This window comes from Homo sapiens, chromosome 8, assembly GCF_000001405.40.
Source record: "Homo sapiens chromosome 8, GRCh38.p14 Primary Assembly".
NCBI classification, from domain to species: domain Eukaryota; kingdom Metazoa; phylum Chordata; class Mammalia; order Primates; family Hominidae; genus Homo; species Homo sapiens.
This window is the reverse complement of record NC_000008.11, coordinates 133735153-133807241: the sequence shown is the minus strand read 5'-3', so window position 1 is coordinate 133807241 and position 72089 is coordinate 133735153. Positions and strand designations below refer to the sequence as shown.

General features: G+C 44.0%; 1 long non-coding RNA gene and 2 pseudogenes across 1 annotated transcript, besides 3 other annotated features; 1 reads left to right on the top strand and 2 right to left on the bottom strand.

The window, feature by feature from the left end:
- Window positions 1-29889: 29889 nt before the first annotated feature.
- On the top strand, window positions 29890-31691 carry LOC101927798 (uncharacterized). The gene is made up of 3 exons (NR_125422.1): window positions 29890-29943; window positions 30127-30272; window positions 30851-31691. It is a non-coding gene; the product is annotated as an uncharacterized LOC101927798 (long non-coding RNA).
- Window positions 35544-36044: an enhancer, noted in NCBI's record as "H3K27ac hESC enhancer chr8:134783441-134783941 (GRCh37/hg19 assembly coordinates)". NCBI's record gives its function as "activates a minimal SCP1, AML or CMV promoter by ChIP-STARR-seq in naive H9 embryonic stem cells {active_cell/tissue: H9 hESC(naive)}" and the evidence as "EXISTENCE:reporter gene assay evidence [ECO:0000049][PMID:30033119]".
- Window positions 37503-38123: an enhancer, noted in NCBI's record as "NANOG-H3K27ac hESC enhancer chr8:134781362-134781982 (GRCh37/hg19 assembly coordinates)". NCBI's record gives its function as "activates a minimal SCP1, AML or CMV promoter by ChIP-STARR-seq in naive H9 embryonic stem cells {active_cell/tissue: H9 hESC(naive)}" and the evidence as "EXISTENCE:reporter gene assay evidence [ECO:0000049][PMID:30033119]".
- Window positions 48096-48741: an enhancer, noted in NCBI's record as "NANOG-H3K27ac hESC enhancer chr8:134770744-134771389 (GRCh37/hg19 assembly coordinates)". NCBI's record gives its function as "activates a minimal SCP1, AML or CMV promoter by ChIP-STARR-seq in naive H9 embryonic stem cells {active_cell/tissue: H9 hESC(naive)}" and the evidence as "EXISTENCE:reporter gene assay evidence [ECO:0000049][PMID:30033119]".
- MTCO1P49 (MT-CO1 pseudogene 49) lies at window positions 50596-51397 on the bottom strand (annotated as a pseudogene).
- Window positions 51793-52503, bottom strand: MTND2P7 (MT-ND2 pseudogene 7; annotated as a pseudogene).

Here is a 72089-nt window from a genome sequence, read left to right as displayed (position 1 = left end):
TCAATTTGCATACCTGCTGAGGCTATTACCGGTTAGGGTGTTAAGAAGCAAAGCTGCTATTCTACCTATAGGTCATTTTCAAAACAGTTTCAGCATAAGCCAGATGGGAAGTAGGATATAAAGCCAGGCACCCAGGAGGAAATCATCAGGCTGTCTGTGTCCACGATGGGACAGCTAATATGTTAGCCCTGCCTTAGTGAAGGCCTCCTTGTAGCCTGGAACCTGCCTTCTTAAGAAGGGTACAAACTTGGTGGGGGCAGACATCCCTAGGGACATTCTGACCCAACTCCCCAGCTGATTTACAGTTTCCCTGGCCATTGTACTCATGACCAATGCTGAGATGTCAGTGTTTCTGTGCATCGGGTCACACTGCCTATTTTGCCATCTGAGCCAGGCATGACTGTGAAGCAATGCAAGCAATTGTAAAGCAAACACACTGGGACTTGTTTACCCAAATAGGTTTCATGATCACAAAAACAATTTCCAGGCAGGAGTCACATGAGAGAAGTAACCCCTTCTCAGTGTAGTCAGTCTTCATTCTGAACTTAAGCACTTTATCATTCTTCACAATCTTCCCCCAAATGACAAGACTCCCAGTGAGTTCAGGGTATTTTTCAGAAAATATGGAACCAACTTCAAAAACGATGAGTGTTGCTGAGGACCTTTAAAGGAACGTCCCCAGGCCCAAGAGATGTGCTGTCCAGTAAGTAGTCACTAGCTACATGTGGCTGAGTGCTTGTAAAATAGCTAGTATGAGTGAGAAAGTGAATGTTTAATTTTCTTTAATTTTAAATACTTTAAATTTAAATCTAAAAACTGAAGCACAGTAAAAGAGTCTGCCATGAATACAACTTTACTGAAAAATTTTAAGCCTGTTTGGAGCAATGTGAATGTATGAATCTATTTTTGCAACTGCAAATTCTGAGATTACAATATAAATCCAGTACTTACAGTGAAAATTTAGCATCTGAATTGAGATGTGCTGTCAGTAAAACACTCACTGGATGTTACAGGCTTAATATGAAAGAAAGAATGTAAAATATCCATTAATAGTTTTTATATTGATTACATATTGAAATGATAATATTTTTAACATTGGGGGTTGAATAAAATATATGATTAAAATTAACTTCACCTGCTTTTTAATTTTTTTCAGTGAGGCTACTAGGAAGTATTAAAGTGCACATGTGACTCACATTGTATTTCTAGACAACACTGCTCCAAAGGGCATTTCCAGACAAGACTGATTATGTTTTGAGCAACAGCAGCTTTGTTGGAATAAATATTTAGCCTCCTGGAAGAACTTCTTAAAAAAATGTTCCTTTGGATACATAAGCCAAAAGGTGGTGTCAGAAGTGTTTCCAGAACACAGAAGTTGCTGAACCTTAGAGAACGTCACCTTGGATAGTAGCTTTGAAATAGGGTTGTGATCCTTCCCCTACAGATTCCACTAACATTCAACTCTAACTACTACATGTAAGACACTTTAATGCTTCATTCAAATCATCAAAACAATTTTCGAGAGAGGCATGATGAATCTTATTTTATGGATGAGAAAACTGAGGTTTAATGAGAATGAGCTCTGCTGTGGAACTCATAAGAGACGGAGCTAAGGGTATGAGTCCAAGAACAATCTGCTTTCCACAACATGGCTATTCCTTCAACTATATCAGAGTTCTTCCAAGATTTAGGGAGATCATGTAAGATACAAAAATGCTAAATCTGTGCCCATAATTGCTGTTATTCGGACCAAACTCCCACCCTCCCCATGCTTAACAGGCCCACGGATGTGTAAAGATTTGTTGTTTATGCTCCACTGTAAATGGAGCGCTCTCCCAGCCACGGCTCCTGGCTGTCCCAGCCAGGGCTCCTGACTCTCCCAGGGCACTCTCCATCACACCAGAAGGCTTCCTCCTAATGTAAGAAGAAACAGGCAGGCAAATGAAACAAACCACAAAACCCAACCCCATTTCTTTTTCCTAGCCCCGTGGTACAAATGCACGGAAATGAGATCCCACCTGCAGACAGCAGTAGGCAAGAAGTGAGAATCCTTCTGATTGAGCATTTGCATCGTGTAAATCCAAGTTAAGTTGTGTGGGTGAACTCATCGCATTCTCTTGCAATGGGCTGCCTGGGTAGAGACTCAGAGAAGAGCACTAAACTGGGAGTCATAGCATCATCATCATCATCATCATCATCATCGTCATCAACAACATGGATGCTCTCTTAAGCCCATAAAATATGGCCAGCATTGTGACCTGTAGTTGACTGTAATCCCTTTGCTCTCCTCAATAGAATAGGATCAATTCTATTCATCCTTCACCTTCTTTGACTCCCATTCTCAGGCTGCAAAGTGCAGCTCCCCTTTGCCTTCCAACAGTACTCACTGCATTATAATTGTGATTATGTGGTGAGGCTACAGGTTACTGTAGGTCAGAGTGGGTCTTAATCACCCGTGTATCCTGGCACTGAAGGCAGGGTCTGAAACACAAAGCACCAAGCCCTGTAAGGATATTTATTAGTTGACGTGACCTCAAGGTCAGGTGATGCCATGGGCAGGGTTGACTGGATTCAGTAGCTGGACTTCTTCCTGGGTCTCCTGACATCCAGGCTTGGCTTCTCACCAACTGATGAGGCCTGACCCTCTGCTTCTGGGTGTAGAAGTGTGATTATTTGGGCCCTTGGCAGTGCCAGGCTAGGCCCTTTGCTTCCTTCAGGATGTGAACCTTAGTAGGTTAGCTAGTCACACCTGCACTTCATGTGATGTCAAGCAAATAGCTATGAAAGAACAAGAACAGTTTTCTAGATCATCAGGGATTTATGAAAAGGTGCCTGCCTAATCTTGGTACACTTCCTGATTGTGGTTTCAGCAATGTGGAGAGTTCAATTATTTCTAAGTGACCAAAAAAGCAGAACCACAGACTCTATTGGCCATCCTAACTCACACCTTATCTCTACTATTCTCTACCTTTCTCCCTCCTAGAATCATTATTTACTCTGTGTTTTTGCACCCAAGAGCATAGACGGTGCTTGGGACAGTGAAATTGGGTAAGGCTGTGTACATTCAATTTGCTCCTGATCCTCTTCCACTCCTTTTTCTCCATCTTTCAAAACCCAGTTTAGCACCTCACACCCATTAGGATGGCAAATACATAAATAAAATAAGTGTTGGTGAAGATGTGGAGAAATTGGAATCGTTGTGCATTACTTGTGGGATTGTAAAATGGTACCGTTGCCATAGGAAACAGCATGGCCGTCCCTTAAAAAATTAAACATAGAATTGTATGCTTTGTATGATCCAATAGTTCTGCTTCTTCTGAGCATATACAGTAAAGAATTGAAAGTAGGATCTTAAAGAGACATTTGTATACCCGTATCCATAGCAGCATTACTCGCAGTACCCTAAAGGTGAAAGCAATCTGAATGTTCATCACTAAGTGAATGGATAAGCAAAATGTGGTATATACGAACAATGGCATATTCTTCAGCTTCAGAAGGAATGGAAATTCTGACACTGCCACAACATGGATTAACCTTGAGGGCATTAAACTGAGTGAAATAAGCGCCAGTCACAAAAAATACAAATAGTCTCTGATTCCGCTTACTTGTGATACTTAGCATAGTCAAAATCAGAGAGACAGAAAGTAGAAGAGTGGTTGCCAGGGAAGGAGAAATAGGGAGATGTTACTTACGGTGTATAGAGCTTCATCTTTGCAAGATGGAAAGACTTTCTGGAGAGGGTTGGTGGTGACGTGTACACACCTGCCCCCTTGCCTCAATTGATGACAACCCTGAAGGCTGCCCAGCTCCAGAGCTGCTGGTGGGACAGAGGCCTCTGATGCAAGTGTGTCTCAGTGTAACTTCTCCGTCAGGCCCAAACCTGCCTCCCTCACCACCCTAGTGGTGTTGTTCAGGACAGCACTCTCCAATGAAGCTGCTGCAGGCAATTCTCAGTCTCAGAGTCTCAGCCCCACACATTTTTTTTTTCTTTTTATACTTTGAGCTCTAGGGTACATGTGCACAACATGCAGGCTTGTTACGTATGTATACATGTGCCATGTTGGTGTACTGCACCCATTAACTCACCATTTACATTAGATGCATCTCTTAATGCTATCCCTCCCCACTCCCCCTACCCCACAATGGGCCCCGGTGTGTGATGTTCCCCTTCCTGGGTACAAGTGTTCTCATTGTTCAATTCCCACCTATGAGTGAGAACACGCTGTGTTTGGTTTTTTGTCCTTGCGATAGTTTGCTGAGAATGATGGTTTCCAGCTTCATCCATGTCCCTACAAAGGACATTAACTCATTTTTTATGGCTGCATAGTATTCCATGGTGTATATGTGCCACATTTTCTTAATCCAGTCTATCATTGTTGGACATTTGGCTTGGTTCCAAGTTTTCGCTATTGTGAATAGTGCCGCAATAAACATATGTGTGCATGTGTCTTTATAGCAGCATGACTTATAATCTTTTGGGTATATACCCAGTAATGGGATGGCTGGGCCAAATGATATTTCTAGTTCTAGATCCCTGAGGAATCGCCACACTGTCTTCCACAATGGTTGAACTGGTTTACAGTCCCACCAACAGTGTAAAAGTGTTCCGATTTCTCCACATCCTCTCCAGCACCTGTTGTTTCCTGAATTTTTAATGATCGCCATTCTAACTGGTGTGAGATGGTATCTCATTGTGGTTTTGATTTGCATTTCTCTGATGGCCAGTGATGATGAGCATTTTTTCATGTGTCTGTTGGCTGCATAAATGTCTTCTTTTGAGAAGTGTCTGTTCATATCCTTCGCCCACTTGTTGATGGGGTTGTTTTTTCTTGTAAATTTGTTTGAGTTCATTGTAGATTCTGGATATTAGCCCTTTGTCAGATGAGTAGATTACAAAATTTTTCTCCCATTCTGTAGGTTGCCTGTTCACTCTGATGGTAGTTTCTTTTGCTGTGCAGAAGCTCTTTAGTTTAATTAGATCCCATTTGTCAATTTTGGCTTTTGTTGCCATTGCTTTTGGTGTTTTAGACATGAAGTCCTTGCCCATGCCTATGTCCTGAATGGTATTGCCTAGGTTTTCTTCTAGGGTTTTTATGGTTTTAGGTCTAACATTTAAATCTTTAATCCATCTTAAATAAATTTTTGTATAAGGTGTAAGGAAGGGATCCAGTTTCAGCTTCCTACATATGGCTAGCCAGTTTTCCCAGCACCATTTGTTAAATAGGGAATCCTTTCCCCATTGCTTGTTTTTGTCAGGTTTGTCAAAGATCAGATGGTTGTAGATGTGTGGTATTATTTCTGAGGGCTCTGTTCTGTTCCATTGGTCTATATCTCTGTTTTGGTACCAGTACCATGCTGTTTTGGTTACTGTAGCCTTGCAGTATAGTTTGAAGTCAGGTAGCGTGATGCCTCCAGCTTTGTTCTTTTGGCTTAGGATTGACTTGGCAATGTGGGCTCTTTTTTGGTTCTGTATGAACTTTAAAGTAGTTTTTTCCAATTCTGTGAAGAAAGTCATTGGTAGCTTGATGGGGATGGCATCGAATCTATAAATTACCTTGCAGCCCTACACCTTTTTAAACCTGTTTTTGGTTTTAAGGATTTTTTCCATTTTTGTTTCATGATGATATCAACTTGCCTTGAAATGAATTGCATTGAATCAAATGACATTAGACAGGGCAGGCCTAGAGGGGCTGGGAGTTGGAAACCAGACATATTGAACCCAGCTGGGTAGGGGCAAGTGCAGGGACAGAGCTGGTGAGAATGGCAGGAGCTCTGCAGACTTGCATTTCCCAGCTGACCTGTTGACTTTTGTCACCTTGATGCTCTCTTCAATGAGTACAGGCAGGATTTAGTAACACTGTCTTGTGGAATATTTGCATTAGGTCTGGGCTTTTATTCTTTCTCATTTCCCAGAGGAGAAAGTTAACAGTGTAGTTCACTGTCCCAGGCAAGGGCCCAGGGCTTAGAGGTGGGTCACGCTGGCTCCTCCTCAGAAAGAACCTCAGTCTATCTTGCAGGCAGAGGTCCAGAGATTCCTAAATATGGAGAACACAGGTCCTTCCAGGGGCAGGCAGAATGGGAGGGGAAGCTGCAGAGCAAGCTGCACACACACATTAACCAGCAGACAGGGCCTTTGTACACCATACACAGACACACACCAGAGTGCACTCTCATTGTGTACTCAGATCCACATGAATAAGACACACTCACACCCACATCTAGGCTCATGCAAAGATGTGCATACACAGCTGAGAATGCATGTGTACTTTTAAGTATAATCAAGCCCACATATTCACACTGATACATGGAACACACTCATTTGAATGCAAACTTACATTTGCTTATAAGCATGTGCATACACACACACTCACACACACACGCACATACAAACACACATATGCATGCATGCACACATGCACACACGCATGCACGCACACACATATGCACACGCACACACACATGCACACACGCACACATCCACACCCGCACACACGCATGCATACACACACATGCACACATATGCGCATGCACACAAGCACGCACAAACACACACACACACAAGCACATGCACATCCTTCATAGTAAATGTTCCATCCTGACTTCTCGGTGCAGACCTCATCAACCTTCTTGGCTTCATCCTGTCATTTGCAAAAAGGGAAAGTGTAAAAAGGAATGTAACATGTTCTCTTACCACTAAAATCCTGGAAAAATACATTCCCTGGAATGAAGAAAATGTCCATATTGATGATTTGCATTTGTGATATTGGAGTCTGTGCTGGATTCAGTTTAAGTGCCTCCCTGGATACACTCAGCTGTGTTTTTTTTTGTTGTTGTTGTTTTTTTTTTTTTTTTTGAGGTTACTGATGAACATCCAGGCAGATTTCTGCAATCAATGTAATTTATGTAGGCTGTAGAGAGGAGGTTTTCATTTTTATTGAATAGAGAATCTAGAGTTATGTTGCCATCTTTTGGGAAGGGGCCATTCCCTGAATGGTGTCCCTCCCTCTCAGCTGGCCACGCCAACCTGGACCTACATATGGCCAGTGGGCAAGCTCAGAAGCATCTTGCTTCACAATTCTTGTGCCTCTCCCATCCAGGCCTGCATATTCTTCTCTCTCTGGTGTTCCCTGCTGCTGCTGAGGTGCAGGATTTCACAGACCCACTGCTAGCAGGCCAGGCCACCCTCCAAGCTCTAAGAAGGCAGGTGGTTTGCCCTAAAATGACTCCACAGATTTTTGGGATATAGCTTCTCCAGAGGCTGCCAGAGGGATCGGGTGCGGCAACTGGGAAACGCAAGCGTGCTGATGTCCTGTGCAATTTGACTGATTGGAGACCTGAGCTGAGGAGTGAATTCCCCCTTTCTCCCTTATGATACACTGTCTAGAGATTTGCATGGATTCTCTGAAGATATCTCACTTGTTATGAAGCTAAGGCGAAGTCAATGCCCATTTATATTTTATCTTCCTCCTTCAATGCCTCACAAAAGATTCTGCATCGATAAATCCCCATATAGCTTACCTTCTGTATATATCTCAATCTTTACTTACATACTTCTAGAGACAAGGAGCTCACCACCTCTCAAGGCAGCTCTTGCACTGCTTGAAGAGTTTTGTCAGTTAAAATATCATTCTTTAGAATTGTCGTCTGTCTTCCAGAATGTCTTTCCTTCAGCAGACCTATATCAGTGCTCTGGGGTTCCACAGAACCAATCCAGTTACTCTTTGCATGCAGTCCCTTCTGGTAATCAGGCACAGTTCTAATTGTCTGCCCTGAGGATTCTCTGCCCCAATCTAATACAGTCCAGACAGAGCCCCTGGGCTGCATGCTCTAGTAGGTCAAGCTTGTCCAACCCATGGCCCACAGGCCACATGCAGCCCTGGACGGCTTTGAGTGCAGCCCAACACAAATTCGTAAACTTTCTTAAAACATTATGAGATATTTTTTTTTAGCTCATCAGCTATTGTTAGTATTCAGTGTACTTTAGTGTGGCCCAAGACAATTCTTCTTCCAATGTTGCCCAAAGAAGACAAAAATTGGACACCCCTATAGTAGGTTCTGTAGATACAGATGTGAATACAACTTGACTCCTCTTCTTAGAGAACTTATGATATACAAGTGGAGACAGACACTGTATTAGTTTTCACACTGCTATAAAGAACCACCTGAGACTGGGTAATTTAGAAAGAAAAGAGGTTTAATTGATTCACAGTTCCACGTGACTGGGGAGGCCTCAAGAAACTTAAAATCATGGTGGAAGGGGAAGCAAGCACCTCTTACCATGGCAAAGTGGGGCCAGGGGACAACCACACACCTTTAAAAAAATTACTTCAAGTTCCGGGATACATGTGCAGAATGTACAGCTTTGTTACATAGGTATATGTGTGCCATGGTGGTTTGCTGCACCTATTGACCCATCCTCTAAGTTTCTTACCCTCACCTCCCAACCCCAAAAAGCCCGGGTGTGCGCTGTACCCCTCCCTGTGTCCATGTGTTCTCATTATTCAACTTCCACTTATGAGTGAGAACATACAGTGTTTGGTTTTCTGTTCCTGTGTTACTTCACTAAGGATGATGGCTTCCAGCTTCATCTATGTTTCTGCAAAGGACATGATCTCATTCCTTTTTATGGCAGCATAGTATTTCATGGTGTATACGTACCACATTATCTTTATCCAGTCTATCATTGATGGGCATTTGGGTTGGTTCCATGACTTCGCTATTGTAAATAGTGCTGCAAAACATATGTGTGTATGTGTATTTATGGTAGAATGATTTACATTCCTTTGGGTATATACCCAATAATGGGATTGCTGGGTCAAATGTTATTTCTGGTTCTAGTTCCTTGAGGAATAGCCATACTGTCTTTCACAACGGTTGAACTAATTTACATTCCAGCTGACAGTGTAAAAGTGTTCCTATTTCTCCACAGCCTTGCCAGCATCTATTGTTTCCTGACTTTTTAATAATTGCCATTCTGACTGGCATGAGGTAGTATCTCATTGTAGTTTTGATTTGCATTTCTCTAATAACCAGTGATGATGAGCTTTTTTTCATATGTTTGTTGACCACATAAATGTCTTCCCTGGAGAAGTCTCTGTTCATATTCTTTGCCCACTTTTTGATGGGGTTGTTTTTTTCTTGTAAATTTGTTTAAGTTCCTTGTAAATTTTGGATATTCGACCTCTGTCAGATAGGTAGATTGCAAAATTTTTTTCCAATTCTGTAGGTTGCCTGTTCACTCTGATGATAGTTTCCTTTGCTGTGCAGAAGTGCTTTAGTTTAATTAGATCATATTTGTCAATTTCGGCTTTTGTCGCAATTGCTTTTGGCCTATTTATCATGAAGTCTTTGCCCATGCCCATGTCCTGAATGGTAGTGCTTAGGTTTTCTTCTAGGGTTTTTATGGTTTGGGGTTTTATATTTAAGTCTTTAATCCATTTTGAGTTAATTTTTGTGTAAGGTGTAAGGAAGGTGTCCAGTTTCAATGTTCTGCATATGACTAGACAGTTTTCCCAGCACCATTTATTAAATAGGAAATCTTTTCCCCATTGCTTGTTTTTGTCAGGTTTGTCAAAGATCAGGTGGTTGTAGATGTGTGGTGTTATTTCTGAGGTCTCTGTTCTGTTCCATTGGTCTATATGTCTGTTTTGATAAAAAGTACCACACTGTTTTGGTTACTGTAGCCTTGTAGTATAGTTTGAAATCAGGTAGCATTGTTTCTTCCAGCTTTGTTCTTCTTGCTTAGGATTGTCTTGGCTATATGGGGTCTTCTTTGATTCCATATGAAATTTAAAGTAGTTTTTTCTAATTCTGTGAAGAATGTCAGTGGTAGTTTGATGGGAATAACATTGAATCTGTATTTACTTTGGTCAGTATGGCCATTTTCACAACAATGATTCTTTCTATCCATGAGGATGGAATATTTTTCATTTGTTTATGTCCTCTCTTATTTCCTTTAGCAGTTGTTTGTAGATCTTCTTGAAGAGGTCCTTCACATCCCTTGTTACCTGTATTCCTAGGTATTTTATTCTCTTTGTAGTGATTATGAATGAGAGTTCATTCATGATTTGGCTCTCTGCTTGTCTACTGCTGGTGTAAAGCAATGCTTGTGATTTTTGCAAATTGATTTTGTATCCTGAGACTTTGCTGAAGTTTCTTACCAGTTTAAGGAGTTTTGGGGCTGAGATGATGGGGTTTTCTAAGCAAAAAAAATCGTCATCGCAAACAGAGACAATTTGACTTCCTCTCTTCCTATTTGAGCACGATTTATTTCTTATTCTTGCCTGATTGCCCTGGCCAGGACTTCCAAAACTATGTTGAATAGGAGTGGTGAGAGAGGGCATCCTTGACTTGCACCGGTTTTCAAAGGGAATGCATCCATTTTTTACCCATTCAATATGATATTGGCTGTGGATTTGTCATAAATAACTCTCATTATTATGAGATATCTTCCATCAGTACTTAGTTTTTTCAGAGTTTTTAACATGAAAACACGTTGAATTTTAACAAAGACCTTTTCTCCATCTATTGAGATAATCATGTGGTTTTTGTCTTTGGTTCTGTTATGTGATGGATTACATTTATTGATTTGTGTATGTTGAACCAGCCTTGCATCCCAGTGATGAAGCCAACTTGATCATGGTGGATAAGTTTTTTAATGTGCTGCTGGATTCGGTTTACCAGTATTTTATTGAGGATTTTCACATAGAAGTTCATCAGGGATATTGGCCTAAAGTTTTCATTTTTTGTTGTGTCTCTTCCTGATTTTGGCATCAGGATGATGCTGGCTCCACAAAATAATGTGTTACGGGGGAGTCCCTCCTTTTCAATTGTTTGGAATAGTTTCAGAAGAAATGGTACCAGCTCTTCTTTGTATCTCTGGCAGAATTTGTCTGTGAATCTGTCTGGTCACAGGCTTTTTTTGGTTGGTAGGCTATTAATTACCACCTCAATTTCAGAACTTGTTATTGGTCTATTCAGGGATTTGACTTCTTCCTGGCAGGGTGTATGTGTCCACCCATTTCTTCTAGATTTTCTGGTTTATTTGCATAGATGTGTTTATAGCATTCTCTGATGGTAGTTTGTATTTCTGTGGGGTCAGTGGTGATAGCCCCTTTATCACTTTTTATTGTGTCTATTTGATTCTTCTCTCTTTTCTTATTTATTAGTCTACCTAACAGTCTGTCTATGTTGTTAATTTTTCAAAAAAACAGCTCCTGGATTCATTGATTTTTTTGGAGGGTTTTTTGTGTCTCTTTCTCCTTCATTTATGCTCTGGTGTTAGTTATTTCTTGTCTTCTGCTAGCTTTTGGATTAGTTTGCCCTTGCTTATCCAGGTCTTTTAATTGTGATGTTAGGGTGTTGATTTGACATCTTTCTAGCTTTCTGATGTGGGCAGTTAGTGCTACTAATTTCCCTCTTAACACTGCTTTAGCTGGACCACCATATACTTTTAAACCATCAGATCTCATGAAAACTCACTCACTATCATAAGAAAGCATGGGGAAACCACCCCCATGATCCAATCATCTCCCGCCAGGCCCCTCCCTCCATATGTGGGGATTATAATTTGAGATGAGATTTGAGTGGGGACACATAACCAAACCATATCAAACACTAAAAGAGACTCTTGCAATATTTTAGAGAAGATGTCTTTCCTATCTTAGGGAAATTGGGAACAGAGAAAAATTCAGGGTTCTATAGGAGTACAGAGGAGCAGTAACAACCCAGCCTGGAAGAATGGGAAAGACTTCTTGGAGAAAGAAAAGTCTGAGATTTGAGCTGTCACAGGTGATTTTATTTGTTGTGCCCTGCACGGCTCCAGCCTTCTCTGATGGCCTTCCTGGAGTGGTGCAGTGCACAGCCTGCTCTACCTGATGCAGTATCCTTAGGTCATTCTGGGGAAGTGAGGATAATCAGGCAAAAAGGAGGGAAAGCTGAGTAGGCAGAGTTGAGCAATGACACTTGCTCAGGGAACTGCACATCTTGCTGTGTGCCCAGGGAGTAAATTTGAGGGTGTAAGTAGCCGGAAATGATGCTGAAGGAGTGAGGCAAAGCTGGAAATCACCAAGGAGCATCCAGGCAGTGGTGGGCTGGCACCTGCTTATACAGGCTTGTGAGAAGCAACTATGTACCTCTCTTTCCCAACTCCTTGTTAATGACTAACACTGCTTGTTTGAAGTCAGCCATGGTGGCGGTATTTACAGCATGGAATACTGTAAATCATGCCATTTTTCCTTCCCTAGAGAGCCAATTGTTAAACATTTACCATCACACCACTGGTTGTCCCTCCTCAAAAAGCTTGGTTCCCAAATCCTTGCAGGGCTGAAGATGGATCTCTGGACTCTGGAATCAATCCATTTCAACCTAGCCTGGACTCTATGCTTCCAGCTGGACCTTGTTTGTCTCTGACCACAATTCACTAACCAGAAGGTTGTGCATTTCCCCAGATCCCATACCTTAGCTTGAAGAATTCCAGATGGCCCTCTGCACTGTTTGGTTAGGGATCTAGGATTGTTTATACATGCACTGAGGGAGATGGGAGGATTTCTTTGTAATTGGAGTCTATACTTTCTGCATGGTTAACTGCCTAAGAAGCAGAGATCAGAGCCCTTTGCTGTATAATTGACCACGGACATGCTCTGGGTAATAACCACAAATGCTTAGCTCTTTCTGCATGCCAGACACTGTTCTAAACACATTAATTGTATTAACTCAGTTAGTTCTCATAAGGCATGAGGTAGGTAGTTTGCATCACAGAGAGGGAATGTTACTTGTCCAAGAGCACACAACTGACAAGAGGAAATGATGAGATTGGCGTTCAAGCAGGCAGCTTTTGGGATTTATGCTCTTTCCTAGTGTAATAAACCGAATGAAGCAGGAAGTCATGCTTATTACTGTTAGCATCAGCAACTGCATTCTAAAATACACTAATATTGCGTATTTATTGGGCACATACCACGTGTCAAAGCCCTTATATGTGCCATCTTAATCCATCTTCACACCATCACCAATTAGTAATGTATATTAGACACTTGTTGGCTGTGGGTCAGCAGCCATTTCTTTCTCTGGTAATAGCACCCTGAATTGCTTTTTGGAAAATTACTGATCCGTCCTTGATTGATGTCATTTGGTGTAGCTGACTTCTTCCTCTTCTCAGTGGGCAGGTGAGCAGGGCATAAGCCAATCATGCAGCCCAACCCACTGGCCCCAGGGACTAGGCACAGAAATAGGCACAGGATCAAATTCAGAGCAAGGAAAATTAGACCCAAGATCTGTGCTTGAAATAAGGGAAAGAAAACAGATTTCTATTCTACCAGACTTGAGTCTAGGAAGAAAGATGGAGGCCTTGAGCTATCAGCAGTCATTTGTGCTATGGAAAATTTAACTTAGCCTCAACATTTAAGAACAAGAATGGCTTTGCCATTCCAAGAACTGTATTATAGGAAGGAAGTAGAAAAACCCTCATAGACACACCCAGAAATAATGTTTTATCAGCTACCTGGGCATCTCTCAGCCTAGTGAAGCTGACACATAAAATTAGCCATCACAAAAGTTATCACAAAATTTGTCTGGAGGAGTGCAGTATTGAACACCTGGGAAGAGGTCCCAGTGTTCGCTCCAGGGAATGCAATATTAATAATCTCTGTGTAGCTGGCATTTGAACTTTCAGAATGTGTGATATGAGGTTCCATTTATGACAGATGTTGATTTCCTCACTCACCAGCACGCCACGTCTGAGAGCAAAGCCAACCTGCAGGAAAGGAGGGCTAAGGGACAGAGACAAAGTGAGTCACAGCAACTCATGTGTGCTCCCAGACTAAGCCACACCCAGGCATTTCAGTTTCAAGAGACAATATATCCCTCTTTTGCCTAAGTCATCTCAAGTTGGGTTTTCTGTCCCTTACAAGCAAAGTGGTGCTGACTAACCAGACTGTCATTATTACCCTTGTATTACAGCAGAAGGAACTGAGGCTCTGAGAGGTTTCTTTTTTTTTTTCTTTCTTTTTTTTTTTTTTTTTTTTGAGATCGAATCTCGCTCTGTCTCCCAGGCTGGAGTGCAGTGGCACGATCTCGGCTCACTGCAAGCTCCGCCTCCTGGGTTCACACCATTCTCCTGCCTCAGCCTCCTGAGTAGCTGGGACTATTGGCGCCCACCATCATGCCCGGCTAATTTTTTTTTTTGTGTGTGTATTTTTAGTAGAGACAGGGTTTCACCGTGTTGGCCAGGTTGGTCTCGATCTCCTGACCTGGTGATCCGCCTGCCTCGCCCTCCCAAAGTGCTGGGATTACAGGTGTGAGCCACCACACCCAGCCGAGAGGTTTCTTGAGTTGGCCAGGACCACAGATAGAATGCTTGGCCTGGCCGGGATCCTCTCTAGTTCCTCTGACTCCACAGCATTCTTCATTCAGCAATCCTTGCTGCCTCAGCACTTGCCTTGTCCTCGCTGCTGTTGGAGACTCCCCATGCAGCATTCCCCTCTGTCTCTGATCAGCCCCTTCCCTTCTACGAGACCCTGTACTCAAGCATTGGCACATCATTCATTCATTCATTTATTCATCAAAGATTTAATGTCTTAATATGGATTACATATCATGATGGGGTTTTTAAGAGATAGAGAAGCAATTAGGAAGGGTCAGTTCTCTGAATTCTTAAACAATCTTGTCCAGTCTCCCCTCCCACTTCCCTAGGACTAGCCCTGCCCATATGTGCACCATGACCTTCTCACTCCTCTCAAGCACCACAACCTTTGAAGGCATTCATACACTCCTCCTACTTTCTCAATCCCATTCCTCCACATCTCCACCTGGTCTACTCCTCTTCATCCTCAAGCCCCAGCTCTCTGGCTGCCCCTCCAGCATCCGCCAGAGTGAGCCTGTGTCTCTAAGGTCGCTCTCTGCTGACTTCTCTGTTTCCATCTGTTGTTCCCACTGGATTGGACAACTGGAAAGCAAGAACTACATCTTGTCCTCCTGTGCCTAGCAGAAAGCAGGGTTCCTAGGAGGTTCAACCAAAGTTGGTTGAATACTCCTTCAGAAACTTTAAAGTTACCTTTTCTCCTTATCATTAAATCAGGCCAGTCTAAGTTTCAATGCTTCATTTAGAAGTGGCAAAGCCACATGTCCCTAATGAAATGTTCTTAAATTCTCATGTTGTGCTAATTCAGCCTGGCCCTTCCAGGGCTGGCTGTCACCAGAACAATAAGCTTCTAGTAGAAGTTCCTAGAAGGCAGAACTTGTCCTCTCTTTACCTTTAACTCTCACCATCTATTACTCTTCAGCACTCAGCTCCTGCCTGCCTGACAGTCCTCTCTAGGTGTGTCTGAGGCTCCTCAAGTATTTGCATCCCCTGTCCCTGTCTGTGATGTTCCCCATGCCCCACACCATCATACCTGGATGTGATGGGACACTGAGCCCACCACAGAAAACAAACCAATCCCTCTGGGTAGCAGGTTGCTTGCTAAATGCCATAACCACTCTGATAGTTTACTTGCTCACTTTTACATTACTTTTTTAAGCTCTGAATATCAATTCTATTTCACAACTAGAAGAATAGCTGTTTGATTTGGAAATTGGCAGAAATTCTTTCTCTCTGATGAGAATCTGCTTTGTAATTTTATACCCTGGAAGATATTAGCTCAAATTACCACTTACTAACACCAGAAATTGGAGGGCCCAGCCCTACTCATCTGTGCAACCTCAGGAAGCTGAAGACCTTCTCAGAGTCTCAGTTTTCTCACACATCCAGGGAAGGTGTGGATAAATTAAATATCTCTCTTGCTGTTTACAGGCATTGTGCTCAAGGCTGAGTACCCTCTCATTTCATTCTACAACATCCACATAAAGGAGATATTATGATTTTCCCTATTTTGCAGACAAAGAGGCTGAGGTTTGTGTTGTTGAAGTACTTTGTGGACAGTCACACCTGTTATAAATGGCAGAACTAGGATTTGAAATCAGGCATACCCAACCTTGCATCCTAGTTCTTAACCACCACCAACAGGGAGATCTAAGATCTTTGCACCTCAGCCTTTTCATGATTCCACTGCAGATGAGAATAAATGTCCCTCCAGTGCTCCCTTATTCTCTGGACTTGTTATTACAGCATTCTTTACAATTATTCTTTTAGAAATAATCATCATAATTAAAAGATAACCTCTGTGATGTCTCATTTATCTCTGTTTCTCAGCAGCCATCACAGGATACATGAATGGAGCTCAGTTCCGTTATGGTAGGTTCAAAAGGGTTACAGTCATTAGGAAGGAGAGGAACTAACATGTATCGAGCCCCTTCCATATGCCCAGCACCACAGGAACACCTTCTGGCATTCAGGTTCATGTGATCCTTTCTGAAATCCTGTGAGCCCAATGCTAATAATCCCTAATGCTACAGGTGAGGAAGCCCCAGAGCTACAGCTGTCCAAGGCAGCACCGCCAGGGAAAGGAGAGCTGAGCTCTGCACCTGTATCCTCTAAATCCAACTGCAAAGGTTCATTCAGTAAAACATTAAAATTTAAGGAATAAAAGAGAAAACCTATAAAATCCATACATAAGAACTATGTAAAAACCAAAGGAAAAGGACAGCATTGGCATTAAAACATTCACCAAGATTCCAGGAAACAAGAAAAATCAACAGATGACATAGTTGATCAGGAAAAGTGTCCTTCAACATGCTTTTATTGCAGAGACTGCTGCCTAACACGTGTAGATCGAAACCCTGGGAACTGAAGCTACTGAAAGAGAGCTGTTTAGTATGCAGGAAACTCAGTTTTGTGGAAAGGAAAGGGCTTTTATCTCATCAAATACATTCAAAGAGCAAGCAGAAAGTGGCATTTAACAAGAATTGAAAATATAGGAGTCCTGTGCTACAAAGGGACAGTATCAAATTGTTATTGCTGTGTAACAAACCACCCAAAGGTTGAGTGTCTTAAAATTACATGCATTTACTTAGCTCATGTGGTTGTGGGTCAGTTGAGCAATTCTGTGGGTCTGGGCTGGGTTGGGCTGATCTCAGTTGAGCTCACTCCAAATCTGCACTTGCTGGCAGGTCTGTTAAGACCTAGCTAGTCTAGGATGGACCTTGGCTGAGAATTCCATCTCCACACAGTCTCACGCTGCAGCAGGCTAGCTCAAGCTTGTTCACATGGCAGCTGGGCAAGTTCCCAAGGCAGGGAGCAGAAACACAAGGCCTCAGTAACCTAGGTATGAAACTGTCCCACTAGTTCTGTCATATTTCATTAGCCAAAGCAAGTCACCAGGCCAGCCCCAATTCAAAGTGTAAGATAAAGACTGCACCTTCTGTTGGGAGGAGCTGCAAGTTCTGTGGCAAGGAATATGGGTACAGGAAGGGGGAAAATTGTGGCCATTTTTTTGCTGAGATTTACCATGAAGACATCAGATATATAAATTCACTGATCCTGAAGAAGGTTAGAGATTTATCCAGCATCACAGAACAAGTTATGATCAGAGCCCAGAATACAGCAGGAGAGTTATAGGAAATGAAAATGTATTTAACACCTACTTGGTACCATGTACTGTAGAAGGGCTTTATATACTGTATCTCAGTTAATCTTCCTGATAACCCAGTTAGCAGCTTCTGTTCCCATGTGTGCATGAACATCTGGTGTTTTTGCTGCCCAACAGGCCTCCTCTGCTTTCTTTGATAGTAACAACTCAATTTTCCTTTGAGAAACCACGGTTCTTTCACATTCTCTTTATGAGGTTTAATAGGGTTGACCACTTTCCTGGCCCCAAAGAGATCTGAGAGCTTACAAGCTGGGCCATCAGAGAACTCCATCTCTCTAGACAAGGGTCTACACTTGGGCATATGACCCAAGCCAAATTAGTCAAAATCAGCCAGAAAAATTCTGTGTAACCACTGGAAGATAGTTTTCTCTCTCATTGGGTTGCCATTTTAAGGATGCTAGAACCTAGAGCTGCTGGGACCTTCTTTGCACTTCTCAGGGAGAGACTATCTGAAATAGAAGCCAACTCAGACACACCCAAGGGAGAAGAACAAACTCCCAGTGCAAGTCATCTGTGAACCCCAGGATAGAGACATGCCTCGAGCCAGCTTCACTCTGTGACATTCCCGGTCTTCTAAGGCAGTTCATTAAGCCAGATTGAACTAGGTTTCTGTCATTAGCAACCAAGATCATGAGTAATAAGCCAATTTAAAATGGGCCTTTATGTCTGATCTTGTGGTGCTTGACTCTGTAAGGAGAAAATAATAATAATAAGCAACCATACATTCTATGCTCTTTAAGCACTTTCTATTTTATTGGAGAGAAAACAATAATATGCATGAGTCATTGCAGAGAGAGAGAGAGAGAGAGAGAGAGAGATCTCCATTTTCCAAAACTTCATTTCTTTAGAAGTCTATGCCATCAGATCCCTGTCCTCCAGTGCTCTTTGTGTTGGCATATACTAATACTTCACATGTCACATACTTCCCTCTTCATCTACCTCGGGGACTATGGCTTCTCATTGGAATCACTTCCTCTAAAGCACCTTGAACTCTTTGTCCCCTCCTCTGTCATTCTTACCTGGTCAAGCCCAAAGTTCACTAAGTCATTCTTCACCCAGGCAGTGGCCTACACTTGATCAGTTGAATATTACTGAAGGCAAACACACCAGCTTGCTGACTCTCCATTCGTGTATTCATTCATGGTTAACATTGGGTCTTGGCTCATTGTCTTCCTTTTCTTCAATATTATCATGATTCATGAAGACTTATATATCCATATGTGATCCATCAAATCACCTTTGCCTCACCTCCAATAATCTACCCCTCTATCTTCTCAGCTACACAATTGTATGGTCATATCCTTGACCTTGTTACCATAACTGCACCCATCTGACATTCTATTCCAAGCCACTAACTCTTTATTACCTCCTATTACCTAACTAGTGTACCCATTGCAACAATTTTTGAAGAATTCATTAACCTTACCAATCTATTATTTTAAGTACCTCATGTGCACCCTCACTTTTCTCCGTATCTATCTCAGGGACCATGGTCCATGAATGGAATCACTTCCTTGAAAGTACCCTTAGCTTCTCTGTCTTCCTCTCTCTCTCCATCATTCTTACCTGATCAGAGCCCACAGCTCATTAATTCACTTCTTCATTCATGTAGTGGCCTACACTTCAGAAATGTAAAGAGGGAGAGAGAAAGAGAGAGAGAGAGAGAGCAAGAGAGATTGCAATAAAGGGCTGGAAAATCATTCACTTAAATACAAATACTGAAAGCCAACACTGAGCCAAGCTCAGGGACAACCCCAATTCCAAACTGTAATAGCAATCCCAGATTCTATTTTTGTAATGGTCAACAGATGTAGAATCAGTACTTTGCACAGTCTTGAGAAGTGAGGCAGGTATCCTCTTTGATATCCAATATTGCTGGAGGAAAACACACTACCTTGCTGACTGACCTAACTCTAAATTCAGGGTAACAGATTTCAGGCAGCATGCAAAATGTTCCTGAGTTCCTGCCACTCTTTCTACTTTCCAAAGTGATGATTTTTTAAATCTTCTTCTCTCTTACTGAGCCCCTACATCCTTATGTCCCCTCCTCCACGTCATTCCCAAATTGTGACTTTGCTTGCTACTTTATGTGTGTGTGTGTGTGTGTGTGTGTGTACCTTAAATTCACTGAGAATACAAAAAGAATTATACAAAACCCCATTCATCTTCCCTTCACTCATCCCAACCACCTACTCACATCCTTTCACTATTCCCTCTTCTTATGAAAGAAAAAAAAAGTGTCTCTGATCCTTACAGGTAAAGCCTCCACTTGTTTTTGTAGACATCATTCAACCTCATCTACTCAAGGACTTTGCTCCTGCTCTTATATCCTCTTTCTCCTGTCTGCATGCTAAGCCATGCCCTCTCTACAGAATCATCCCAATTAGCATACCAAATGTTCTAGCATCTCTATAATTTAGAACAAATAAAACAAACAAAAATCTTCTTTGCCTCTATAGTATTTCTAGCTCCATCCCATTTATTCACTTCCCTTCACTGAAGGGTATTTGAAAACTGTGTGTCCATCTTCATTTGCTCACCTTCAGTCCTCTCCTTGGTTCATTTTGATTGGGTTTCTGTCCTCATGACCAAACAAAGATTTTTTTCCTGCATGTTCTCCAATAATCACTTAGCAGAAGTTCACCTGGCTGATCACTTCCTCTTTCAAGAATCATGTCCTTCTGCCCTTCTCTTGACTTCCATCATGCACACTTCTCAAATATCCCCCCTAACTCACTGGCTGATTCTATCCTCCTCCCACCCCTTCAGTCTCATTTCCTTGATCTTTTGTCTCTGCTTGACTTGGCAAAGTTGGAGACTCCTAAGGCCTTTCTCATTCACTAAAATCTCTTATTTGTTCCCAGGGTCATAAATATTATCTAAGTACTCAAGTTCTTGTTTCCAGTCCTTACCTCTCCCTAACTCTATGACTACTTATACACAAAGATGTACTGTCTATGTATGTCCACATAGACATTGTGTCTCAGGAGGAATGATGATCTCAGTAGGAATGTTAGAGTTAATGTGATCCAAATGGAACTATTGATTCTTCTCCAGATCTGTTCTTTCCAAGTCTTCTTCACCATGGTACATGGTATCCAGTTGCTCAAGCTAAAACAGTAGAAATTATCTGAGATTCTCTTTTGCACAGACCCCACTCTCAGTCTTTCAATAAGCAAGTGTAGTTGCCCTAACTCCAAAACCTACTCCAAATCTGTGCATTTTCCTTATTGTCATACCTCCTCCACTGGTGAAGCCACCATCACATCTCCTGTGGATGAATGCAGTAGCTTACAGCTGTTTTTCTTACTACTTCTCTAGTTCCTTTCAACTCTTTATTCACCCCAGCAGAATAATCACTTTCAAATATAAATTAGAACTTGCTTTTGCCTGTTTAGAGTCCATCAATATCTTCTCATCATCCTTGGAACAGAATGCAAACTCCTGGCTTGGGAACACCAATCCAGTGCAGTCTAAGCTGAGCACCATATGCGGGGATGTCTGTATTTAAGTTGGCAGGAATATCATGGCAGTGAGTCAGTAAAAAGTGCTGAAAAAGAAATCAGGCTATGTTTGAAGGCTGAAGAATTGGCTGACTACAAGTCTGGTGCTTAGGACTGGATCCCTGCACAAGAGGTGGACAAAGCAGCTATCCCTGCAGCACTGCTTGACATATCCCTGGGCATGGCTCTCCATACCCCTGATGTGGAAATCATAGGATGAATCATTCTTTTCTAAAGTGTATATACCAATAAAGCCTATGGAAACTGGGGAGAAAAAAGTCCAAACTTCTGGCCAGGTGCAGTGGTTCATGCCTGCAATCCTAGCACATTGGAAGGCTGAGGTAGAAGAATCACTTGAGCCCAAAACTTCAAGACCAGCCTGGGCAACATAGTAAGACACTGTCTTTACAAAAAAATAAAAATAAAAAAAATAGCTAAGTGTGGTGGCACACACCTGTAGTTCCAACTACTTGGGAGACTAAGGCAAGAGGATCACTTGGGACTAGGAGTTCAACACCAGCCTGGGCAACCTAGTGATACCTTGTCTCTACAAAATAATAATAATAAAAATTAGCCAGTTGTGGTGGCATGCACCTGCACTCTCAGCTACTTGGGAGGCTGAGGCAGGAGAATCCCTTGAGCTCAAGAGGCCAAGGCTTCTCTGAACTGTGATTGTACCACTGTACTCTAGCTTAGGTAACAGAGCAAGATCCTGTCTCAAAAACAACAACAAGAAAAACAGTCCAAATTTCTTAAGCTGGTTGACAAAAACATCTATATATAGTCTGTGCCCAGCCAATATCATTAGGCTAATCCCATGTGGCTATCTTCCTCACTTCCTCAGCTCCCCAACACTGGTCGTCTTCCAGTTCCTCATGACCAGCTCATTCACACTCCCGACTTTTATATGAGCTGTTCCTTCTGCCAGGAAGTTTTAGCCCCTAACTGGCATATGGCATTTTCTCATTCAAAGCTTACTGTTACCTCACATCTACAGAGAAATCTTCATTGATCAACAACTAGTCACTCACACTGACCTCTTTATAAATTTAATGTATGGGAGAGAGGGAGAAAATGGTGGGCAGGAGACAGGACTAACCTGCAGCTCCTGCTCAGATGGACAGAACAGTATGTGGAGACTCATACTGTGAACTTTTGCTCCAAGAACCACCACAGGAACATACCAGGAAAACTCAAAGAATTCACAGACCCTTTGAAAGAAACAGCTTACCTCTGCAAACTCCACAGGACAGCCAAAAATCTGTGAGTTTTCAAAGTGTGGGAGAAAAAAAAAATCTGCCTCTGAACACACATTCCTATTGGGGAACCTGAAAATCCAGATCACGGGAGAAGGATTTAACCTTACTTATAGCTGACATGGATTTAGAGAGCCAAATGAAATATAAAAGTAGAAGAAGCAGTGAGAAAAGCCCTATAGGCATTTCTTGTCCCCAGCTTGAGCCCAGGGAAGCCATTTTTGGCCTTATCTCACACTGGTCCTTGGAGAAGGGAAGGCAGCCAGTGGAATTGGAGAGGGGCCACAGGGTGAAGGAAGCTCCTAGCTGAACCTTGTAACAATTTCAACTGAGCACAAATTGTCCTGAGTGGAATCATGGGGGGACAATTGGGAACTGCAGATATGAGTACAGAAGCCACAGCCAAAGGGGCAGGTAGGTGGGGAGGAGTGAGGCCTGACAGCCTTGCTTGCTTTCTCAGCAGGAAGGCTTGTAACCTGGGGCAAGATCTCAGCCTTGTTCAATGGCTGCCTGGAGATAAACTCAGTGCTGTCATTGGGGCACGTCAAGAGTGAGGCTGGCCTTGCTGGCTGCCTGGGAGCTGGGTGAGGCCTGTCAATGCCGGCTTTCCCCCACTATCCTGGTGACCTGTATAATGCAATAGAGGCAGCTATAACCCGCCATGGGAACACTGGCCTGAGAACTACCCCAAATCCCCCACAGTGGTCACAGCAAGCCCTGCCAAAGGAGAGTCTGAGCTCAGATCCAACCCTGCCCCCACCTGATGGCTTTCCTCTATCTGCCCTAGTAGCTCAAGACAAAATACATAAACTGTTAGAAGAAATATGGCCCTGCCCATCACCTGAGAAACCCCAGTACTTATCCTGGCCAATGTAGGGCAGAATTATATGCCCTTTCTACTACTGCAGCTGGTGCTTTTTTGAAGTGCCACCTCCTGGCTGGAGGTCAACCAACTCAAGCCATTCCAGCAACTCATAACAGAATAACCCTGCTCCAAAGAAGGAGAAAACAACAGCTAATTCCACCACCTACAATACTGTGGCTAATTAGAGGTCCTTAGTGTGTCCATGTAACAACTTCACTGCTAGCATAATCAGCATCTGAAAAAACCAATACACTAGACAAAATTACAACCAAGGACTCCTACAGAGTCTACTTCACTCCCCTGCCACCTCCACTGGAGCAGGTGCTATTAAGCACAGCTGGGACATCTGAACACAAATCACATCACAGAACTCTTTGCAGACATTTCCCAGAACCAGCCCAGAGCCTGGAAGCCCTGCTGGGTGGCTAGATCCAGAAGAGCAATGACAATCAATGCAGTCCAGCTCTCAGGAAGCCCCATCACTAGGAGAAGGGGGAGAGCACCATATCAAGGGATCAACTCATAGGACAAAAAAATCTGAACTGCAGCACTTGAGTTTCAGATCTTTCCACTGAAACAGTCTACCCAATTAAGAAGGAACCAGAAAAGTAATTCTGGTAATATGACAAAACAAGGTTCTATAACACCCTCAAAAGATTGCACTATCTTTTGAGCAATGGATCTAAACAAATGAAATCTCTATATTGCTAGATAAAGAATTCAGAAGGTTGATTATTAAGCTACTCAGAGTAGCTTAATACTCCTTCCCTGTTTCACCTTTCTCTGATTCAGAGAAAGGTGAAAACCAACTTAAAAAAAATTTAAAAATAATACAGAATATGAATGAAAAGGTCTCCAGAGTAATAGATATCTTAAAGAAAAGACAATCACCACTTCTGGAAATGAAAGACAGACTTAGAGAAATGCAAAATACACTGGAACTTTCAAAAATAGAATTAAACAACTAGAAGAAAGTACTTCAGAACTCAAAGACAAGGCTTTCAAATTAACCCAATTCAATAAAGACAAATAAAAATGAACACACCTGTAATCCCAGCACTTTGGGAGGCTGAGGCAGGAGGATCACTTGAGTTCAAGAGTTTGAGACCACACTGGCCAACATGGTGAAACCTCATCTCTACCAAAAAATACAAAAATTAGCCAGACAGGGTGGTACACACCTGTAGCCCCAGCTACTTGGGAGGGTGAAGTGGGAGAATCACTTGAACTTGGGAGGAAGAGGTTCAAGTGAGCTGAGATTGTGCCACTGCACACCAACCTGGGTGACAGAGTAAAACATGTCAAAATAAAAAAAAAAAGAACAAAGCCTCCAAGAAACTTGTGATTATGTTAAATGACCAAACAAAAGAATAATTGATATTCCTGAGGAAGAAGAAAAATCTAAAAGTTTAAAAAACTTATTTGAGGGGATATCAAGAAAACTTCCCTGATCTTGCTACAGATCTAGACATCCAAATATAAGAAGCTCAAAGAACACCCTAGAAATTCATTGCAAAACTATAATCACCTAGGCACATAGTCATCAGGTTATCTAAAGTCAAGATGAAGGAAAGAATCTTAGGAGCTATAAGGCAAAAGCATCAGGTAATCTATAAGGGAACACCTATTAAATTAACAGCTGATTTCTCAGCAGAAACCCTGCAAGCCAGAAGGGATTAGGGTCCTATCTTTAGCATCCTTAAACAAAATAATTATCAGTCAAGAATTTTGAATCCAGCAAAACTAAGCTTCATAAATGAAGGAAATAACGTCTTTTTCAGACAAACAAATGCTGAGAGAATTTGTGACTACCAAATGAGCACTACAAGAAATGCTAATAGGAGTTCTAAATCTTGAAACAAAACCTCAAAATACACCAAAATAGAACATCCTTAAAGTATAAATCTTACGGGGCCTATAAAGCAATAACGCAATGAAAAAAACAAAAAGTATTCAGGCAATAACTAGAATGATGAATAGGACAGTATCTCACATCTCCATACTAACATTGAATGTAAATGGCCTAAATGCTCCACTTAAAAGACACAGAATGGCAGAATGGATAAAAATCCACTAACCAAGTATATGCTGTCTTCAAGAGACTCACCTGACACATAAGAACTCACATAAACTTAAGGTAAAGGTTTGGAAAAAGATATTCCATGCAAATGGAAAAGTGAGCAGGAGTAGCTATTCTTGTATCAGACAAAACGAACTTTTTTTTTTTACTATATGCATGTATCATACTTTGTTTATCCATTATCCAGTAGAAGGACATTTGGACAGTTTGGACTGTTTGGTGATTATGAATAAAACCACTATGAACATTCACATATAGGTGTTTGTATGAATATAGGTTGTCATTTCTCCTGAATGAACCTGGGGGTAGGGTTGCTGGATTGTATGGGAAATGTGTATTTAATTGTAAAACAGATTTAAAGCAACAACGTTTTAAAAGAAACAATGGACTTAAACTATACTCCACAAAAAAAAATGGACTTAACAGCTATTTACAGAACATTCTACACAACAACTGCAGAATACACATTCTTTCCATCAGCAAATGGAACATTCTCCAAGATAGACCATATGACAGGCCACAAAACAAGGCTCAATAAACTTAAGAAAATTGAAATTATATCAAGTACTCTCTCAGACTACAATGGAATAAAACTTGAAATTAACTCCAAAGGGAACCCTCAAAACCATACAAATACATGGAAATTAAACAGTCTGCTCCTGAAAGATCTCTGGGTCAACAATGTAATAAAGATGGAAATTAAAAAGTTCTTTGAACTGAACAACAATAGTGGCGCAACCTATCAAAACCTCTGGGATACAGCAAAAGCAGTACTAAGAGGAAAGCTTATAGCATTAAATGTCTACATTAAAAAGTCTGAAAGAGCACAAATAGAAACTCTTAGCTCACACCTCAAGGAACTAGAGAAACAAGAAAAAAACAAATCATTTCTTTTGTTCAACCAAAAAACCCAAACCCAGCAGAAGAAAAGAAATAACAAAGATCAGAGCAGAACCAAATTAAATTGAAGCAAACAACAACAAATAATACAAGAGAGAAATAAAACAAAAAGCTGGTTCTTTTAAAAAATACACAAAATCGATACACCATTAGCAAGATTAACTAAGAAAAGAAGAGAGAAGATCCAACTAAGCTCAATTAGAAATGAAACATGAGATATTACAACCAATAGCACAGAAATAAAAAAGATCATTCAAAACTACTAGGAACATTGTTATGCACACAAACTAGGAAACCTAGAAGCGATAGATAAATTCCGGGAAATATACAACCTTCCTAGATTAAACCAAGAAGAAATAGAAACTCTGAACCGACCAATAACAATAGCAAGATTGCAACAGTAATTTAAAAAATTGCCAATATAAACAGTCCAGGACCAGATGAATTCACAGCTGAATTCTATCAGACATTCAAAGAAGAATGGGTATCAATTCTACTGAAACTATTTCAAAAGATAGAGAAACAGGGAATCCTTCCTAAATTATTCTGTGAAGCCATTATCACCCTAATACCAAAACCAGCAAAGGACATAACAAAAAGAGAAAATTACAGACCAACATCCCTGATGAACATAGATGCAAAAATCCTCAACAAAATACTAGCTAACTGAATTGAAGAACATACCAAAAATATAATCCACCATAATCAAGTAGAATTCATACCAGGGGTGCAGAGTTGGTTTGACATACAGAAGTCAATAAATGCGATTCATCACACAAACAGAATTAAAAACAAAACTCTTATGATCATCTCAATAGATGCACCGGAAGCATTTGACAAAATCCAGTATCGCTTTGTGATTAAAACTCTCAGTAAAATCAGCATAGAAGGGACATACCTTAAGGTAATAAATGACGTCTATGACAAACCCACAACCAACATTACACTGAATGGGGAAAAGTTGAAAGCATTCCCCCTGAGAACTGGAACAAGACAAGGATGCCCATTTTCACCACTTCTATTCAAAATCATACTGGAAGTCCTAGCCAGAACAAGCAGACAAGAGAAAGAAATAAATAGTATCTAAATGGGTAAACAGGAAGTAAAAACTGTCACTGTTTGCCAATGATATGATTGTATACCTCAAAAACCCTAAAAACTCATCCAAAAAGCTCCTAGATCTGATAAATGAATTCAGTAAAGTTTCAGATACAAAATCAATGCACACAAATCAGTAGCACTGCTATACAACAACAGCAACTAAGCTGAGAATCAAATAAAGTACTTAACCTCTTTTACAACAGTTGCAATAAAATAAAATAAAATACTTAGGAATACACCTAACCAAACAGGTGAAAATCTCTATAAGGAAAACTACAAAACACTGCTAAAAGAAGTCATACATGACCCAAACAAATGGAAACACATCCCATGCTCATGGATAGATAAAATCAATGTTGTGAAAATGACCATATTGCCAAAAGCAATCTATAAATTCAAAGCAATTCCTATCAAAATACCATCATCATTATTCACAGAACTAGAAAAAACAATCCTGAAATTCATGTGGAACCAAAAAAGCCTGCGCAGCTAAAAAATGACTAAGCAAAAAGAACAAATCTGGAGGCATCACATTACCCAACCTCAAATTTTACTACGAGGCTATAGTTACCAAAACAGCACGGTACTGGTATAAAAATAGGCATGTTTTTAGACTAATGGAACAGAATAGAGAATCCAGAAATCAAGTCAAATACTTACAGCCAACTGGTATTTGACAAAGCAAACAAAAACATAAAGTGGGGAAAGGACACCCTATTCAACAAACGGTGCTTGGATAATAGGCAAGCCACAGGTAGAAGAATGAAGTTGGATCTTCATCTCTCACCTTACACAAAAATCAACTCAAGATAGATGAAAGACATAAATCTAAGACCTGAAACCATAAAAATTCTAGAAGATAACATCAGAAAAACTCTTGTAGACATTGGCTTAGGCAAAGAGTTCATGACAAAGAACCAAAAAGCAAATGCAACAAAAACAAAGATAAACAGATGGAACCTAATTAAACTAAAAAGCTTCTGCACGGCAAAAGAAATAATCAGCAGAGTAAACAGACAACCCATAGAGTGGTAGAAAATCTTTGCAAACTATGCATTCGACAAAGAACTAATATCCAGAATCTATAAGAAACTCAAACAAATCAGCAAGAAAAAAACAAATAATTTCATCAAAAACTGGGCTAAGGACGTGAATAGAAAATTCTCAAAAGAAGATATGCAAATGGCCAATAAACATATGAAAAAAATGTTCAACATCACTAATTATCAGGGAAATACAAATCAAAACCCCAATGTGATAACATTTTATTCCTGCAAAAATGGCCATATTAAAAAATCAAAAAATAATAGATGTTGGCGTGGATATGGTGAAAAGGAAACACTTATACTGCTGGTGGGACTGTAAACTAGTACAACTACTATGGACAATAGTGTGGAGATTCCCTAAATAACTAAAAGTAGATCCATCATTTGATCTAGGAATCCCACTACTGGCTATCTACCCAGAGGAAAAGAATTCACTATATGAAAAAGATGCTTGCACATGCATGTTTATAGCAACACAATTCACAATTGCAAAAATATGGAGCCAGCCCAAATGCCCATCAATCAACATATGGATAAAGAAAATGTGTGGTATATACATACCATGGAATACTACTCAGTCATTAAAAGGAACAAAATAATGGCATTCACAGCAACCTGGATGGAGTTGGAGACCATTATTTTAAGTGAAGTAACTCAGGAATGGAAAATCAAATATCATATTTTCTCACTTATAAGTGGGATATAAGCTATGAGGATGCAAAGGTGTAAGAATCATATAATGACCTCTGAAATCTTGGGGGGAAGATTGGGAGGGGAGGTGAAGAATAAGAGACTACACATTGGGTACAACGTACACTGCTCAGGTGACGGATGCACCAAAATCTCAGAAATCGCCACTAAAGAACTTACCCGTGTAACCAAACACCCCCTGTTCTCCGAAAATTATTGAAATAATAATAACAACAAATAAATTTAACGTATGTTCTGGAATAATCAGTGCATGCACATTCAAAAGATACCAAAGGTTATACAAGGAGGGAAAAAAGCAAACATTTTTTTCCTTCTCCTTTCTCCAGCCATCCCAATAGTCCCTGGAGGTAACTCTTGTCCCTACTTTCTCAAATAGTCTTTCTTCATGTGGGCTATGTGATTAATAACATACATGTATTCTTTTGTTTGATTTTTCCCATAATTAAATGGCAGCACACTCAATATGCTGTTCTATAAGATGCTTTTTTCACTTCACAAAACATCTTAGATGTTGTGTTGTATCTCTATCCATCTATCTATTTAGAAATTGCCTTACTCTTTTTAATAGTTCCAGAGGGCTCTATTGTAGGGATACACTGTATTCTCTATTGATGGACATTTACATTATTTCCCCTTTTTTTTGCTAGTTCAGTGATGCAGTGAATATCCTTGTACACATATGAGCTGCTTTGCATATGTGCTAACATGTTTGTAGGATAAATTTCCTAGGAGCCAAACTGCCACATCAAAGTCGATGCACATTTTAAATGTTGATAGCTATTGCCCAATTGCTCTTTACAGAGCCTGTCCCAGTTTACACTTCCACCAGCCTCACCTTATTTAAATCCTCTGCAGAGCAATTACCACTTTCCAATATTGTCTGTTCATTGCTTTTCTCCCCCAGGGTGGAAACCATTTCATTGCTGCTGGGCTCCTGGGGCCTAGATCATTGTCTGGTAAGCTCTCAATAAATAGGCTTGGAATAAATGAACAGACAATTGAAAATGGACACAGTAAAAAGAACAAGAAGCTTGGCATTCAAATGACATCAGGTTCAAATCCTGGGTCTGTCATAACTCTTTGGCCTTGGGGCAAATTATTTAACCATTCTGAGCCCCATTTCCTCATCTGGTAAACAGAGATAAAAATAACCGCTACTTTGAAGACTTACTCTCAGGACCAAATAGGATCATAGCTGTGACAAGTGTTTTGTGACCACAGACAGCTCCAGCTCTGTGCCGTTACTAGGATCCTGGGCTGATGAGAAACCATCTCCAGCTAAGAGGTAAATCCTAAATCAATGCACCATTTAAACTTAGTGACCACGCATGTTGAACACCATAAACTTCCAATGAAACCTGTAGAAAGCACAAGGATAATTTGGCAGGGCTTCTACTGGCTAGTTCTTATTGAATAGAAGGTTGATTTGCCAGCAAATACTCCCTACAGAGAAGCAGATGTTTGGAGCCCTAGGCTTAAAGTCTACCAAAGAAATCAGGGCACACTAGTTTTTCTAGAAGATTAAAAATAATGTCCATTTAAAGATACTGCTGATGCCTGGGGTGAGGTGGGACAGGAGTGAAAGAATATGTTCTAGCAAGGGTCAGGGGAGACACCTTTTCTTAGGGGTGTAAGGGTTAGTTCCCAAAGGTGGAGGACTTCCCCAGATAGTGAGCAAATAAAAGATTTAACAGCTCCTACGGGAACTAGCCAGAACCAATTACAATCAGGACTAGCCTGGCTTAGCATAAAAAGTCTGGTAGAAAACTGCATGCTGAGAAATTGAGTGTCTTATTGGGGAGAAGGGCTGGCTGGTTTCCAGAAATCACCGGGCATAAGGCCACCCTGATGTCTCTGTTTTAGATTGTGATTGACCACTGAGTAGCTGCCCAAGTTGAGACGCTCTGCTCAGCCCCCAGCCTGACAGGACAATTGGCCCACACTGCCCCGGAGGCTGCTGGGCAGGAGCTGGTAATTGACAGAGAACTCATTATCGAAGGACAGAGCCTCTGAGCATGCTGGGAATTGGAACTGACAGAGCCCAAGGGCCTGGGAATCGGATCACTGGGAAGAGACAGCCCAAGTGTTGTGTGTCCTGGACGTACAGAGGAAAATAAAGTTTCAGAAATTGCTCGGCACTAAAAGAGAGCTCTGGTATTGAAAGCCATCTCTGATCCGCTCTCCATGTGGCTTTGGGCATGCAATTGACCTCTGTGAGCTTCAGTTTTGTCACCTCCAAAATAGAGATGACAATAAATCTTTTTCGTGGAGTAAGAAATAAGGATGCTGTAACTATGACATTGATGATCATCATTATAACAACTAGCAGCTATTTCACATCCTCCAGATGCCAGAGACCATTTGAAGAGTGCTAAAAATGGGCCAGGCACAGAGGCTCACACCCGTAATCCCAGCGTTTTGGGAGGCCCAGGCAGGAGGGTCGCTTGAGCCCAGGAGTTTGAGAATAGCCTGGGCAACATAGTGATAACCCTCCATCACTACAAAAAATCAGAAGGGTGTGGTGGTGCACACCTGTAGTCCCAGCTACAAGGGAGGCTGAAGTGGGAAGATCGCTTGAGCCCAGGAGTTCAAGGTTGCATGAAGGAGTTCAAGGTTGCCATGATCACACCACTGCACTCCCGCCTGGGCTACAAAGCAAGATCCTCTCTCATATAAAATAAAATAAAAATAATATTAAAATGCATTAACTGTGTGATCCTCACAACAAGGCCTATGCTGTTATTCTCATTTTATAGATGAGGAAAGGAAAGAATAGAGATAAGATGTCGCCCTAGGTTAGATAGCTAGAAGCTGGCAACGTTCGAATTTGAAGCTGAACATTCTGGCTCTGGAGCGCATTCTGTTAACCATGTGCTCGTCAACCTGGATAAGAAGCACAAAAAGAAGAAGGGCCCCTGCAGCACCTGGCAGAAAGAGGTGTTCAATAACAATACTTTCTCCTTTCTCCTACCCCTCACGCCCACCTAGGAGCATTCTAGACTATCTCTAATTTAAAAATCTGATGTGTGCCAACCCCATAGCTGGCGAGGAACAAAGTCTTCCATAATCCTCTATAGGATTTTTAGAAGTTCAAATGCTTTAAATAGTCCAGTTCCCAAAAGACCGAGTCCTATTGTCCAAGAAGTATAAAAACCTCCTGCTGTCCTTAACCTCGAAAGACAAGAATGATTTGAGTAAATTGAACCTGGGGAAAAGCAATCTCCAGGTAGAGGAACCAGCGGGATGAGCTTTGAGGGCTGAGCATTCAAGGCGCAGATGAATAGCATGTCCTCACCAGGGGAAGCCGCAATGCCAGGGGCTGGGGAAAGTTAGCAGGGGGAAGGTGGGGAACATGGCAATTCAGAAAGATTGTAACGGATCACGACTATTACGCCAAAGGCTTTAGAATTTAGGGCATCCCAGAGGCTTACTTGTGCAATGAATCTGTCCTTTACACGTCTGTCTTCCCACCTCAGTGTCACATAGGGAACCCACACTCCATCTACTAGGTAGAATGGAGCCCATTACATATTGTATTACTTTCTTGTTGCTGTTGTAACAGATTTTCACAAACTTTGCAGCTTAAAACAACATAAATTGAATATCTTATAGTTCTGAAGTTCAGAAAGTCCAAAATGGACTTAGGGGGCTATAATCAAAGTATCAGTAAGACGGGGTTCCTTCTGGGGCTCTAGGAGAGGACATGTTCCTTGCTTCTGCAGCTTCCAGAGGCTGCTTGAATTTCCTGGCTTGTGGCTGCATCACTCCTAACACTGTTTCTGTTATCACATCCCCACCGATGCTGCCGCTCCAGCCTTCCTCTTGTAGAGACCACTGTGATTACATTGGGCTCAGTCAAATAATCTAGGATAATTCCTCCGTCTCAAGATTCTTAACTTAATCACGTCGGCAAAGTCCCTTTGCCATGTGAAATAACATATTTAGAGGTTTCCAGAATTAGGACATGGACATCTTTGTGAGGGACATTATTCGGTCTACCACATCTCTATTCAACAATGTTAACCTCAAGAAAGTAATCTAATATCCTCGTGCTTCAGTTTCCTCATCTGTGCAGTGGATTAAATAATACCATTTACTCCACAAAGTGGTTCTGAAAAGTAAGCGGGTGAATATTCATAAAGCACTGCGCCCTGGGCTGGCACTGCCCAGCTGCCGAGCACAATGTGATGGGGGATCCAAGAGGGAGAGTGACCCCACCCTCCCCTTCCTTCTCCCAAACTCAACTGGGTGTAACGAGGATGCCAAGACCCCACACCTGGCCCCATTGTTCCTTGGAGTGCCCCGCTCTTCCTGCTGCCCCAGTGCTTCACACCTGGTGTTGGTGACCCCCTGAGCCTCACCTCCCGCCTCAGCCCCCACCAGGCCTCCAGTGTTGGGTAAGTCACCTATGTATTCCTAATACACTGTGCTGTTTCTCTCTGATGCGGCTCCTCCACGACGTCCCCTGGGAGTCCATCATCCCAGGGCAGCCTTTCACCCCTGGCTGACCCCCAGTTTACTTTCAGAAGGAGCTCAGCTACTTCATCTTTGTAGCGAGCTTCTTCAGCACCCACGGGCTGGTGCAAGAACCCTTCTTGGTTCCCAAGGCTGTCCGCCCTCGCTCATACTATGTCACATTTTGCATGACATTGTAGATAGCTGTCACCTTTGCTGCTCCCTCTAAGGCCTCTGAACTCCCCAGGGGAGGACTTTCCTTTTCCAGCTTCTAGAGGCCACCCACATCAGCCTGCATTAGGCCCCAGAATCAGCCCTCAGCCAGCGACGGACAGAAGAAGTGGAGGATAAATATCCGAGCTTCCTTGCCCCTCAGTGGAGACAACTTTGCATCACATTCTATGTAATCTCTCAGAGCCCCCAGTGGACTGAGATCAGCTGCCCACAGTAGTACCTGGCTTCATAACGCACCCTTAAGTGACCCTCTTTCCCTCGCCACCTCCCCACATCCTTATGATACAGGAGTTAAGAATAAATTACTTAGGCAGATAGTAAGGGCATGGGAGTCCTCAGTAATGCTATTCTTTTTAATGAAAAGCAGCCCCAAATCATTTTCTAACAAAGAGCAGCCTGCAAGCTGGGAGCTTGCACGGGTGAATGCCGGTAGGAACTAAGGACTAGATATTTTCAAGATGGAGGCTCCATCTTCCCTTCTCTGCCAGCCAGGTGTATTGTAAGGAGCAGATAAGATGGCACGGATCAACTGGAAAGCCCATTTGCATAAGAAGATCAGGGTGGGCGACCAGCCTTCCCTGCGCACTATGTAAACGTCATACCTGATCTAGCTAATCTGTGAGCCCCACGTAAATCTGACACCACGTCCTCAAAGTGAACTATAAAACTCAGCGCATTTGCCACCAGCCGGTCCTTTACGTTGAGAGACCCCTTCCTCTATAGAGTAAGCTATTTCTCTTTCTCTTCTCTTCCACCTATTAAACCTCCGCTCCTAAACTGCTCATGCGTGTCCATGTCCTAAATTTTCCTGGCGCATGACAATGAACCCCAGCTTATATACTCCAGACAACGTAGCCCCTTCAATTACAGGACTAGTGTTTCCTGGGATGATTTTTCAAACAGAAAACTTGCACCGAGTTATCATCTCAGGGTGTTAGGGGACCCAAACCAAGACAAAGAAAGAAAATGTATTTGGGATGACTAATTTAATGTTAAAGCATAGAACTGGTACAAGAGAAACTGAGGAAATGAGGAAGTCTCTGAGAATCCTTGAAACTTTCGAAGTAAGGGAGAAGTCTGGGTTTTTACCTCTACATGGGATAATTGTTTAAATACTAAATGATGGCCAGGTGTGGTGGCCAAAGTGCTCCCAGCATTTTGGGAGGCTGAGGCAGGAGAATCGGTTGAGCCCAGGAGACCAGCCTGGGCAACATTGTGAGACCTCATCTCTACAAAACATTTTAAAACATTACCCAGGAATGGTAGTGTGCGCCTGTAGTCCCAGCTACTCAGGAGGCTAAGGTGGGAAGACTGCTTGAGCCCAGGAGGCAGAGGCTGCAGTGAGCTGTGATCACACCACTGCATTCCAGCCTGGGCAACAGAGTGAGACCCTGTCTCAAAGAAAAAACAAATAAATAAATAAATATTAAATGATGACTCCACGCAGCCAGAAGGTTCGGATCCACACCAACAGAGGGCACAAAAGATGTACTCATTTCTTGTATCCCCCCAACAAGGCCCAGCCAGGAGCTGAGCTCACACAGTCATCCCCTTAGAGACCCTCTCTTCTCTGGGCTTGTTTTGATCCTTTGTTGCAGAGCATATTTTTGTGCAGTCAACTGTGCACCCAGAAGAGGGGGCCAGGCAGGGGGCCTCATTTACCCCCATGCCTGGCACAATGTCCGGTGCAAAAATCACTCACCTCAGCTGGATGATTTACAATTTGGTGACACCCCTCCCACCCTCAACATGTCCAGAGAGCTAAAAGAAGTTAATCATTAAACAGATTGCAGTAGAAGGGCAGTGCGTCTCCAGGGCCTCCCACAGCACATTGCATGTACTTGAGAAAGGAGGGAAGATTGGTTCTAAGGCCACCCAGGGAACTTCTCTTGGTGCTTCCCTGTGGAGCCCCACGGGCTGCCCTGGGCTCCCCCAGCCCTGAGAGATAGTTATTGTCTAAGCAGAAGCTATAAAGCTATCTGTGTTCCCCAGAGCTCCCCTACCCCACTCTGTGGCTCAGAGGTCCTGCGGTAAAGATCCTGGATGCGATAGGTGGTTTCAATGAGGCCTCTTCTCACCATCCGCCAGCTGGGCATAGCAAGCCATTGTCACCTGGGACCTCAGTCAATGTTCTCACAGACCCAGGATAGCCAGCAGAGCACGTGGTCTCACTTAAGCCCCTGTTATGAGTCTCGCATGTGACAATCCTAGGATCCCGCCTGGTGTTAGTTGGCATTACTGGGGTCTCTCAGGCCACAATTCTGGGGCTAAGAAAGGCTCTGTTCCTCTCCCCTGGCTCCTCGCCCTGCAGTGGGGCTCTTCCCACCACATCTAAGGGAAAGGAAAGCGGCAACAGCCACCAAGAGGCAGCCCCTTGGTTGCACATAATGAGAACATTCTAGAACTTGAATTCACATCTCACTGAACCCCCAGTGCTCCTTTGGGGCACCCACCCAGCTGGCCATAGGTTTGGAAAAAGACACCACTCTCTGTCTGGGCAGCTGAGGTCCTGCTCTTTTCAAGGTTTAGCAACTTGAGGGAGGCGACCTGCAATTTGCAGAGGCTGCTGACAAGCCTGCAGAGTGGAGCGCAACTGTGAAACTGTGAAAATGCTCTGGCCACAAATGCAGGAGTCAGTACCCAACAATGACAACAAATCACCCCTGGGGGCCCTCCACCTCCAAACATCAAATAGCATAATGGCCTTGCTGCTAAGTCCATCAGTGTCCAGAGAGGCTCAGTGCAATCCATTCTACCCATGCCGTTCATTGGAAATGTGGATGCAGCCATATACAAGGAATGTGGAGGTTTTGTGAAAGCTGCCCCACCAAGCTATGCATGGTAAAGGCTCTTTCAAACAGCCTTCCTCCACAGCAGGGATGTCCTGGCCCATCTAAGCTGTATTTTGTTTGTTTGTTTGTTTCAATAGTATCAGGCTTAATTTTAAAAACAGAAATATCAATTAATCTATTTGTAATTAATTGAATTAATTTTTAAAACAAATACATATTTTAAACAGATATACATGGTGCATGGTTGAAGTCCCAGCATTCAGGCATTTCAACATGTCTATGAAAAGAGTCAAACTGTGAAATATTTGAAGATATTTCTTCTGAGCCAAATATGAGTGACTATGGCCCATGACACAGCCCCAGGAGATCCTGAGAACGTGGGCCCAAGGTGGTCAGGCGACAGCTTGGTTTTATACATGCTGGGGAGACATCAATCAATACATGTAAGATGCACACTGGTTTGGTCTGGAAAGGCAGGACAACTTGAAGAGGGTGGGTCAATTGGCTGAAAGGGTTAAGTTATTATCTAAAGACCTGGAATCCATAGAAAGGAGAGTCTAGGTTAAGTAAGGGATTGTGGAGTCCAAGGTTCTTATTTTGCAGATAAAACCTCCAGGTAGCAGGGTACAGAGAGAATGGATGGTAAATATTCTCATCAGATTTTAAAAGGTGCCAGACTCAGTTAATTCTCTCCTGGATAAGCGAAAAGACCTGGAAACAGAAGGAGATTCTCCATAGAAAGTACATTTTCTCCTCAAGGGACAGTTTCACAGACCATTTCAAAATATGTGAAAGAGGCCAAGCGCGGTGGCTTATACCTGTAATCCCAGCACTTTGGGAGGCTGAGGCTGAAGTATCTCATGAACACAGGAGTTCGAGACCAGCCTGGCCAACATGGCAAAACCTCTTCTTTATTAAAAATACAAAAATTAGCCAGGTGTGGTGGTGCAAGCCTCTGATCCCCGCTACCTGGGAGACTGAGGCAGGAGAATCACTTGAACCTGGGAGGCAGAGGTTACAGTGAGACAAGATCCTGCCACTGCACTACAGCCTGCGCAAAGCAAGAATCTTAAAAAAAAAAAACAGCCAAAGACATCTGTTTTGTGGTAAAATACTTTTGTGGTAAAATTTCTTTCAGGGCCTGCTATTTTTCATGTGATACTATATTAGAATTAGGTTGGAATTTGGTATCTTATTGCTACCAAATATTCTGTTTTGTCATTCTAAAGATCTTTGTTTTCATGCTAATGCTGGTCAGTTGTGCCTGAATTCCAAAGGGATGAGGGTATCATGAGGTATGTCTGACCTTCCCTTCCCATCATGGCTTGAACTAGATTTTCGGGTTTATTTTGGAATGCTTTTGGCCAAGATGAAGGTCCAACAGTTGGTTGGGAGGCTTAGAATTTTATTTTTGGTTTACAGGTGGTTGGAAGAGCTCTGGGAGGAGCCCAAAGGTCAAAGGTCAGGACCTGTCCTGGGAGGAGGTGTGCGTGGGTTGGTGGTGATCTCATCCACACAGGTGTAGAGTCCTGGCTTGTTAGGAGTGTCACGCAGGGGTAAAGATGGTGGCATACCTGCCCAAGGCTACATCTGGGTCAACCGATGACTCAAGCAGCCCGGGAGAGTAGACAGACTTGATTTCTCAAAGAAGTCTTCACCTGTTTCCACAGGTTCTGAAGCTCTGGCCCTTGCCAACCTCTGCTTCCAAGGAGTCCTTGCACACCCCCGCACCAGCCTTACGGGATTAGTAACATTCCTTTCTCATAGCTACTAAGCTCCACTGTGTGCCAGACTGGCTATACACATGTTTCCAGCCCCACAACCACTCTTGGAGACGGATTTAAATAACCTCTTTGTGCATATAAGCTAACTGCAGTCAGGGACATAAAGTGACTTGCCCAGGGTCACACAGATGAAAAATTTCTGGGCCAGAATTGGGATGCAAGTTTATTTGACATCAACCCAGCCTCATGCAGTGCATTACAGAGTCCAGAAGGCTGCAGATTTGCTTGGAGGTGGCTCAGGCAGAAGCCTGACGGCTGCACATGTAACCTGAGGACATCTGTCCTGGAGAGCCAGCTCCTTACCTCTGCCATCAATGGGCTCGGCCAAGGTCAGCTGCTCCCAGCATCTGCTGGCTGGGGCTTCAATCAGCTATTGAGTGATGGCATTGAGGCACCTCTTTGGGTCTGTCATTCTAAAGAAGCCCAGGTCTCACTTTGGCAGGTAGACTATGAAAGATACGAAGAGGGATCTCTGAGCACACCAGGGTTTTTCACCCTTTGTGATGCTGCACATGTTTCTCTGTGTGCATGTGTCCCGGTGAAGCCACAGTGTCTTCAAGTATCTGCTCCGACATGACCTCTGCTGGTCCAGTACCTCCTTCTTCCAGCCCTGCCACCTCCTCTATGCAAGGGCAATGCCTTGTCCTCATGCTTCATCTTTGCTGCATCACATTGTGTTGTGATTTTGTTGGTTGTGCTTCCATCTTCCTCGCCAGTCACAAGCTGTTGAGGACATGGGGAATTGTTTCTTCTGGCTCATGCATCTCTCCACCTGCTGGGACTCACTGGCACTTGGCACATAGTAAGAGCTCAGGACATGGAATTAGCTCAATCTGGTGTGACTTGATTGGAAAGGGATGTGGGCAGAAGCCCTGGATCCTGACTCGACAAAAACGTCAGACTTCATGTGCTCCTGCACAGATATCAGCTGTTCCTGTACAGGAGGAAGAGATGGAGGAAGGGAAAGAGAGGGAGAGGTGATCAGGAGAAAAACCTTTCTCTCTTTCACTGAACAAAAGCCCCTGCTTTAATCTGATTGGAACAACTTGAGCCAATCATTGTGGTCAGTGGTGAGTCAGTGAATTGACTGGCTTGAGCCTAGGGTACTAAACAGATCTGTCTTGGTGGGTAGGCCTATGCACACCTGTTCCAAAATCTGAGGAAGCTGAGAGGCCGGGGAAAGAGGCTGACATATTGTTTTTCAGAAAGCAACATTTAGCAGAGACTTACAAACAAGCTCCAGTCTCCAGAGACATGGTCTCCCTGGGCCATTACCTTCAGACCCAGGGAAGAGATGTGTAGGACAATTGAAGTGGACCTCTCAGGGAAAGGGAAAGACAAGAATGAATGTGAATCTGCCTAAGGGCAGGATTTATGTTCAAGATAGTTTAACCTAATGGCAGGATTTACTAGGTAAGTAGATGCTCTTACGCAAGGAAGAGTAGATAAAAGCCAAATCTTAGAGGCATCCCGGAACTGGGGTTAATCAGAGGTCAACGTGGCAGATCAGCATCCGAGATGGAGCTGCTTCTGCCTCCACGCAATCACAGCCTGGCTTTCCCCAACAGAATCACTCCTTTGAGGAGGTGGAGTCCCACATGGAAAAAGTGCAGTGACCGCAGGGAGGAAATCACCATCCTAATTATAGCTTCAGTCCAGGCCAGGCGCCAGCTCCCACTGCCTGAGGACCAAATTCGGCCACTGCCTGTTTTTGTAAATATGTAATAGAGTTTCATCGGATCACAGCCACACTCATGCATGCAGCCTATGGCTCCTTTCACAGGATAAGCATAACTGAGTATGGCCCCAGAGCGGAAACTATTTACTACCTGGCACCTTACAGAAAATTGTTGCCCACCCGTGATCTCCAGAGAACCGAAAACACTTGCTGCCATTTCCCCAAGCCACCCACTTCTTGCACTGTGGGCGTCTTCATTGTTCAACTCTTCTTCAGTCCCTGAGCAGGCCAGGGATCTTCCAGTTAATGAACCTTTATCCTTAATTAAACAAACTGGAGTCTGTTTATAGTGCATACAATCCCCAAAACTTCAAAACACACAGTTCCACCCCCCACTACAACCACGATCACCACACACACACACGCACACACACACACCCTCTCCTAGGTGTATTTCACAGCATCTTCCCACGAGAGGCCCCCTCAGATTCCCAGCATGGGACTCCACATGGGTTATAGAAAGTAAACCCATCTTTGAGGCCTTTTTCCCATAGGAAAACTGCACACAAAGGGCTTCATGTCAACATGTTACTGGTGGAAGGTGTCCAGGTTCTTGGCATCTTGGACAAAGAATAGGACAAAACACACAAACAAAGTGAGGAAAGAATGAGGGATTTATGGAAAATGAAAGTACACTCCACAGGGTGGGAGTGGGCCCAAGCATAGGGGCTCAAGGGCCCTGTTACAGAATTTGCATGGGTTTAAATACCCTCTAAGGGTTTCCACTGGCTACTTGGTGTACGCCGTATATAAATGAAGAGGCTGAAGTAAAGTTACAAAGTCATTTACTCTGTGTCTGCTCTAAGGAGAGGATATTTCCTGTCACAGCTGAAGTGTGAATTGGCCTTATATTTCCTGCCTCCAGACCCTATTTTCCTGCTTCAAACATGCCTTGGGTCAAGTATTTGAAAACAGGGTCAGCCCTGAGCACAGAACTAATTGGAATTCCCGACACTCCCCCAGCATTCTCTTTCTCATCTGCCCTAACACCAACCTCTCCCCAGCTGCGAAGTCAGAAATGATCTGTGGCCACTAGTACTTCACATCTCCCTGAAATATTTTATCAACAACACAGACTCAGTTTACATGGTTAGTTGCAGCTTCACAGGAATCCCTTGCACCTCACAGAGAAGTGTTTGTTACCCAGGCCCCGTGCCCATCCCTGGGTGCTCCTGAGAGGCCCAGCACACGAGGCTGGCACAGCAGTCAGGGCCTTGAGGTCCCACAGCTCCCATGGAGAGCATTCACCCAAAAAACAGTGTCCCTTGGGTCCCATTTGTGGAGACGCCAATGTGCATGAGTCCTGGTACCCCCTGGAGATGTCTAATGTGGTGGTGCTGGCCCAAAGGGAGGACTCCTCAGATAGTGCTCTTGGGAAGTCCAGCTGTCCTTGAGCTGGACATGGTGCTGTGGAGCTGAGTGACAGGTGACAGCAGCCTCTTCCTTCAGTAATTTCTGTGGATGACTTAAGCTTTTGTTGTGATCCGGGCTCTGCCAGGATCTGGGGTGGGAATGGGGCAGGAAGGCACTGCTGCAGATGGGGGACTGGACAGATGAAGATAGGCAATGCAAAGATGCCCTAATTAGGACTCACTGGGACATACAGGGTGTTAGAAGGGCACATACAAATAATAATCATTGCTAACATTTATATAATGCTTCATATGTTACATGTGGCAGGTGTTGTTCTAAAAGCTTTGCATATATCAACTAATGGAATTCCAAAGGTGAATTCTATTATTTTCTTCGAAGTCACTCAGCTATAAATGACAGAGTTGGGAGTCCATGAACGGGATTCTGTCCCAAAGGCAGTACTGGGTGTTTTCACATACACAGAAAACCACGAGGGAGGTATGGGTCTCCTCACTGAGGAAGGAGGAAGGTGACTCAGAGAGGTTGTGCAGCTCCCATGTCGTCACACAGTTAATGAGCAAAGATTCAAACTTAACATATTTTGGACCATGGCAATGGCTTTATGAAACACAGCTTCTCCATTCAAGATGCTAAAACATTAATTGAAAAACATGAAAGGTAGATTAAGGGAAAGTGACATTGCAAGAAACTTTGCGTTAGAATGGGCATCAGAGCTCACCTCTCCCAGCCTGTGACCTACATGATAGATGGCTGTGCAGCAGCTCAGCCAGGTCCACAGCCAGCCCCTAGGAAGTTCCTTATACCCATGGAGCAGAGTACCCCAACTCACAGAGCAGCCTTCCTCTGGCTGAGGGGAGTCTTTCTCAGGAGGCTTACATCTCTTCCCCTAAGGCACCTATGACTATTGCTTCTCGCAGAGGTCTTTAGGAATATGAAGACAGATTGTGTTGTTTGGAATGACATCTGGGCAAGGAACGCACCCTCAGGACATCCTGAGTTTTGGACGCCACCTCTGCCATCACCCTGCTTGATTGATGGAGGACGATGTCCAGAACCAGCATATCAACACCGGGGGTTTTGTGACCACAGGAGATTGAAAGATGGTGAAAAAATAAATAAATTAAGGAATGAATGAGAAAATGAAGAAGTGCATAAGTGAGTGTGCCAAGTCCCAAAGCCCTCAATAGAAAAAGGTCTCTCTCCCAGTTACTTACAGTAGATGTAGCAAGAATGAAGAATAGTGTGGTCCTAGAGCAGTTTCTTAGGAGCACAGATTTGTTCTGAGAAATTTTTCATATCTTACCCTTTAAGAAAGTTCTGATTCTACCTCTGCATAAGGCCAGTGTGTGTCACAGGCAGACATGAGGACAGGATGATGCCTAAGGCAGGTGTGGCTCTTGCTGTCATGGAGACTATAATCTGGTGAATTTGGATATTATTTTAACATATCCGTTCATTCAACATACACCAACTGAATATCCTCTATAAGCCAGACACTAGGAGCACAAAGAAAAGAAAGGCCAGGGCCCCTCCATTATTAAAGTATACGGAGACAGAGAAGTCAGGCGACAACGTTAGTGGAGAGCTTAGAGGTGACTGCAGGATGCTGTGGGCACCCAAAGGAGGGAGCTTGGAAAAAGAGAGTGAAAGGAGGCTGGAGACAAATTGTCAAGTACCATGGGGACTTAGGACACCCAAGGTGAACAGAGTATTAAGGCACAGAGGTCTGAAGAAAGCACAGCATCTAACCATCTATCCACTATCTAAGCATCCGCCCATCCAAGCATCCAGACAGCAAATACTTATGAAGCTCCTCCAGCCACCCTGCTCTCACGCCAGGAACCCATATCCCTCCTGGGCACCTAAACGCTCTCTAGTCTGCCTGCTTGGCTCCGTGGACACGGACCCTGCTTGGCAGGCCACCATGAGATTGCACCAGCCTCCTGTGTGTCTCCATCCATGCTCCATGCAGCAGCCCCAGGGAGCTGTCAGAAAGGGTAATTTGAATGTGTCATTCCCCTTCTGGAAGCTTTCATTGTCATCGTAGTGCCCTTGAGAGAGATGACTCACAGGCCCTGCTGATCCTGCAGCTTCTCCTCTTGCCAACCTCATCCTTCCCGGACCCCGGGACCCTACACCTTGCACACTCCTCCCACCACATTCTGCTCTCACATGTATCCTGGCCTCTGCTTTGCATGCTCTTCCCACCACATTCTGCTCTCACATGTGTCCTGGGCTCCGCTACCTCCAGCTTCCTGCTTAAAAGAGAAGTTGAGGAAGTGCATGATAAGAGGGGTCTGAATTGCGGGGTGATAACTGAAAGAGAAAGAGTGCGATAGAGCAAATAACATTGTGTGAGTAGGAACTTAAGATCCGCCAAGTGTGATTAGAATCATGGCATAAGGGGCTCTCAAACAAGCTGCCTCCATGGCCGGAGTTCATGGGCCATCCTAGATTGCTCCCTGTGGATCCCTAGTGACTAAGGGACCCTTTTGATTATGATCATGTGGCCTAGCCAACCCCTTTAAACTTGGAGAGAAAACCACCATCATGACTTTTGAGAATCATGTCCTTTCACAAGCGGATGGGGTTGTAGTTGTGTCATTCCCTTATTCACACACTCATTCATTTGACAAATATTCGGTGGGTATAATAAATATAAATATTTATTATACACTAGAAACTGTGCTAATTACTAAGATAAAGTGGCGAGAAAAAAAAGAATAAAAACAAAAAAATTACAATGCCTATTTAAAGTTAATCTGGTTTTCAGCACTGTCCAATAGAGACATAATACAAGCCATATATGTAATTTTTGATTTGGGGGGAGTTATATTAAAATGTAAAAAGAAATAGTTGAAATTAAATTTAATTACAAATTTTATTTGATCCATTAATCCAATGTTATCATTTCAATGCGTAATTACTACAAAAGCTATTAATTTTGCATTTTGTGTTCTTTTTCTCCCACATCAAGTCTTCAAAAATCAGTGCGCATTTGATACTTGCAGCCTATCTGAATTTGAACTAGCCATATTTCAAACTCTCAACAGCCACATGTTGGTGGTTATGGTATTAGACAATGTAGGTCTAATTGGAAAGACAGAGTGTGGAAACAAGTGACGTTAGTTGTAACCTCTTTTGAGAGAATGGATGAAATCAATGAAACAGCATTGAGTTAAGAATCCACAGAAATGGGTTTTCCTCGTAGATGTTCCAGTAACTCACTGGGTGAGTCCATGAAAATTAATTTGCCTCTCTGTGTCTCAATGGTCTTACGTGCAACATCAACTATCAGTAGAAATAGATACCTAGATATTTATTTATTTATTTATTACATTTAATACCTGAAGATGACTTAGAATAATGTGTGTGTGTGTGTGTGTGTGTGTGTGTGTGTAGATGGCAAAGATAAACCAATAGGTAGAAATTGAAAGACTGCTTTTAATTTTTAATTTGGGGAAGGAAAAGGTAGCTTCAAGTCTTCATAATTCACTTTATAGCTAGCATCAAAATAGCCTCCAGGTAGATTAAAACAGTAAATTATGACACATTAAAACATAAAAACCTATACTAAACTAGATTTTCTTCTTATCAAGTATCTTTAACACGAATGGCTTTCTAAACTTTAAAGTTGTTTGAGGAGTCTGAAATGAAAAAAATCAAGAAATATGACTTAAAAGGCTAAACTCTCATGAAAATAAGCACTTAACTACAAATTGATTTCAAAAAAAGTGTCTGGAGAAAAATTGTCACAACTATGACTGTGCCCATGTAAATTGATAAAAAAATAATATATTGAGACCTCAAGATGTGAATGAGTGAAGAACAGAAATGAACACTTTCCAAAAATGTTCAAACTTGCTAAAAATCAATTAATGGAAAGAAATACCAATTTACTCCCATTATATTAATATTTAAAAATAAGAATTCACAATGCTGTTGAGGGTGTCACCAGAAATGTATAGGATCCAGAAGAAAAGTGAATGCAAGAAGTAAAAAATCATTCTAATTGTGAAACCAAATCATTATCATCTAAACTCAGCCTACCTTACAAGACAGTGGATGTGAGCAAAGCCCTCTGTAATCTGTATAATGTCACAAAAGCATAAGAAATCTTTAATATACGGTAGCCAGGCTGGGCGCGGTGGCTCACGCCTGTAATCCCAGCACTTTGGGAGGCCGAGGTGGGTGGATCATGATGTCAGGAGATCGAGACCATCCTGGCTAATGTGATGAAACCCCGTCTCTACTAAAAAAAAAAAAAAAAAAAAAAAAAATTGGCCAGGCGTGGTGGTGGGCACCTGTAGTCCTAGCTACTTGAGAGGCTGAGGCAGGAGAATGGCGTGAACCTGGGAGGCGGAGCTTGCAGTGAGCTGAGATCCACTGCACTCCAGCCTGAGCGACAGAGCAAGACTCCGTCTCGATAAATAAACAAACAAACAAACAAACAAACAGTAGCCAACAGGCTCTAGCCTGGCAGGCAGCTATTGCCTGAGATTCCACCATTCATCTCTCTTCATTGGCTTGATTCAACTGGCATAATTTTTATTGAATTCCCTTGTTAGATACAAGAGTTTGGATTGAAGAAAACAAAAGTCCCTGCCCAAGAGGCTCAGAGGCTAAGGAAGGAAGCAGACAGTGGAAGAGCTGTTGTCATAGAAGTGTGCACAGAGAGGACATTTCTGGAGAAGGAATCCTTCTCCAGGGTTCCTCCAAATACTCAAGTCCCCAGTGGTGGAAGGCCTTGGGACCCCAAAGGCACAGGGAGAGTCATCTGTTTATTCCTCTGGGTGGTGGAAGAAGCAGGAGAGGGGGCCACGGTGAAGGGTGAGCAGACAGAGGCCCTTGACATTCAGTCCCCGCCCCAGGCAGAACAGAGACCCTGCTAAGACAGGTCCTGCATTCAGGTTCTGACATTGCCATTTTTTTCTTGGCCTCTGGAAATACTCAGTCCCTGACCTACAAAAGGGAGCCCCGCATTCAAACAGCAAGGGCACACTGGGAAGAGGCTGTGGAGATGCTTTGTGAACCATAACAAGTGCGTCCTCAGTGACATTCCCATTTTCTTTTGTGGCCACTGGGCTAGACACAGAAGTAGCCCCATCACTGCACCACAAACCCATGTCAGTAACATGGAAACAGACGCATCATGGAAATGAACCAAATATGAGATGGGCAACCACCACTTGGTGTCTAAATAAGGCTGTGGTTCAACACAGGCCTTGAAACAATGTGGTATAGCTATGACAATTTACATTCACACACACACACACACACACACACACGATGCTCATTACATATAGCTAAAATAAAAGACAGCTCACAAATGTCCCACTAAGATGTATGTTTTCTATATGTGCGTATTTCTTTACATAGCTGCATATATGCAATACTAGAAGGGTAGTTAGGAGGTTTTATTTCTGGATGGTAACATTACGGGCGATTAATGCTTGCTCTTGCCTTATCTACATGTTCTGACTGTCTCATAATGAACATATATGACTTCTGTAATAAGAAACATAATGAAGGCTATTTTTACTTTTTAAAATTTTTATTATTATTATTATTTGAGATGGAGTCTCGCTGTGTCACCGAGGCTGGAGTGCAGTGGCGCAATCTCGGTTCACTGCAACCTCCACCTCCTGGGTTCAAGCGATTCTCCTGCCTCAGCCTCCCGAGTGGCTGGGATTACAGGCATGCACCACCATGCCTGGCTAATTTTTATATTTTTTAGTAGAGACGAGGTTTCACCATGTTGGCCAGGCTGGTCTCGAACTTCTGACCTCATGTGATCCGCCTGTCTTGGCCTCCCAAAGTGCTGGGATTACAGGTGTGAGCCATCGCCCCCGGCCTGAAGGCTATTTTTAAAACTAACAAGTGAACATGTCAAATCAGCAAAACTAGATTTAAATGTAAACTAATAACAGCTGCCATTTGCGAATTGCTGTGTTCTTCCTCTTGAGCTGAGAATCCCCTGCAGATTTGCGTTGGCCTCACAATAGCCCTGTGAGATAGGTATGGTTTGTCCCAAGTCACAGCTGAGGGAAGGGGCCTCAGAGAGTCTGAGGGACTCACCCAAGGCCACACAGCTGGTGACTAAAGCTGGGAGTTGTCCTCAGCCCTGGCTGGCATGGAAGTCTCTTCTCTTGATCGCTTACTGATACTATCTCCTAAAAAGGGAACACCTCCAAGAAATTTCTCCAGTAGCTCCAATGTGTGCCCGCTCTGCCATCCTGGGGCGAGGGCTCTGAGCAACTTTTAACTGAGACACAACTTCCTCAGTGGACCGATGGAGATGATTGTAAAACTGCCTCATGGTCACAGCAAACCCTGCCCTGGAAGTTGCAATGCACTAGTCACGGTTCTCAGCCATAGATACACATCTTTATCCTCATGTAATCATTTGCACTAACCTTGTAAGACAGACACTAGTCTCTGCATCCAACATATGAGAAACGTGAGCTGCAGGGGGGTTACACCCTCTACTGGATTGAATAGTGATCCCCAAAAAGTCATGTCCAGCTGGAGCCTCAGAATGAGGCCATACTGGCTTAGGGCAGTCCCTATATCCAATGACTGATGTCTTTATATAAAAGCCATGTGAAGACAGAGGCAGAAGAGAGGTGTGGTGCATCTACAAGCCAAGGAAGACCAAGCATTACCAGCAACACCAGAAGCTAAGAAAAGACAAGGAAGCATTCTCCTGCAGAGTCTTCAGAGGTGGATGGCTGAGCCAACACCCTAATTCCAGATTCTGGCCCCCGGAACAGTGAGAGAATAAATGCGTGTTGTTTTTTTGTTTGTTTGTTTTTGTTTTTATTTATTTATTTTTATTGATCATTCTTGGGTGTTTCTCGCAGAGGGGGATTTGGCAGGGTCATAGGACAATAGTGGAGGGAAGGTCAGCAGATAAACAAGTGAACAAAGGTCTCTGGTTTTCCTAGGCAGAGTGTGTGTGTCCCTGGGTACTTGAGATTAGGGAGTGGTGATGACTCTTAACGAGCATGCTGCCTTCAAGCATCTGTTTAACAAAGCACATCTTGCACTGCCCTTAATCCATTTAACCCTGAGTGGACACAGCACATGTTTCAGAGAGCACAGGGTTGGGGGTAAGGTCATAGATCAACAGGATCCCAAGGCAGAAGAATTTTTCTTAGTACAGAACGAAATGAAAAGTCTCCCATGTCTACTTCTTTCTACACAGACACAGCAACCATCCGATTTCTCAATCTTTTCCCCACCTTTCCCCCTTTTCTATTCCACAAAACCGCCATTGTCATCATGGCCCGTTCTCAATGAGCTGTTGGGTACACCTCCCAGACGGGGTGGTGGCCGGGCAGAGTGGCTCCTCACTTCCCAGTAGGGGCAGCTGGGCAGAGGCGCCCCTCACCTCCCGGACGGGGCGGCTGGCCGGGCAGGGGGCTGACCCCCCACCTCCCTCCCGGACGAGGCGTCTCGCCTGGCGGGGGGCTGACCCCCCCACCTCCCTCCTGGACGGGGCGGCTGGCCGGGCGGGGGGCTGACCCCCCCACCTCCCTCCTGGACGGGGCGGCTGGCCGGGCAGAGGGGCTCCTCACTTCCCAGTAGGGGCGGCCGGGCAGAGGCGCCCCTCACCTCCCAGACAGGGCGGCTGGCTGGGCGGGGGGCTGACCCCCTCACCTCCCTCCCGGATGGGGCGGCTGGCCGGGCAGAGGGGCTCCTCACTTCCCAGTAGGGGCGGCCGGGCAGAGGCGCCCCTCACCTCCCAGACAGGGCGGCTGGCTGGGCGGGGGGCTGACCCCCCCACCTCCCTCCCAGACGGGGCGGCTGGCCAGGCAGGGGGCTGACCCCCCCACCTCCCTCCCGGACAGGGCGGCTGGCCGGGCGGGGGGCTGACCCCCCCACCTCCCTCCCGGACGGGGCGGCTGGCCGGGCAGAGGGGCTCCTCACTTCCAGTAGGGGTGGCCGGGCAGAGGCGCCCCTCACCTCCCGGACGGGGTGGCTGGCCGGGCGGGGGGCTGACCCCCCCACCTCCCTCCCGGACGGGGCGGCTGGCCGGGTGGGGGGCTGACCCCCCACCTCCCTCCCGGACGGGGCGGCTGGCCTGGCGGGGGTTGACCCCCACCTCCCTTCCGGACGGGGTGGCTGCCGGGCGGAGACGCTCCTCACTTCCCAGACGGGGTGGCAGCCGGGCGGAGGGGCTCCTCACTTCTCAGATGGGGCAGTTGCCAGGTGGAGGGTCTCCTCACTTCTCAGACGGGGCGGCCGGGCAGAGACGCTCCTCACCTCCCAGACGGGGTCGCGGCCGGGCCGAGGCGCTCCTCACATCCCAGACGGGGCGGCGGGGCAGAGGCGCTCCCCACATCTCAGACGATGGGCGGCCGGGCAGAGACGCTCCCCACTTCCTAGATGGGATGGTGGCCGGGAAGAGGCGCTCCTCACCTCCTAGGTGGGATGGCGGTGGGGCAGAGACGCTCCTCACTCTCCAGACTGGGCAGCCAGGCAGAGGGGCTCCTCACATCCCAGACGATGCGCGGCCAGGCAGAGACGCACCTCACTTCACAGATGGGGTAGCGGCCGGGCAGAGGCTGCAATCTCGGCACTCTGGGGGGGCCAAGGCAGGCGGCTGGGAGGTGGAGGTTGTAGCCGAGATCACGCCACTGCACTCCAGCCTGGGCACCATTGAGCACTGAGTTAACGAGACTCCGTCTGCAATCCCGGCACCTCGGGAGGCCGAGGCTGGCGGATCACTTGCGGTCAGGAGCTGGAGACCAGCCCGGCCAACACAGCGAAACCCCATCTCCACCAAAAAAATACGAAAACCCGTCAGGCGTGGCGGCGCGTGCCTGCAATCGCAGGCACTCGGCAGGCTGAGGCAGGAGAATCAGGCAGGGAGGTTGCAGTGAGCCGAGATGGCAGCAGCACAGTCCAGCTTCGGCTCGGCATGAGAGGGAGACCGTGGAAAGAGAGGCAGAGGGAGAGGGAGACCGTGGAAAGAGAGGGAGAGGGAGGGGAGGGAGAGGGAGAGGGAGAGGGAGAGGGAGAGGGAGAGGGGCTCCTATCATCTCTTAAAGGTCTCACCTTTCTCGTTTTTTTTGTTTTTTTTTTTTTTTTTGAGATGGAGTTTGGCTCTTGTCACCCAGGCTGGAGTGCTATAGCATGGTCTAAATGCGTGTTGTTTTAAGCCACACAGCATCTGGTAATTTGTTCCAGTTGCCGCAGGAAACTAACACAGCCAAAAAGGAACCCAGATGGTTCCTTTTTTCCAGGATAATACTTTACGATGTGGGAGATTACCCGAAGCCTGGTAGGATTAGGATATAGACTTCAGGGTGACCAAAGAATCAGAATAAATGTTGGTACAAGATGGGGTCACCCCTGCCAGCAGGGTCAAAAAAAGTAGCGTTGACGTTACAGTCGCTAATAGTATAGTAATGCCGGCGGCTAGGACTGGGAGGGAAAGGAGTAGAAGGACTGCTGTAATGAGGACTGGTCAGACGAAAAGCGGTGTTTGATACCGGGATATAACTGGGGGTTTTATGATAACAGTTGTGGTAATAAAGTTAAGGGCCCCTAAAATGGAAGAGAAACCTGCCAAGTGGAGCAAGAAGATGCTCAGATCCACAGAGGCTCCTGCAGGTGCTAGGTTTCCTGCTAAAGGGGGATAAACTGTCCAGCCGGTTCCAGCGCCAGCTTCTACTATTGAAGATGCAAGTAGAAGTAGAAAAGATGGGGGGAGAAGTCAGAAGCTCATATAATTTATCCGGGGGAATGCCATATCGGGTGCACCAATTATTAGAGGGACTAGCTAGTTGCCGAAACCCCCAATTATGATTGGTATTACCATAAAGAAGATTATGACATATGCGTGGGTGGTAACAAAAATATTGTAGATCTGATCATCTTCTAGCAGAGTTCCTGATTGGCCTAATTCTGCTCGAATTAGAAGGCTTAACGCAGTGCCTACTCTCCCTGTTAATGCGCCGAATAGCAGGTATAGTGTTCCGATATCTTTGTGGTTAGTTGAAAACAATCAGCAATTGATGAACATAAGTGGGAAAAAGGTAAAATGACTGAATAAGCCTTAGACTGTAAATCTGAAGACAGAGGTCAAGGCCTCTTTTTACCAGCCCCAAGGTGATTTTTCATGTTGAATTGCAAATTCAAAGGGGCAGCTTCAATCCTACTGGGGCTTCTCCCGCCAGTAGAGAAGCCAATCAAGTAGATTGAAGCCAGTTGATTAGGGTGTTTAGCTGTTAACTAAATTTTCATGGGTTTGAATTCTGCGAATCTAGCAAGGGCTTAGCTTAATTAAAGTGGCGGATTTGTGTTCAATTGATGCAGAATAGAGTCTTGCACTCCTTAGGTCTGTTACAGAAATTAAGTGTAATTTACTTACTAAGGGCTTAGAAGGCCCTTGGTCTTATTTAACCTAAATTTCTAAGTTATAGTTAGTATTAATGGAGAGATGGGTAAGAGGAGTGTAGAAGAGATGATAAGTGGGGGGAAGACTAATCTGGGTTTAGTGTTTTTGAATTTTCATTTTATTTTCATATTATTAGATGTGGGGAATATTGTCCCTGGGATGGAGTAAATTAGGTGTATGTAAAAGTACAGGTTGAGTAGGGTTATGAGAGCTATAATGGTCGGGGTAAAAAGGCTATTGATTTTTGTAAATTCTTGGATGATGATTCATTTAGGCAGGAACCCTGTTAATGGAGGTAAACCTTCTAGGGATAGTAGAATTCGTGGAATTATAGGTGTCAACCATGCTAATTTGTTTCAGGTGTGAGACAGCAACAGCGTTGTGGTGCTTATAGTCAGGTTGAATGCTAGAAATGCGGTTGTTGTTAAGATAAAGTAAATAGTCAGGTTTAGAATGGTAATGTTTGGGTTATAGATTAGTACTGCTATTGTTCAACCTGTGTGAGTGACTGAGGAGTAGGCTAGGATTTTATGCAGTTGTATTTGGTTAAGTCCTCCTCAACCGCCCACTATAATGGATAGGATTGTGATAGATAGGAGGATACTCGTGTTTGTTGATGGGAAAATTTGAAACATAATCGAGATAGGGCTAGTTTTTGTCATGATGGAGAGCACAGCCATCATACCAAAAGTCACACAGCTCAGGGGCGACAGAGCCAGAACTGGCACCCAAGTTGCCCGGCTCCAAGGCCCACCACTTCTTGCCATACTGCATGCAGCAGTTGTGAAAATTAAGAGTCAATTGGACAGAGTGCTTGGCCCAGTGCCTCCCACCCTGTAAGCACGGCACAAGTGGTAACTGTTATTAGTCGTTAATGACATGGAAAATGCTCATCGCCTAATTTTCAGGGGAAAAGAGCATGATTTAAAACTGAGTGTGGGGTATGATCTCAACCACAATTCATACTGCACAGAAAACTGATTGATAACAAGCCAGAGACGGTTGCCTGTGGGTTGTGGGATTACAAAGATTTTTCTTCAGATTTTACTGTTCGGTTTTTGTCTTTTCTTTTCAGTGAATATACAGTACCTTTTCATTTCATTTTATTAGCCTTTTTAAACTCTAAAAAGTAATGCAAAAACAATTAACAAATCCTATAATACAACAAAAATCCATTAATAATCTCTCAACCACCCAATCAATTCCACCTACACTTCACCTCCTTAATCAGAGAAAACTCACATAGAGACAGTAATCCATTTTACAAACTGTTGTGCAGCCTGAGTGTGGCCAGGCTGGCTGCAGGGTCTCAGTTGCTCTCCAGGGATGTTGGCCACCCAAAGAGACGGGACTCCAGCTCAGGGGACTGAGGGAACCCTCAGCCTCATGGGGTGCTGCTAGCACAGTGGACCCCTGGCAAGGCAGAAGCAGCCCCTGAGGGGCACCGACATCCAGTCCTCCAGCCCACACATGGTTACAGAGCCCCTCTTATGTGCCAAACCCTGCTGCGGAGCCACAGCAGTGACAGATTTGGTGTCTGTGGTGCTGGAGCTCATGTTCTTATAGTGAGACTCAGCAATTAAACAACTAAATTGGGATTCTATCAGATGGTCATTGGTCATAAGTGCAAGAAGTTAAAAAAGAGAGAGCTATGGTGAGTTAAATAGTGTCCCCTAAGCTCATGTCCACCCAGAACTTCAGAATGTGACCTTATTTGGAAATACAGTCTTGACCAATATAATTAAGGTAAGAATGGAGATGAGGCCATACTGGATTAGGGTGGGCCCTGCCTCTAACAAGACCGTCCCTATAGGAGACAGAAAAAGACACACAGTGACATGGAGAAGAAGGCCATGTGAACACAGAGGCAGAGATTGGAGTGACGCAGCCACAGCCAAGGGATGCCTGGAGTCACCAGGAACTGGAAGAGGCAAGGAAGGGGATAGGGTTAGGCTCTGTCTGTATCCCCTCCCAAATCTCATCTTGAATTGTAATCCCCACATGTTGAGGGAGAGACCTGGTGAGAGATGATTGGATTGTGGGGGCAGTTTCCCCTATGCTCTTCTCCTGATAGTGAGTAAGTTCTCACAAGGTCTGATGGTTTAAAAGTGTTTGGCTGATCTCTGGCTCTCTCTCCTGCCGCTATGTAAGATGTGCCTTGCTTCCCCTTTGCCTTCTGTCATGACTGTAAGTTTCCTGGGGCCTCCCCAGTCATGTGGCACTGTGAGTCAGTTAAACTCTTTTCTTTATAAACACCCAGTCTCAGGCAGTTCTTTATAGCAGTGTGAAAACAGATTAATACAGAAGGGCTCTCCCCTAGAGCTTGTATGGAAACACAGCTCTATTGACATCTTGATTTCCAACTTATGGCCCCTAGAACTTTGAGAGAATAAATTTCTGTTGTTTTAAGACCCTGTGTTTGTGGTAATTTGTTAGGGAAGCTCCAGGAAAGTAACCCAAAGGGTGAGATGACTGTGCAGCCCAGGGCAGGGTGGTGCTGTTGTATAAAGGGAAGTTGGGGAAGTCCTCACCAACAAGACACATTTGAGCAGAGTTGCTGGAGAAGAGAGCCATCCCAGGAAAAGGACATTCCTATAGAGGAACAGCCACTGCATAGGCCATGGAGGAATGTGAGAGTGCAAGGGAGAGTTAGAAGGTGAGTTAGCAAAGTCACCAGGCCTGGAAGGAGATCCTATAATCCTGTAGGTGGTGGTGGGGACTTCCTTTGGATTTGACCTTGGTGAGGGCATCAGCTCTGGAGGCTCTGAGCAGGTGAACACTCTAAGCTGCCCCAGGTTTTGAGAGGATCCTTATGGCCTCAATGGGACCTTGGTGAGAAATAAAGGTGGTGTGGACCAGGCTGGTCAGGGGAGGAGGTGAAAAGTGATAGTATTCTGGATAGACATCAATGGTAGAGCTGACAAGAGTTGTTGATGAAGTGGGGTTGAATGTGAGAGAAATAGACAAGTCATGTGACTCTAAGACTTTTGACCTGATCTGCCAGATAAGTGAAGGCCCTGCTTACCCTAATGAGAAGGCTTCAGAAAAAGGAGGCTTTGGGGAGGGATCACGGTTGCCATGCAGTAGTGAGAGCCAATAGAGGCAGGTACTTATCTGGCCTTTGAAACCTGCATGAAGAGATTTTAGTATCTCAGTTTTCACATATGGCTCTGGGCTCCAATCATCCCAGTGGCCTGGACAGGCCACCAAAGTGTCTGACAGCCTCCTGGTGTGGTCTCCATGCTCCATTGCTTGCCAAGCAGCCAGAGTTTTTTGAGCAGCTACTTTGTCCTCACATGGGTAGACTCTGAGCTGGTTTTAAAAAGAGGCCTGTGCACAAGTGTTGGCAAGGATGTAGAGAATTGGGAACTCTGTTGGTGGGAATGTAAAATTATAGCTTCTGTGGAAAACAGTGCGGTGGGTCCTCAAAAAATTAAACATAGAATGACCATGTGATTCAGCAATGCTACTTTTGAGTATATATGCAAAATAATTAAAAGCAAGGACTCAGGTAGATATTTGTATACTCATGTCCATAACTGCATCATTCATAATAGCTGAAAGGTGGAAACAACCCAAGTGTCTATCAACGTATGAATGGATAAACAAAATGGTGGTGATCTATACAATGGAATATTATGCAGCCTTGAAAAGGAAGGAAATTATGACATCTGCCACAAATGGATGAGCCTTGAGGACATTCTGCTTAGTGAAATTAGCCAGTTACAAAAGAAAAAATACTGTGTGATTCCACTTATATGAAGCTCCTAGAGTAATAACATTTATAGAGTCAGAAAGTAGAATGATGTTTTCCGGGGGTTGGGCAAGGAGGAAACAGGGAGTTTTTTAATGGGTATAGTTTCAGTTTGTGATGATGACAATATTCTGGAGATGGATGGTAGTGATAGTTTCACAACAATGCAAATATACATAGTGCCATTGAACTATACTCTTAAAAATGGTTAAAATGGTAACTTTTATGTTACATATATTTTGCCATGATTAGAAATAAGAGTCCCTGAGAGTGGAGTCCCAGGTCCTCAGGTTCAATCCTGACCAGTTTTGACATTAACATGCTGGGTGGGTTTGCATCTCTCTGAGGCTGAGCACAACATCGTTCTCTGTAAAATGGGACAACTGTGTCCTCACAGACTTCTTCTGAAGACTGTGTTCTTCAGAGTACACAGACAGCACTTCAAGAAAGAGCAGGCACATTTTAATGCTACAGGCCACGTTCTGTTCCAATACAGTGATGTATTGATTAAGTCAACCCTCCCAACAGCCCCAGGAGGCCAGGGAATGTGTTATGCCCATCACACAGATGAGGACACAGGAATGTCACTGCTAGAGAAATGTCAATTTAGAATTGTTTTAGTCCATTTAGGCCATTGTTATGAGTACCATAGAATGAAAGGCCTATACACAAACAGAGCTTTACTTCTCATAGTTCTGGAGGCTGAGAAATCCACGGTCAGTCAGTGGCAGATTCAGTGTCTGATGATACATTCTGGCTCATGGGATGGCTGTCTTTTCACTGCATCCTCATGTGGCAGAAGGAACGAGGAGCTCTCTGGGGTGTCTTTCAGAAGGGCACTTACTACCATTCATGAAGGCTCTACTTTCTTGACCTAATCACCTGGGAAAGCCTCCAACTCCAAAGACCGTCATCTTGGGGGTTAGAGTTTCAACACAAGAATTTTAGAGTAGGCCGGGCGCGGTGGCTCACGCCTGTAATCCCAGCACTTTGGGAGGCCGAGGTGGGTGGATCACGAGGTCAGGAGATCGAGACCATCCCGGCTAAAACGGTGAAACCCCGTCTCTACTAAAAAAAATACAAAAAATTAGCCGGGCGTAGTGGCGGGCGCCTGTAGTCCCAGCTACTTGGGAGGCTGAGGCAGGAGAATGGCGTGAACCCGGGAAGCGGAGCTTGCAGTGAGCCGAGATCGCGCCACTGCACTCCAGCCTGGGCGACAGAGCGAGACTCCGTCTCAAAAAAAAAAAAAAAAAAAAAAAAAAGAATTTTAGAAGGAAACAAACATTTAGGCCCTAGCCAGGATCATGTAAATCAGTGGGTTTTAAGGTTATGCTTTATAGATCATCCAAGTGTGACTCAGAGGGGAAGTGACTTCTTAAGGTCACTCGGCAAGTTGGCCATTGTAAACGGACCCAGACCCTATCCTCTTGCCCTCAGCCCGTCTCTTACTCTCTCCCCCATTCTCTTTCAGACCTGGGGTGGGGGAGAAGGAGGGGCCTGGCCAAACGACAGATAGCTTCTCAGTAGTTGGCAAATGCTAGAAGGTCTCAGAGCACACGCAAAAGATATGCTCTCCAAAGGGAAGTCTTCCGTTAACCTTTGCAGGAGCTTTATTAAGGTCAATATCCCTATATTTGTCAAGACTCGATAGGTTGAAAGTAAATTTTCTGTGCCCATTATAGAATTCTCACAAAACCACAAAATTAGAAAAGCCAGAATTTTTCCACCTGTAAAATATGGAATCTTTGCTTGTATACCTTCTATGAGAATTTTGAACAATATGTACCACTGTGACATTATAAATAGAAATGTAAAACTTTGCCATACATTTAAATAATTCCAAGGAATCTGTTCTCTGAAGCAGCACTGTCCAATAGAAATATAATGAGAACATCATATGCAATTTTAAATTTTCTATTAAACACAATTTAAAGAGTAAAAGAGGAACAGATGAAATTAATTTTAATAATATATGTTATTTAACTCAATATATTCAAAATATTATCATTTCAACCTATAGTCAATATGATAAATAGTAATAAGCTACTTTACATTCTTTTTTCACATTAAATCTTTGAACTCCGTTGTGTTTTATACTATGGTACATCTCAATTTTGACAGCCACATTTCGAGTGCTTAGTAGCCACATGTGGCTGGTGGCTATCATTTGGATGGTGCAGGTCTGGAATTTTTTTTTTTTTTTTTGAGATGGAGTCTTGCTTCTGTCGCCCAGGCTGGAGTGCAGTGGTGCAATCTCGGCTCACTGCAAGCTCCACCTCCCGGGTTCACGCCATTCTCCTGCCTCAGCCTCCCGAGTAGCTGGGACTACAGGCGCCCACCACCACGCCCGGCTAATTTTTTGTATTTTTAGTAGAGATGGGGTTTCACCGTGTTAGGCAGGATGGTCTCAATTTCCTGACCTCGTGATGCACCCGCCTCGGCCTCCCAAAGTGCTGGGATTACAGGCGTGAGCCACCCCTCCTGTCCCAGGTCTGGAATATTGTATAATGCTTTAACTCGATTTGGTCAAAACTGTGGAATTCAGGTTTAACTTTTTTTAATTAATTAATTAATTAACTTTAGGGACAGAGTCTTGCTCTGTTTCCCAGGCTGGAGTGCAGTGGCACAATCATAGCTCACTACAGCCTCAAACTCCTGGGCTCATGCGATCCTCTCACCTCAGACTCCCAACTACCTAGGACTATAGACACGTGCCACCACGACCAAATAATTTAAAAAATTTTTTTGTAGAAAAAGGGCCAGAACTCTTAGCCTCAAGCAATTTTTTCCACCTGGGCCTCACAAAGCGCTGGGGTTACAAGTGTGAGCCCCTGTGCCTGACCTAATTTATTTAATTCATGAAAAATATCTGCCATGTAGCTTAGTTGGCAAAGCCAGTTCTTATTGTCAAACCCATCAGCCAAATCCAATTTACTGACAGGAGAGCCTGACTTTATTCTAAAATTGAAGGAGATGTGTTAATATACAAGCTCTGTTAACCTTCTCATTCCTGAAATCAAATTTTAAGAGAGATAGCTGATTGGCTATATGGATATACGGATCGATGGGAAGATGGATGAATGAATAGAAGGATAAGTAGAGAGAAGATGATAGCCAGATTAATGTGAGTGGATGAATGGATAGATACATAGGAGATAAATAGACAACAAGAGAAAGAGAGAGAGAACTAGATCTGACACTTGCTTTTGCCTGTGTTTGATGCCTGGTTGAAATAAGGCCCCACCACCTTCAGTATTTCTCACAGAAGCTCCTTCACTTGGCACTCACAGAATTTCTACCTTGGTTTGATGCTCCAGAGGCTACATTCAGGATGAAGAATGGCTTTCCTTTACAAAAAGGGAACAGAAGTTCTGCAAAGGCATGGGGAGAGAGGAAAGCTGGCAGAGCCCAGATGCATCTTTAGTTGGATCACTTTTCAAAGAGCACTTACAGATGTTGAGCAGGTAGAAGGAGTTTCCTTCAAGCCATCCACACCCTCAAAAGTCTTTGTGAAATTCAAAGGAGTTCACACTCAGCTTGCAGACTGCTGGGTTCAATCAGCCCTCGAGGTCCTGTGTGTCATAGCAGCTTCCCAGAGGAGGACTGAAGGACCATGGTCCAGTCCAACTTCTATCGACAACTTAGGGTGGTCCATGAAAGCCTGGGATCTTAAGACAGGATCTCACCTTTGTCACTTCCTGGAGATGTGAGTATGTACAAGACACTTTACCTCTCCACATCTCACTCTCCTTATCTGTAAAATGGGATAATCAAAACCCTAACTTGTCTCACCTTTATGGGAATAAGTAAGGTAGTGCACTGAGCACATGAGGCCTGGATTCTAGGAAGTGATTTCTTTGCTCTTCTAAATTTATTATTCAACCTCACCATTAGACAAATCAGGGAAACTGAGGCTCAGAGAACTGAGCATCTTTCAAGTGCTGGAGAGTGTGCTTGGAGATGTGTGTGCCTTATCCAATTTGATTCTCACAGCACTTTTGGCAATAGATGTTCCTGCCCTCATGTTGAAGATGGATAAACTGAGACACATAACTTTTTCATTGTGGTTATCTTCCCCAAGATGGATTTAAGTGGCTGTGATAGGACAAAGGGAGCTTTGCTCCTTTATTAATCTGTTTGGGCTGCTGTAACAGAACATAGACTGAGGAATGTTTGAAGAACAGAAGTTTATTCCTCACAGTTCTGGAGGCTGGGAAGTCAAAGATCAAAGTGATAGCAGGTCTGTTTTCTGGTGAGGGCTGCTCTCTGCTTCCAAGATGGTGCCCTGAATGCTGCATCCTCCAGAGGGAAAGAATGCTGTGTTTTCATATGGCAGAAGGCAGAAGGGCAAAAGGGTCAAACTCCCTGCATCAAGCCCTTTAATAAGGGCACCTAATCCCATTCCTGAGGACAGAGTCCTCGTGACTGAATCATCCCCCAAACTCCACACTTTCCAATGCTGTCACATTGGGAATTAATTTTCAACATGAATGTTAGAGAGAACAAAAGCATTGAAGCCATATCTATTCTCCTTCACCACCCACCCTCTTTGCTTTTGACTTTGGAGTTTACAGAACTGCACGCACAGGCATCATTTGTGAGCATGGTCATCATAACCACCTTGGCAGAAGCTGTGTTTTGTAGAGGAAAATATCGTGACTCAGAGAAGAAAAGAAATACACCCTGGTTTATATTGAGGTAGCAGCACATTCATTTCCAGTAAATTGTATGTTGGAAAAGCCCACAGGTTTTCAGCATTTCTTGCCCCAGTTCACAGTGTCAGTTTTCTTTCTGCAGATGCTTCCTGGGTTGGCAGTGTCCCCCAAACTCCCCTCCTTTCCCAACCCATCTTCCTCTGGCCCCAGAACAAAGATACTCCAATCCCTGATCAGAGCCAGTGCCCAGAAGAAGCTCCTGGGTGCAGCATGGTGGCTAATGAAGTAGAAAATGCAATTTGCCATGTAAATAAACAAGCTGACAGGTCAGACTGGTCCTGCCTTAAGCTTCCCACTTAAGGTGGAAACACCCTTTCCCACTGGTAACACCAGCTGTCACAGAATCTTGGAGCTGAGCCCTCGTGGTTGCCTGGGGACCATCCACAGAGTCCTGTTAGAAGCTGGCACTGCCCAGGCATGAAGGTGGTGAAGATGCCAAAACTTGCCTGGATATGAACACAGAAACGGTAAAATCAGAAGGAAACCAAAAATAATAACAACAACAATGACAACAGCACCTCCCATGGATTATCTCATTACTTGTGAAAAACATACAAGTACTTGTATTTTTCCAGTTTAGCAAATAAAAACACCAAAATTCAGACAGGTGCAGTTACACAATCAGTGCTGGGGTAGCTTAGACTTGGACCAGGTCTGTCCAGCTGAAAAGCCCATGCTCCTAACACCCTGCCAGGCTCACTCTCAGCACTGGCATTATCCTGAGAAATCAGGGCTGGCTTCCCACATGATTGGTGCAAAGCACAAAAGGCCTTGGCTGGCCCAGTTGGGCACAGTGGGTTGATCATAGCACTTGGCATTGTGCTGGCTGTCGTGGACCCTGAAGGAGCCTGAAGCTGGCTCATTTCTGTATAAAGAGGATCCCAACACTCCCTAAAGACTCAGCTCAGGTGCTGCCGCTTCTGAGAAGCACCCCTGACCTTCTACATCAATGGCTCAGCTGCCCCACCAATGTTGTGCCCACCCCCAGGGTCCTCTCTGTTCACCCCTTCATCTCCCTCACCAGTTCCTAGGCTCTGGCCAACAAACACCCCTCACTGTGTTGAATAAATGTGAAAGGATTTCTCAACAGGCAGAAGAGATGATAAAGATGGCACCATCTGCCTGGGCCAGCCGCTGCATCTGGGGCCCTGCCATCTTCAGTGCCACCTGCAGCCCCCACAGAGAGGACACATCAGACCCAGGCAAGCTTCTGTGTCCTTGTCTCATCTCCATGCTGCCCTTCCTTACTCACACATCCCCACTCTTCCTAATCTTTCCTTTCCTGCAGGCCTGCAGTATGCCTCAGAGTGTTTTATTCATGCATGTATTTGTGCACTCATTTGTAGCTTTTATACAGAAATCCATCAAGCCCCCAGTCTGTGCCAGGCACCATGCTGAGGCTGGGATACAGCAAACATCAATAGGCATGGATCCCGCCCCTGTAGAGCTTGTACCCAGATAGGAGAGAAAAGCATTAAATAGAGAAATGTTGGGTTCCTGAGAGAGGTGGCTGGATCCTTTTGAACTGTGTGGAAAGGGGCACAGAGGCAGGTAGGGACATTGAGCAGTAGTGGCAGGGAGGGGTGGAGACACATGGACTGACCGAGCTGGAGATGAGGTCCCATCCAGACTCAAACACTAACACGCATTGGGAACGGAACATGAGAGAGTTCGCCCCTCCCTAAATTTAGTTCTCTCATCTGCTGTTCAACACCCTAGACTTGGTTCTCCAGCATCCTATTGAATGATCATAATTGCTACCATTGGAAGAATGCTTCCTTGGAGAGGAACTATTCTTAGTTCTGGATCTTTGCAGACATCTTGCTAGGAACTTCACTCACTTTATCTGGTTAAGCTATGGCTACTTTGTGAGGTAAGCACTGTTTTCTCCCATTTCACAAATGAGAGAGATTAGGCTCAGAAAGGCCAAATAAGTTGTTTGAGTTTCCTTAAGGTACAGGGACTGAGCCAGGACTGCCTTCCAGATCTGTAAAACCCAAAGCCCATGCAGCTGCCACTGCCTTCTCCAACCTGTCTTTGGCTGTGAAAGTCAGGGCTCTTCCAAAGTCTACCCTCACCTCCTAAAGTTGCATAAAGCTTTGGAGGGCTTCCAGTTTAGGGCACACATTATGGGCTCTAGAGCCAGGCAGACCTCTGTCAAACACAAGCCCTGCCTTTCCCTATCCTCAGAATTTGGGGCAAGACCTTTGTTTCTCCCATTTTCAGTTTCCTTACCCATGGGATCAGACCGTGACATTCAACTCCAGGAAATTGTGCTTCCAAACCTCCTCACTCTAGTCAGCTGTGTTTCCAAACTCTTAAAGTGCCTGTCGTATGATCTGACACATGGCAATTATTCATAATCTGGATTTGTAGTTGTCAAGAACTGTGAAGGGGCTGAGGTTTTACTTTATTTGCAGGCCAAGTTAGCCTGGCACAGTTTCCTGGATGCTGCAGAAGTTATGCAGCTCCTTGATCAGGGGCACGGGGTAATTTATGACTCAGGCAATAGGCATTTAATCCAAGCATCATCATTGTCACACCAATTCTACAAGCCACAGTTCCTACATGGCGAGGTGAAGAGGGCCAGGTAGCACCTTCACCCATAGCAGGGTGTATTCCAGGAGAGGGACTCCAAATATAGGGACCCTAAACCTTTTATAATAGTCACTAATCCTGTCTGTCTTTTACTCTGGAGAGAGACACCATCTCCCTCCCAGGCTGTTTGCTACACCGACGTCCTCATAAAGATAATCTGAAGCAAAGGAGAGCCAGTCTATGTGCTTGTGAACTTTGTGGAAACAGAAGAGACTCTGGGAGGCCAGGGACTGTGATCTTAACAGCAGTCATTTCCTAACACTTTCTATCTCTCCTTTTCCCACAGTGCTAAGTCCTGGGTGGTTCCAACCATCTTTGATACAATTTTAGCCCCACTGAGCTCTAACTTTGGAGCTACTCTGGACTTCCCTATTCTGGAAGTCTATAATTTTTCCTTTACCGCTGTATTGCTCTTCTTTCTACTTTTAGGTCCCATTCTACGTGGTGCAGAAAATTTAGTAAATTCTGGACTCTCCCAGCCATGTTGGATCTGCTCAGTTATATTCAGGAATTCCCTCCTGCCCCATGTTGTGCTCGTGTGGCCAGTAAAAGATGACCATTAATCTTTTAGGAGTTGTGCAAGCTGGAATTGACACTGACATCATGGAAATTGGCAAACCCTATGCCCATGATAAGGTGCCTACTCCCAATCGTACTCCCAATTCCACTTTTCCTTAGAGCAGATGTTAAGATCTCTGGGCTTACATGGTGAAACCTGGGCAACTGTGGGAAGGTTACATTCATATCCCAACTTTGGACCCTTTTATTGCCCTCTGTGGCCCCTAAGTCTTATTCTGTTGGTTTTAGGTAAGCCCTTCCTCCTCCTTTCTCCTGGACATCTGCTGAGAGCCATGTCTTCAACTGATGCCCAACAGGACAGTGATTCAAGTTCTGCTGTTTTTCTCACCTTCCCATGCCTTAGCTAGACCATAGGAGATTCAGGAACCCTCTCCTGCCCTGCTTTGCACAGTCATGCCACAGAGTCTTGGTTGCTCACTGGCTGCTACGTGTGATGGAACCAAAGGCATCTCAACAAGACCCCTGGGCCTTACTCATTTCCTCTCTACACTCAGATCCTCAGACTTAGGAAGGGATTTCCACCCTCACCTTACCAAAGAGCTCAGTCTGAGGGACCCTAACCCACACTCATATCTTGCTTTCCACATCCCCAAACTAGAATATTTTTCATTAAAGGCTTTTTATTGACTTTCCCCACAGAAGGATAAGGGCCAGCTGGGAGACCTGTGGGTTCAGCATCAGAACATCCTTTGACAAAAAGTCTTATATTCCGTGTCAACTTTTGTCAGCTTCAAAAGATGCTTAAGGGCAAATCTTGCTATCATTGTACCAATCACATTCTGAGATCACTTCTATACCTGAGATGAAAGTGAGGTGATTTGCCTTATCTATTTTGATAACTTTTGTGTCCCAGAGTCAGTTCCAAAGTGTCAGCATTCTGAGATGGGAGGTGACCTGACCAAAGTCACATAGCTAATGAGTGATGGAGCTGGGAACAGAATCCCAGCCTCTGCACTAGTTCGAGTTCGTAAGACAATAGGCAATACTGCCTCTAAACCTGGGGCTCTCAGGTATTGCCCTGCCTCAACAACCTGAGGTTCCTCCCTCCTTTCTTCCTTGAACCTTCTGTCACTTTCTTCCTTCCTTTCTTTCTCCCCTCCTTCCCTCCTCCCCTCCTTCCCTTTCTCTTTTCATTCCTCCTTCCCTTCTTTCCCTCCTTCCTTCTCTCCTACCTTCCTCCCCTCTTTCACTCTCTTTCTTCTGTCTTTCCTCCCTTCCTCCCTTCTTTTCTCCTTTCTTTCTTCCTTCTTTGTCTTCCTTCCTCCTTTCCTTCCTTCCTTCTTTTCTTTCTCCCTCTCTCCCTCCCTTCCTTTCTTTCCTTCTTCCCCATCTCCTTTCTTTTCTTTCTTCCTTCTTTCTCTCCCTCCCTTCCTTTCTTCTTTCCTTCCTCCCCATCTCCTTTCTTTTCTTTCTTCCTTCATTCTCTCCCTCCCTCTTTCTCTTCCTCTCTTCCTTCCTCCCTCTCTTCCTTCCTTCTTTCCATTCTTCTATCCCTATACCCCCTTCTTTCCTCCTTCCTTTATCCCTTTCTTCCACAAATATGTACTGAGCATCTACTACATGTCAGACAGTGCACTGAGAATGCAGATGTGGTTTCTGCCCTCATGATGTTGATGGCCAAAGTCCCACTAATAGCAGTGGCCTCTCAAATCAGGAATCGGGTGACAGGTGTCTATTTAAAAAACATCCCTCTTCAACCCATTCAATACTGATAAGAAAATATCCCCTTGTCCGTCCAGATTTTTTGAGAATCAGAATTCTCTGCATATCCCTGGAGAAAAGAAGACCCTCCCAGGTTCATAACAGACTCAAATACAGTGTGAAGAGCTTGAGGGTGTAGTGTCCATGGGGCAAAGGCAGACAATGTCTGGGTCTGGCTTTACAGAGAGGAAAATTTTCCAAGTCAAATGCTCCTTACCTGTAACACCTGTTCATGCTATGGATGAAAAGCTTCCCATATTAGATCTAATTGTTCTTCAAATAACTTTCTCTTCTTGTTTGAGGGCTTCCCATAACTATACTCTTAACCACTAATATTGATTTCTGAGTGGTCCAGCACTCTTCTAGGTTTGCTTGCTTGCTTGTTTGTTTACACTCAGTTTAAGTAGTTCACACATAAAAAAACAACTTAGAAGGTTAAATTAGCATCATCATCATTGTGATTGTAGTTATTTCTACCCCATGACTATTATTATTCTATAAAAAGCATGGAAAGATAGCCCAGATAGTAAGAGACAGAGCTGTCTTAAAGACTGGGACTTTTTCCACCAAGCAGCATTGTCTTTCTATAGTAATTCTTTTCCTACAACCAATTATTCCACTGCACTAGCCTGGATTCCTTTGTAATGTGAATAATCAAACTTATTGATCTGTTTCCTCAAATGACATTTCCTTGGAGTGTGACACATCCCATCTACATTTGCACTGGACCAAGAATCAATAACACTGGTGATGTCCAGGAACTCCAAAGGCTAGGCAAGGGAGAAAGGGAATTGATGTTACATTTGTATAAAGTGTCTTGGGATGTGTTCGATTACGTTGCGGTTACCTGGAGAAAAAGAAAGGTGACTTCCCAATCAAGCAACACTTCTTTTATTTCTGCTAGGATTATTTAACAAAGGAATACAGTGAATACCTTCTGTATGCCCAGCACCTTGCAACATGCTTACAAAAGAGACATTGTATAACAAGGTAAAGAATGCATATCGATTTTGCCAATGCTCAATTGTGTGTTCTTCTGCAAGCCATCATCCTCGCTGAGCCTCTGTATGTCCAGGGACACCATGAATAGCAGCCCTTGATCTGCAGCATTGGGCCAAATTCAATGCTGATGCTCTCCAATGCCCTTTATGCACCCCACCCGTTGATGCGGGGTCCCTCATTCATTCATGCAAGTATCAGGGGATCTGCTACACATAACAGACATCTGACCACAGTGGAGAAAGAAAATAGGGTTTATGTGGCTGCCAACATAGGAAGCCCAGTGGTAGGCAGTTGAGGACCAATATGATCTCAGTGATGTCAGTAGGGACCCAGGTTCCATCCCTCCTTATGTTCTCCATTTGAGTATGTTGGCTTTCCCCCTTGTACTGAGTGCCTCACGGATGCAAGATGGCTACAGCATGTACACAGTTGAATGTCAGCATTACAGGCAAGAAGAAATGGGCAGGGCAGGAAGGCAAATGATTTTCTCAAGATTTTGCTCTTTTATTTGGGAGTGGAATCATCTCCTTGACTTCTGCAAACATGAGGTATTTGGCCAGTCCTGGCTAAAAAAATAAGCTGAGAAATAAAACATGATTGCTTTCCAGTCTCTACAAGAGAAAACCAGGAAGAAGGTAGTTAGGATGGGTGGTGTACGAGCCAGCCCATAGGATCTGCCATGCATGCATTTAGCAAATGGACAAATGACTTCTCATGGCCCAGTTCCTGGGCTGGGCAGCAGTGAGGAACAAGGTGTGTCTCTTCCTCAGGAGGTTGCAGGTGAGAGAGGTACAGGCAAACAAACAACTAACACAAGGCACAGAGGGAGACTAGAAATGGAAAGGGCAGTGCAAATGTGAACATGTGGGGAGTGTCAGGTGGGGACTGGGAATGCAACTGGCAGAGCCCAAATTTCTAAATTGGACCCGGAGGGAGACAGCACCTGCCTTGGTCTGTTTGGGCTGCCATAAAAAAAATGCCATAGACTAGGGGGGCAAAAAATCCCAGAAATTTATTTATCACTGTTTTTAAGGCTGTGAAGTCCAAGATCAAGGCACCAGCAGACACAGTATCTGGGGAGGGCCTGCTTCCTGGTTCACTGGCGGCTGGCCATCTCCTGAAGTGGTGAAGGACTCTCTGGAGTCCCCTTTGTAAAGGCTCTAATTCCATTCGTGAAGGCTGTACCCTCATGACCTAATCACACACCAAATGCCTCACCTCCAAATAGCATCACCTTGGCGATCAGGTTTCAACATAGGAATTTAAGGAGGTCAGAAACATTCAGTTGTTAGCAGCATCATACTGAAATCTATAGCTCAGGGCAGCACCCAGATGGAGGTGGGAAAGCCTTAAATTCTTAGCCTACAATCCCAACCATACAAAGGAAGGGAATGTATCCAAGGCAGATATCACAACACAACCCTTTAAAACATTTACACTTTAATTTTTTCTTAGCATAAAAGTAAAAACAATCTTTATAAAACACTTGTAAAAACACAGAAAAAAAGAATATGAAAATAAATACTTTCCTCTGTACTAATATTTGGATCATTCCTTTCAGATTTCATTTACATAGAAAATAGGCTTTTTCAGGACAGTCATCAGGAGCCAAAAACAAAATGTATTGGCTCAAGTAACTGAGATATCCTGGGGTGGAGGACAGGTTAAGCCATGGTGACTCCATATGGTCAAGGTCCCATAGGCTCTTTCCCTCACTCAGATCTGTCTTGCTTCCTTCTCAGACATGAGCTTTACAAGTTGCATTCCATCCACACATCTGTGATCCTGAACTAAAAGACGGCTCCCCTAAGGGTCTTTCCAAAAGTCTCTGGCCTCATTTGGGACAATACCCCTGGTGGAAAATCTTAGAATCACTATGGAATGGAGAAGCTGCAGGTGCAGCTCAGGAGAAAGGGTGCAAGGCAGAGAACAATATCCCTCTGTCTCTCTATTTAAAATTAGGATTAAACTAAATACATGGCAATGCGTGTGAATGGATGAGTGAGTTGGTGAGGAAGTTTGGTTCACCTACATAATGTTACTGTACCCTCCATATCACCCCTCTAATAAACTCAATACAAAGGATGGCATCATGTTCTTTTTATGGATTAAAGAACTGTGCCCAGGCCAGGCATGGTGGTTCATGCCTGTAATCCCAGCACTTTGGGAGGCTGAGGCACGAGGATCACTTAAGCCCAGAAGTTCGAGGTTAGCCTGGGCAACATAGTGAGATCCTATCTCTAAAAAAAATTTTAAAAATTAGCCGGGCATGGTGATGTGCACCTGTTGTCCCAGCTACTCAGAAGGTTGAGGTGGGAGGATCACTTGAGCCCAGGTGGTCAAGGCTGCAGTGAGCCATGATTGCATCACTGCACTCCAGCCTGGGTGACAGAATGAGACCCTGTCTCAAAATAAATACAAAAAATAAATAAAAGAAATAAAGAACTATGCCCAGAGAATTGGAATGACAAGACCCAAATGTTTCTAAATCCTTTCTCTTTGCTCCCTCACCTAATCATCATTAATAAAATAATCTAACATATGAAGAATGGAGACTAGAGCTTGGCAGGGAGAGAGCACTGGGTTGAAATAAGCACTTGCCATTGTTGTTGTTCTTATCATTATCAACTGTGACAGCCAGTATCAACTTACATCTGACTGGACTCTTTGTCAAAGTACTTTTAAAGTCCCCATCCATGAAGTCTTACATTGCTAGTATACTTGTAGACACTATAGCGGGATTCCTGGCAGGAAAGCTGGTATTTCAGCAACCTCAGCTTACCTTGCATAGGTGAAATCATCTACACCTACTTCGGAGGCTTACTCATTAAGTTAGTTCAAACCTGTTTAATTTTTATTTTTACAAAGAAGAGAGCTTCACCCTAGTCAATTCCAAATCCCCTCCAGGAAAGCACAAGTTGGATGGTGGAAAGACTAGGTTGGATGGTGGAAAGCACAGGTCAGATAGTAGAAAGAGCAGGTCAGATGGTGGAAGACACAGGCTGGATGGTGAAAACAGCAGGTCAGATAGTGAAAAGAGCAGTCTGGATGGCAGAAAAAGCAGGTCAGATAGTGAAAAGAGCAGGCCGGATGGTGGAAACAGCAGGTTGGATGGTGGAAAGAGCAGGTTGGATGGTGGAAAGAGCAGGTCGGACAGTGGAAAGAGTAGGCCGGATGGTGGAAAGAGCAGGTCAGATAGTGGAAAGAGCAGGCTGAGTGGTGGAAAGAGCAGGATGGATGGTAGAAAACGAAGGTCAGATGGTGGAAAGAGCAGGTCAGATGGTGGAAAGCAGACTGGATGGTGGAAAGAGCAGGTTGGATGGTGGAAAATGCAGGTCAGATGGTGGAAAGAGCGGGTTGGATGGTAGAAAGTGCAGGTCGGATGGTGGAAAGAGCAGGCCGGATGGTGGAAAGAGCAGGTCAGATGGTGGAAAGAGCAGGTCAGATGGTGGAAAGCGCAGGTCCGATGGTGGAAAGCACAGGTTGGATGGTGGAAAACACAGGTCAGATGGTAGAAAGAGCAGGTCAGATGGTGGAAAGAGCAGGTCAGATGTTGGAAAGCGCAGGTCGGATGGTGGGAAAAGCAGGTCGGATGGTGGGAAAAGCAGGTCGGATGGTGGAAAGCGCAGGTCCGTTGGTGGAAAGCACAGGTCGGATGGTGGAAAGCACAGGTCAGATGGTAGAAAGCACAGGTCAGATGGTAGAAAGCACAGGTCAGATGGTGGAAAGCGCAGGTGGGATGGTGGAAAGCGCAGGTGGGATGGTGGAAAAAGCAGGTCAGATGGTGGAAAGAGCAGGTCAGGTGGCGGAAAGCGCAGGTCGGCCGATGAAAAGCCCACCAACAAAATACAATCTTCAAGATACCAAGAAGTTTATTTTTTTAAGTAATATTTATTTTCTAAAAATATAAGTAACACATCCTCACTGCAGAATTTTGGGAAGACACATAAAAATATGGAAAGGGAAATAAATATTACATATAATTCTGATTCTCAGAAGTAACCACTATTAACATTTCATTTGAATTCCTTTATGTTTATCTTTTTCCTATGCATATGTCAATACTTTTTAATTTTCTTTTCCTCAAACTCTTTTATGACTGAATCAAACTTTTACTATCTCATATAAATATTTATCACCCTCTTGAAATTATTTATTATTCAATCTCATAAGACATTAAGAGCATCCAAGATGTATGTTTTGATACATTGATATAGAGAACTCCATAACGTGAGATGAAATTTTTTGTGCAGAGTCTATTATTATTTCACAGACTATTAAGCCTTAAAATATAAATTTTTCAGTTTTTCCCCTTATTTAATAAGGAATTCTAGAAAGCAGACAATGGAGAACATGCATGCTTCATCCAAGTGCTAACACAGAGTAAAAGACCCAGAGCGGCTTGTTCTGCCTTTTCGTTTTTAAAGCATGGTGCATACGGGAGTGAGGAGTGGGGATCAACATAGCCATAAGTCATCTGTTTTACAATGTGGGGGAATTAGGTTGTTTCTAGCATAGCTCATTTCTAACACTTAACTCAGCAAACTGTAATTTGTGGTTCGTACATCTGTTTCTTGCATTAGATTAAGATTTTGAGGTGGAAACCATAGCTTAACCATCACAGGATTCCTCAGCGATTATAAGATGCCAAGCACATAGAAGTTGTCAAGAAAGATTTTCTGAATGCAACTCAGTTGTTAGAGGATCCCATCAGGTAGCTAATGACTCTAGGGCACTAAGGTGGAGGATCATATTTTTCAATGAATATGATGGATGAATAAATTTTAAAAATTAAAGGAAGGAAGGGAAAAGGAGGAAGGGAGAGATGGAGGGAGGAAGGAAGGAAGGGAGGGAGGGAAAGAAAAAAGAGAGAGGAAAGAAGAAAGAAAGAAGGAAAGAAAGAAAGAGAAAGAAAGAAAGAAGAAAGAGAAAGAGAGAGAAATTATGAGATAATGTATGTCTCTGAAAAGCACATGAAATTTCAAAGTCAACAGACCTGATTCATGCCATAGCTCTTTATTTCCTCCATGTGACCTCTGAGCCTAAGTTTCCTTTTCTCAGCATGGAGTCATGAAGCCAGTTCTCAGTGTTGTTGTGAAAATTACCTGAAAGAATCCATATGGATGCTCCTGGCACAGAGCCAGGCCCACATTACAAATGTGATTGGAGAATAATTGGCAAAACAGCACCCCAGGAAGAGAGGCTGACGCCAACCTCTTCTGAAAAGCTAGGGCAGAGAAGGGTCTTGCCAGTTTCACTTATTAGATTAACAACCCTAGGGAATCAGAGGCCCCCATCAGGGTACATTAAGCTCTGTGACCCCAAGGCAATGAGGGAATTTCTTTCTCACTGGTCTTGCTCCACTCCATCCTCCGTGTGGTCATCCGCCTGCTGGTGTAAGTGTGGATTGCTTCATGTTTCTCGTATGCCTAGCAGCCTTTACTGAGACATGTGAGGCCCCTTATGAACCAGCATGAACCCACTCCTAAGCCTTATCACCACCATCCTCTTATCACTCACTCCTGCACTCCAAGAAAATTCAACTCTCCAAAGGTGTAACTTTCTCCACCTACAATGGCCCTGTGGACTTTGCAGCCCACCAAACTGCTAAGATGAGAGGATTACTCTCTTTCAAAGGCTCCCAAGTGGCCCCTGCTGGGCTCTCTGTCATATGGCCAGAATTCCTTCTAGACTCTATTCACATGGCCCCACATCTATGAAGACTTTCTGAATCATCATCATCCCCAAATCTTCACCCAAAGTATATTCCATCAGGCTTCCATTGAGGGTTTTTCTACTCTTTAAACAAAGCTTCCCATGACATTAACCTCATTGGGCAAATACTGGTGTACATGTCTGCCTTGGCCACAAGACAATAACTTCATTGAGGGCAATGACTGAGATTTATCCCTCTTTCCATCTTCCATGCTCTTGAGCCCTACATATAGTAGGTGCTCAAACACAGTGA